The sequence below is a fragment of the Brassica napus genome, chromosome A10 (genome assembly GCF_020379485.1).
Source record: "Brassica napus cultivar Da-Ae chromosome A10, Da-Ae, whole genome shotgun sequence".
NCBI classification, from domain to species: domain Eukaryota; kingdom Viridiplantae; phylum Streptophyta; class Magnoliopsida; order Brassicales; family Brassicaceae; genus Brassica; species Brassica napus.
The window spans coordinates 7,691,435-7,763,523 of NC_063443.1; the positions used below are offsets into that span (position 1 = coordinate 7,691,435).

The window sequence follows — 72,089 nt, forward strand, 5'->3', positions numbered from 1 at the left end:
AGGGCTTAGCTATCACAAAAACTGTAAAAATCATCGCCAAAACGAGTCTCTTAGAGAATGCCATTTTAAGTTTTGTGTGCTTAAGCCTCAAAAGCTTCTCTTTGTTCTTAGAGTTGTTTGAGGATTTGATGATAAAGAAAATGCTGGACTATTTGGCTTATATATTGTTTAACTTTCTAGAAAATGTTATGTGTATAAATATGCTTTAAAGTTACTCTAATTATTTGGAGCAAACGTGCATATATTCCGGTGTCCAAATTTCCTAACTTATAAAATTGTACTTTGAGTCTAAGCATGCACTTTGTTTATAATATGTGAAGCCGAGCTGGACGGAATATATACTGTTTTATTGGTAAACAATAAAAATGTGTATTTATTTGATATCACTATTATAAAGAACGTTGCAGAAACCCTTTGGTCTAGTGGTTTGACTAAGGGTTCATTAATGCTTTTCTTAGGGTCAAAATCGGTTACGATGAAATCAATAACTGAAACTTTTCGAAAATGTCTCTCTTTAAAAAGAAAGAGACAATAGTTTAAAAATAGCGGGAAAACCGAAATTGAGTTTTGTATGAATTCGGAAAAGGATTCATACGATAAGGCATTCGAGAAAGGTTACTCGAATCCTCGAACAAATGGATCATGCGCGTCAAAATTACGAAACGAGCATAAGGCTCGATCAACCCGGCTCGCCATCGAGGCGAGCTGGACGCACAACAAAATCAACTCGCCAAACGGACGAGTTGGATCAGTTCAACTCGCCAAGCGGGCGAGTTAGACCGAACAAGCAGTCCAACTCGCCGAATCCTCGGACAAATGGATCCTGCGCGTCAAAACTACGAAACGAGCATAAGGCTCGATCAATCCGGCTCGCCATCGGGGTGAGCTGGACGCACAACAAAATCAACTCGCCGAACGGACGAGTTGGATCAGTTCAACTCGCCAAGCGGGCGAGTTAGACCGAACAAGCAGTCCAACTCGCCCGCTCGGCGAGTTATACCGAACGAGCAGTCCAACTCGCCTGCTCGGCAAGTTGGACCGAACGAGCAGTCTAATTCGCCTGCTCGGCGAGTTGGACCGAACGAGCAGTCTAACTCGCCCGCTCGGCGAGTTGGATCAACCAATCCGTCTTCATCCCACCCTCGTAGCTTCCTTCTTCGAGATCGGATCAAACCCGCTCTTGTTTCATCTCGATCGGAGTTACCGTTGGAACTTTACGAATCGTAAGAACTTGTTTTCTCGTATGAAGCCCGAATTGATTGTATAAAACGGAAACGATTATCTAAACACCCTAAGCTGCCTCGACTATACGAGAAACTCAAATTTTCTTCGGAATCGACGTCGTTTCGGAAGCGCTATTTCGATAAATCGTAAAAAAGCTTGTCGAAAAATGCTCCGAGAAGGTCCAAAACGAGGCTAAAAGCCCACTCGCGGTTTTATACGAAATCAAGCCCAATCATTATGATGGTCTATCTTTTATTTTGCAGGAGAAGATAAATGTTAAGTTCGAAAGATAAATGTGAAATTTCCAAAGATAACCATGAAGATCGAAGAAAAATGAAATATTCCCGCGAAGCGATAAGCTCGACCGAGGGCAAAAAGGGGAAAGAGAAAACCGTCTCTAGGAGGAGTATATAAGGATGTCGAGGTTGAAGATGTTGAAGGGAGGCAATTTTTTACTCAGAGCAAAGCATAGCATTTAAGGCAACTTAGGCATATTTCCGTTTTTCTATTTACGAGCTGCGACTCAACTAAGTTAATCAAGTCTCACAAGGTTAGAACTACGAACTCGCCGACGGCTCTAACCGCCGAGGCTTTACATGTTGTAACGCTCTTTCGCTCAATTCGGAATAAGATCTTATTTGCTCTCTTTTCGTTTTCTACTGATTTGTTATTTTGTTTGTTCTCATTGTTTGATCGCTTGGTGTGTGGTTTAGCAGATATCTGGGACCTCTGGAAAAGTCAAGTTTACTTAGCTTTCCTATTTTTATCGGAAATCGACAGTGCGAATTTCGGTTCCACAGCTTTTACATTATGAGATTTGAGTTTTGTATCCCAAATAAAGTATAATTATGCGAATTAATGGAGAAAAAAACTTACAAAAATTATGCAGTATGGCGCAAGGAATACCGTCAAGGGTTGATCAGATAGAGAGGCTCAGGTGATACAAACGTGATTCCTCAGAAGATACGTAGAGTTATCGGTTGTAGAATCGTCTTTTATATTTTGAAATAGCATAATTATCAAGAGTTAAAAAAAATGTAGATTTTCTATAAAATTATTCAATGGTCTTTAAACAATCTTGACATTTTAATTATTTGTTAATTGAAGTATTAAGTAAATTTGTCATAAGTTGTAACTACATTAATGCTTTAACTACAATTATGTTAAACTAGTTTATGGCAAAGTGCATAAGTAACCAATATAAACAAGTTAACTTTCAATTAAAATGTACAAAATATACCTAAAATTCAGTTAGAATTCAATTCGAATTTAGCTATGCTTTCTAAGCACGAAATTATTTTAACAAAATTTAGTTTAATTAACAACGTTATTTTAATTATTTTGAATTTTAGATTTTATATAATAAAAACGTTTAGTTTGTTATGAAAAAATTATTGTGTGTTTAATAGAATAAATAAGTTCAAATTATTAATTTATCAATACTATTAAAAGGGAAGGAGTCTAAAAAAATCTACCTATAAAAGTTGTTTGGACCCTTTCATTTAACTCACTATTTTTTTGTCTTCCTTAAATTTATACTAACAATATATTACCATATATTTCTCTAACAATAATTTAGTCAATTCTTTTTTTTATTTAAATTTCACTCCTAAATCCTAATCTTTACTATTACCATATTTATCATTTTGATTTTTTTATTGTAAAAGCATTGAAACTAATGTTTTATATTATCACTTTTTTCATATAATATATGATTTAAAGCAAGATAAATTACAAGACATATATGTGTACGTTCTAACTTCCTCTTTCGTTTATAATAAAGTAATCATATCATATATAAACTTTCCCACTAAAATATCATATCATATACTAAACTTTCAACCGTCTATAGTTTGATAATATTTTCATATTTAAAAAAAAAATTCTCAATATTCATGTTACCTTCACAAAAATGAAGAAATTCATTGGTTCTATTAAAGCTAAAATGACTTCACGATATCAGTATTGATTATTCAAGATTTTGAAAATTATTTTTTTAGATATTATACTTTTATATACTTTTCACTTAAAACGAATCAATGCTATTAAAAATGAAAGAGTTTTAAAAAATCTAATATAAAAAAGTTGTTGGAGTTATGTATAACTATTGATTATTTTTCTGATAATACATTAATCATTCTAAACATACAATATTTTAAATATTTTTAACAAATCTTAATATTATTTCTTATGATACCTTTACTCAAAAAAATATTTCATCAACCATATTTTTGTATAATAACGTTAAAAATCTATATCAAAAGGTTGTTGGACCTGATATGTACATAATGGGTTCACATCTGTTCGGGTATTTAAGATCCTAAAAGAATTTAAAATATATGAAAAATCTGAAAAATATCCGAAACACGAAAAATATTTGAAACTCCAAACAAATACCAAAAAATATTCAAATACCTAAAAATTTAAAATCTTATTCAAAATCTGACACGATGAACTGAAAAATATCCAAAATTTTATCCAAATACCCAATTTTTTTTTTAATTTGAAAAATTTACCTGAAATCAAAACTCTAATCGTAAACCAAAAACTTAAAAATAATATCTATAATACCGGAAACATATTCGGAATATCCAAATATACCTAATAAACACATATTTATGATCGGGTCTAGGGTAGGATCCGGACTCAAACAAAGACCTGCAGGTCAAAAAAAAACCCAATAGGTTATCTTCTCTGGACCTGAACTAAACCTATAATTTTGGGTCGGTTCGGTTTGTTTTTTTGATCCAGATATAATTCTCATGTCGAAAAGAAACTTACGTAAAAGTGTACATATAAAATTTTAAATAAACTAATTTGTAGATTATATAGCTGTTAAAAAATATGTTTTTCGATATAATAAAACTTTGTATTATAATATAATCCAAAATCTAGTAACTTATTATAATACAGGGTTGGAAAAACCAAAACAAAAATATTATTGGAAAAAATATTGTTGAACGATAAAATCTTTATCTCACATTGTTTTAACTCACATCATATTGATAATTTAAATGAGATAACATGTTCTTTAACTCATTTCACAATACTCTAGATTTTATACGTTTGAAGGAAAAATATACACTCGTATAAAACCAATTGTAACCCAACCTACCTCATAATAAAATAGTATATTTTTTCGTATTTGTTTCTCAAGTAAAATAGATGTTGATCGAATGCAAATATTTAATTTTACAATTACAATTTGATTAATCGTAATTTAAATATTTCTCTTATAATACACTTTTTAAAAGATTAAGTTTATTTGCAAAGAGTAAACGTGTGTTGTCTTGTCTTGTCAACGTACTTGCTTAAATTTAGCTTTAGTATAAAATAATTAGTATTGATTTATTTAATTTAATTTATATTTAGTTTAATATTAGGATTATACTTATATAATATATTAATATCTTTTTAATTTTTTTACAACTAATAGTTAATATTTTTACGAAAATACTCCTAGAAGTTTTCTGCGATAATATTTCCATGAAGTTTTTTCATATTGTAGATTTTAAAAATAATTTTTAAATTTTTTAAAAAATGTTTTGATTGAGGAAAAATTGAAATAATATAATTATAAACATTTATAAATGATATAAATTAAGATGTACTAAATTTGAAAAGTTTTCAACACAGATAAGTGGATGTAGTAAGTCATTGTATTCCTTGGTTTTAGATTTGGTAACAAATATTGTATTATTGTTTGTATTTTTAGGGTTAGATTTTGGAAGCTAAACATTTTTTTTGGAAAATTGAAATTTGATCTTTATGTGTTTAGTTTCGTGTATATTAAACAATTTCAAATTTATTTTAAGTTTAGTGAAGTGTTTTATTTCTATTTAGTTAGTTATTTAAGTTTATGGTATAAATTTAAGGTCTAGAAAAAATCTTCTGTGAGAGTAGTATATTTAGATGTAGAAGACTTACAGGAAGTTGTCTAATAGAAAACTTCCTTGAAAGTCTTCTGAATCGAAAATATTTAACATAAATAAATTTTTTTGTCTCCATACATAAAGAAAATATACACATTTTCTCTCTTTCTTTCAAATGGCTGCAACAAAAATGTAATAATTTTCACTATAACTCTCCAACCTCTCTCTAATCTCTTTGAATTTCAAAATATCTAACTTTATATGAATTTTTCATTTATTTTGTCTCATCTCACTAATTTATCTTATTTTTGCAGATTTGTACAACATGGTTCTCATCTTCCACTTCTTAAAGGTAAATATAAATTTTGGATATCTATTTTTTTTTGTTCTATAAAGGTAGATATATCTAATATTCCGCTCATTTTCTTTCTTTAAAGTCATTTGAACATTTTTTGGATATGTTGGTTTTTCTGATATGAGTTTGGATATGCAATTTTTTAGATCTTGGTCAGACTCTATAAGACTTCTTGGAAGTTTTTTAAAAAATATTATGCGCTAGAAGACGTCTTGGAAGTCTTCCAACTTCATGGAAGACTTCCTGGAATTTTTCTGATGGAGTCTTCTTCCATAACAATTTTGATCGTTTTGGTAAATCTTCATGTCTAATTTTTTTTCTAATTGATAATCCCTTGTTGCATAAACCTCTTACCTTTTCCCAAACTAATACTTTTCAACATCTTTCTAATCTCTTTGAACTTACAAACAACAAAATTTTTATCAAATTTTCACTTTTTTATCTCATGTCTTTCTCACTAATTTATCTTGTTTTTGCAGATTTTTTATCACATGATTCTCATCTTCCATTCATTTAAAAGTAAATCTATAAATTTTGGATATATATATATATATATATATATATATATATATATATTTTGTGTGTTTTATAAAGGTAAATCTATATAATCTTCCACTCATTTTATCTATTTTGAAGCCATCAAAACATTGTTGGATATGCATGTTTTTTACATCTTGGTTTGGATATGCAGATTTTTCATATCTGGATTTGGATATTCAGGTTTTTAACATCTGGATCTAACTTTGGAAGACTTCTGGGAAGTCTTCTCGAAAGTCTTCTAAAATATAATGCACCTTCTGACTTCATGTAAGATTTCCTGGAAGTCTTCTGACAGAGTCTTCTCTCATGTTTTCTCCTTCATAACAGATTTGAGCGTTTTGATAAGTCTCCATGTCTGATTTTTCTTCATTAGGTGACTTCTTGTTGCATAAAACTCTTATCGTTTTTTTTTCTCCAAAATGTTGGATATCTATTTATTTTTTTGTGTTCTATAAAGATAGATCTATCTAATTTCCCCTCAGTTTCTTTATTTTGAAGCCATTTGAACGTTTTTGGATATGCAAAATTTTTCAGAAAGAAAATTATGGAAGAAGAATCTCGGAATAAAATTTTGGAAGTCTTCCGTGTAAGTCCTCTTCCGGAAGACTTACATGGAAGTCGTCTAATTATTTAATTAAATATTTGTTTTATTTTTATTTGCAAAAGTAACCCAAGACGATTTTCACCGAGAATTCGGAAGACTTACAAGGAAGTTTTATTTTTAAATTGCAAAAAAAAACCGAGACGACTTTCACAGATAGTGAAAAGACTTCCACCGAGAGTTCGGAAGACTTCTGTGTAAGTCATCTAGAGAAAGTCAAACTTCTGACACAATCCGGTCAATTGCAAAACTAACTTATATAACCTAAACGACTTCTCTGGTATTTTCGAGATCTTTTTTTAACAAAGAAAAGTTGGAAGACTTCGAGAGAAGTCGTCTCTAAAACACACACATAAAGTCAATTGCAAAACTAACATATGTATTGACCAGAAGACTTCCGTAAGTTTTCTACGACCAGAAGACTTACATGGAAGTAGTTTAAAGAACAAATCTGAAAAAAAATCAACTACATACTTTCAACAAGTGAGATAACTTTATTAGCTTCTCCTATCACACAGAACTTCACCACAAAACAGACCCACTAATGACCAAGAATCATGAGTTTGAACCTTACAAAGTTTAGAATCAAAATATTGGTTTTTTTAATGAATATAGACAAAAAGTTAAAGAGATGTAGTTTGTGTGCATAAGTAATAAGATATGAAGAGTAAAAATTGAAACTTTGGTGCATTAAAGGTTCAAATTGGTTGTTCACGGTGGATTGGTGTATTGATGGCAATGACAATATTGTAAATACTTGATGAAGATGAGGATGATAAAGTAAAACACTTATTTTCAAAAAACAAAAAAAAATGACAATTTCGTGAATAATCCGAACTTCTGGATGAATAGGGAAAATAAAAGTTCCAAAAAAATCGTTGGCTAGTTTTGTGTTTGACTTTTTGTTTGGAGTCATATTTGAAAAAAAACCTTTAAATCTTAGACTATTGTTATTCATAATCTCTAATATATACATTCACTGATAAAAAAAATGAGAGAATTGAAAAACTAGGAAAAAAAATATTTATCATTTTTGATAAACTCTTATAACCCATGTAACGTATTGGTTCAATTTATTCAAACTAATATAATTAAAATAGTGATATTGATATTATTTATTGTTTATTTTTCCCTCTTTCGTTTTACAGTGACGTTGGTGACACCCATATATTGATTAAGATGGACAATATTGTTTTTAACAATATCGTTGACAAGAAAAAAGAAAAAAACAACTTAGTCTCCTTTATGAAAACATTAAGATAAGCCGAACCTTTTGTAAATTAATTAATGAAAGACTGGCTTAAAAGAAATTCTAGTTTCGTAAAACTTTGATAAAGCATATAATATTATTTTTCTTTTGTGACTTGAACCTAAATGACATAGGAAACTCTTACGATGGAAAGACTTTCTGATAGAATCCGGGTAGCGCCAACCACAGGATGAGGTGGTATCTTTAGAATATGCATAATGGTGTGCGTGAGGACAGAGTAAGATTAAAAATGAATAAAGAAGTGAATTAAAAGAGAAGGTGGTCAAAAAGAGTTGCTACTGTTGAGCTATGCCTATCAATATTTGGTTTCAATGCCTTGGCTTAGCGGTACGGTTGGTAAGGATTTGTAGTACTATTTTTCCTTTGGGTATAATTTGTTTTGCTTATCACGTGTACTGCACTGCAAGCAGTGTACTTAAGGAAATTATCATAAAAATATTAAGTGAATTATAGGTTTGGGCATTTTTAAGTTTGTAATTGTAAGAATACGTAACTAGGATAAGAGAAAAAAATTTATGTGCCAGTTTTAGGTTTTTCACCCATAAAACTTGTATCCACTATTTTCATTGGTCCAACAAAAATTTGTATCCATAAAACTTGGGTAAAGTGTACATGCGCATGCGCTTGGATAAACTGTACACGCGGAAGCGCGTAAAAAAGTATAAAAAAATGTGGGTACTTTTACACTCACAAATGGACTTCTTACATGTATATCGAGGTGTAGGAAAAGGTATATACTACCTGCTTATCAAGGTGGAGGGTTTGTCGGATGAGACTCTATGGGTTGTCTAAGTCATCGCCGTTTAGCTTCACAATTGAGAAACCATACTTGGAACTTTCGCCTGGCAATGTTAGTTTGTTTGATAATCTTCGATGTAATTTGGGAGGATGTGTGACGAGTGTAATGAATTTAGGGAAACAATTTGAAGTAGAATAAACAAAAAGGAAAATGAAGGTTTTGTGGAACAAAATCAAAGAATCAGTATATTTAGACTTGGTTTTGAGCATTGTGGTTATCGATAATTAGTGGGTAATTTGTTGGAAAGTTTAGGTGGGTAAATTTACCATTAACTGGAATAAAAAAAATTGATTGTAATGAAATAGTTGCAAATAATCGATTTGACAAAGCCCTTAGAGGACCTTTCATCTTGACTTAAAAGAAGATTTACCTATTTAGCAAATAAAAGATGTAAATTACCCAAGTACCAAATAACTTAAAACTTACCAACTTTTCCAATCCCCCGCCTAAATATTATAAAAGAAATTTTAATACGAAGTTTTGTGAGCTTTGAAAATAATCATTAAAATTAGATCTAGTGACTAGGTCATGTAGTCATTTCAGTTATTGACCATGCTATGCGGGAGAATGTTCTGTAAAGTGATTGCTGTAACTTGACCGAACAAATCTTTTTGGATTTTTCTTTCAATGCCCCTGGTATTTTTAATCCCTCAGGGAGTTTCATATATATATCGTTATCCAACGATCCATACAAATATGCAGTCACAACGTCCATGAGATGCATCTGAAGATTTTTAAATGCTGTTAGGCTCATCAAAAATCTAAACGTAATTGTATCCATTACCGGGGAATACGTTTCCTCAAAATCAATTTCCAGTCTCTGGAAAAATCTTTGGGCAACTAATCAGGTTTTATATCGTATTACTTTTCTCACGAATACCCACTTATACCCAACAAGATTTATATTCTCAGGCGTTATGACTATAGGTCCAAAGACATTCCTTTTATTTAGGGAGAATAATTCAATTTGATTGGCTTTCTGCCACTCCTCCCAATCATGTCTTTTTAACATTCCAAATAGACCTTGAATCGGGATCATCACTTTTATGATCGATCTCTTTGGACAGAAAAGGAGAACATTCCATCAACATCTTTTATCTTATAACTTTTCATCAAGGGTGTAGTTGATGGAAATCTCATACTTTTTTGTTCTCTTTTCGTCATCTGGATCATCTTTATTTGGTTCATCTTGACATTCTTTCAAACATTTTTCAGTATCAGGTTCTTCTGGAACCTTTCCACTTATGCCTTCTTTCAGACATATTATAATATCATGTTCTTCTGGAACCTTACCATTTATGCCTTCTTTCAGACATCTTTCACTATCAGGTTCTCTTTGAACCTTTCAACCAATTTCTTTCGGGGATTTATATCTCTAGAACCCGCTAGTCTCCCCCTTTTTAACTGAACCATAGGTTCATTTATTTTGTTATCATCACTTTGTTCTTTAGGAACATCAACTCTTGATGGAAAATTTTCAGCGGGTATATCATGTCGTATCTGTGAACACATTTGGTAACTGGTTTGCCAAATTATGCAAATGCATAATTTCCTGAACTTCCAGCTCTCTTTGATTTGTAAGGGGAACAAAGTGTAACAACGAATGTGTACACCATGTAATCTCTTTAGGAATTTCTCAAATCCCTCCCCCTAACGCTGGAAATTCATCCTCTGGCAAATCGTGCCGTAAAAAATCACCAGTTACTGGTTCAAAATACCTTATATACAGCTTGTTCTAACACTTTCAGAGTTTTATATATTCCCGAGAGTATCTTTAACTCTCCAGGGACTACTAAACATCAAGATGCAACTCAAGTTATTTTTGTCCTGCCAGACATTTCAATATATTGCATCTATTTTAAATTTTCTCCAGTGACCTTGGAACAAGCCGTTTTTTCATACCTGAAGGTCATCTTTCATTTCATTCTCTGGAGAACTATACTTTGGACTTTTGGTCCAAAAAATCTCTCGTTTTTCTAACGAGCTTTATATCGAATTGATGGCCAATCAATTCACTCTAGTCTCATACATAGAGGTAGATTCATAATCCTTATTTATATAGCACTTTTTCATTTTATTATCGACAATCTATTTTCTCTTTGGTTCCATCTTTTTATCCGTACTGATATGGTTAATCGAGATCTCTTTATCATCGATGATTTACTCATGTACTTGACTATTATATTAACCATATCAACGGTCTCATCATGAGATTCATCCTTTATTCATATTTTTGCTCCTTTTCGAGGATTCTTTGGAACCAAAGTGGTCTATCACGTCTCCAGCGTGTTATAGACTCATATATTATCCTTTTAGGACACATTTTCATATTGGAGCATTTTCAGCTGGAATATGAGATATCATTATTTCATCAAAATGTATGGCATGCATTTTGGAAATGGATTATCCTACTTTTCATTGTAATCCATTTCACATATCTCATTCCATCAGCTTATCATATGCTTCTAGCAAACTTGCGAGCATATTTCTAATTATTCATATACTTTATCCCTCTGGATTGTATATGTCTTTATTACATGCACAACTGCATTACACCTAATCATGGGGATCATCTTACTTGAATTTACTTTATCAAGTTCTTTTTCAAGTGCGAACATAATTTTTCAATGTTCCACTCACTAGGATTCTTTAATTCTCCCCCTCGAGATGATGACACTCCATGTCTAAAATCTCGTACTGAATCCCACTCTAGAACCAATAACATATTCAGTTTTCCCATTTTGAGATGAATTATGTTTCAAATCCTTAGAGTGAGATTTTAATTTGGGGGCTGCTTAAAGAAATCACATATAATGAATTTGTTTGATGATTCATCATCCATGATGGTTTTCTTTATTTTCTTGACATGATATATGTGAAAAAGAATTTCACAATAATGTTGATAACATTATTGGAGATGGCTATATATCAGTAAACTCCAGGTTTACCACTCATTTATAATTTTGGCATCTTTTTCTTATGCATGTCTTTTCATCATAAGTTCCTCTAGAGCTAATAGTATCTTTTATAGTAATATATATTATGCTTACTTATTTTGAGAGAGGACAAATATTTGTTACCTTTAGTAGTCATGTACGATGATCCAATATCAGCCAGGTATATCTATCTCCATCCTAAATCTCAAAATCTTATTTAGGAAGATAATTCTCATATCACATTGATATTTTATTTTCATTTTCTGGATCAACCAGAAAATCTGAATCATCAAGATGAGTATTCAAGCTATGAAAAATGGTTCGGGCTCATAAGAGATGAAGTCTAATATACTTCCTTTCTCTTTTTCTTTTTGATTCTCAATATAGATCGGCTAAATATTTAGCGTACGACAATTACGTACCCAATTTTCTTTCTGGCCGCATTTATAGCAAACTTTTTCTGTTTGCCTTTTATTACCCGACCACTTTCATTTTCATGGAAGTTCTAATTTTTTTTTAAAGGACGGAATCGTCTTCCTTGTCCTCTTCCACGGCCACGATAGCGGTTTCAACCGTATCTACACCCTCGTCCTTTTCTAATAGGACCGATTTGATGGTTTAGTATCATGATTTCATTTTTTTCCAGTTTATTCGGAAGATTTACATTAACTCCGATCCTTTCTTTCAAGGATTTAATCATCAAAGATCTTCTAGATCTTTTCTCATGTTACACTTCATCTTTTAAACCATCATTGAATTGGTGTAAATATCATAGCTTTTCTTTTTCTCATCCGATATAGTTTTCAACTTATCAATGATTTCTCAAAGCTCATTTTCTCTCACGTGCATCTTTGCACCCACTGCCCAAGTCTTATAATTATTTCTCGTAATATCAAGGGCATCTATTTTGAGCTTTGTCAAATTTGACATGATAACCGTATTCATAGAATAATAATATAATAAAGACGAGAATTTAAACGCAGAAATTAAAGGCATAAAATAAATGCTTAAATTTAAATAGCATAAATAAATCGGGAGGCTCAGCCTACCACATGATCCGAGGAGTCATAGACTACCATATTGATCATTTTTTAAAGTTCGAGGAGACATGGTCTACCATTTTGACTTTTACTTTTTTCAAGGTCCGAGGAGACTTAGTCTACCATTTTTGACCTTTTCTTTTTATTTATGGAGGCAAAGCCTTCCACGTGTTTCTCTGATCGTGAAGGAATAGCCTACCATAACGATCAGTCGGGAAAGGTAACACCTATCATCCCGAATAATAAACGGAGAAGGCCTAGCCTCTAACTCCGGAATAATAATAAAATTTAAATAAATTAATTTTATTGAACACATAAATTTAAACATTACTTCGACTGGTTTGAAAACTTTCGGATTAATAAACCTCAGTTGGTCAGAGCTTCGTGCTGATAACGTGTTGTAAATAAAAAAAGAGTAAACAGATAACTATAGCTTTGCTTTTATATATATATATATATATATATATATATATATATATATTTATGCTGGAGAGTAATGAGAGATGAGAGCAAATGATTCTTTTGATTATAAACTCTTCTTCTTGTTGTACGTATAAAGTAAAGAGGATGAGTGCTATTTATAGCACAATAGGTCGGTCTCATATGAAGTAAAAGACAAAACAAGAAGGTGATGATGTACAAAATTAACTTGGAGTGGAAAAGTGTCCTACTACGTGGGATTATATGGATAATCATACGTAACAATTTGCAAATTTACAATGAACACACTCAAAAGATAAAACAGTAAAAGGGCAACCCTCCTTTGGCAAAGACTCAACTTCAATCTTGTGAGCAATAATATTGTCTCACTGATTATAGTTTCCTTGCCAATGTTGAGTTTCCCTTTCACTCGTTTCTTTCATCTAATAATTTTCTCCTGAGATTTTTGTAACAACGTCTATGCAATTTATATAACCAAGAATAAACCATTCGAACAACCGCATATGCTCTAAGTATTATCCTCACATATAGAAGATGCTTCACTTTCCAAGCCACTTCTTTGAAAGTGTAATAGGCAAGATTAAAATCAAAGCATATACTATGCACACTAACCATCTGAATTTCAAAGATTCCCCCATTATTATACATAATAGAAACAGAACATGGATTGATGTACACGTTCAGACTATTTTAGCTCATCATACATTGATTAAAATAATTCAAGTCCATGATTCTTTTAGCATATATCTCAAAAGTAATATCTCATGTTTCTTCGTTCCTATTGTGGAAAGCATCCCTCTCTCGAAGAATCTTTTGTCCCATATACCTACAGACAACAATCAAACTATCATTTCTTAATCTAATGGTTAATGTTTTGGATCACTTCTTCATTTATTTTATGCATTTACCTTCCAAGCATCATAATCGTAGCTTGAGGATTAGTCCCCGGAGACTTGAGAAATGTTGATCCATCGATAACCCTTAAACCATGAATACCTAAAACTTTGTAATTCTTGTCTACCACTCTTCCAACTTGGCAACCTCCGTGGTAATGCCAAATGCTCATCACAGTGTCGATGCAAAACTGTTTTAAATTAAGCACCGAGGTTGCATGCCTCGGTCTCAGATTAGTTGGAACGCTCCGTATTAGATCGAGCAAGCCATGTATGGTCGCTTCCGGGTATTTGAATTTGGAAAATGCCTTCGAGTTAATCACTTTAATGATAGTTGAAATCCCTTCAACACATTTCTCTAGATCCTCTGCCTCCTGATAGTAATTAAATCTCACTGAAGGATTATCATTTGGGTTTATGTTCCTTAGCTCCAAGTGACCTCTAGAGACTGGTCCCGCGACTTTCTGGAGGATTAAACCAGCTTTTATGGTTGCATTTAATAATGGATTTATGGATTTAAAAAAGTCGGTGATGGACTGAGTCGAGAGTGAAGTGGAAGTGGTAGTACGGCTTATCTGCATCCAAAACAAAACAAGGTAAAAAAACATTAGCATATAGTTATTTCATTAGTAAATAATAACGTTGTAATAACGTGTAATAAGGTTATGTTTATTATACCTCGTTAAGATAATTCAAAACGCCATCGAAAAAATTACGAGTCCAACTATAAGAGAAGATTACACCACTAGCTCCTTCGATGTAGCTATCAAACTTTGTGATCCCAACGACTTGTATTAGAGAAACTTCTACGGACGTAGGAGAAGGAATAAAGATGGCATTCATCGGATTATCTCCCATCCCTTGCCCGACCATTGGATGGTCTAAGACCACCGGTTTAATCCCGTGAGCCACAAGATGAGCCATAGGACCCACACCGCTAAGCATCAACAGCTGCGGGCTCCCAATGGCACCCGCCGACAAAATCACCTCGTTCATTGTGTTTTTCGCCAGCTCCGCTTTGTGTAACACTCCATTTGCGTCTTGAAATATCACTCCGTATGATTTTGGCCTTGGCCTTCCTGTCAAAAACATAGGCGATGATTGGTGAGAGCCGTTGGTGCTATGCACTACCTCATTTCTTTCCACAGTACTAAAATTACAGCAATCAAACTAATATTTTTTTTTATTAAAATACAGCTGCCATAATTAGTTCTTTCACAAATCTACGGGTTTGAAAAATAACTTTCTTAAAACATTATCTCAAGTACTTTGAGAATAGATCTTTTCTTTCCTTTGACAAATATTTTTCTTTTTCTCTAATAAATAATAATCATAATACAGTAGAAACTCTATAAATTAATAAAGACTATGAAATTGAAAAAATAATTTGATCTCAAGTTGGGCCGGTTCAAAATATGACACAAATCGATAAAATAATAAGATAATAATTTTTTTAGAAAGTCTTATGCAAATATATGATCCAATTAAAATCATAATTTAATAATATATGTATATATATACATTTTATATAAATACAAACTAAACATTATATTGTTGGTTTTATATTCACAAGGAAAATACCCCTATTTTTCTTAACATTTCAATATACTTTTATAATATTTATTAAAATTATATTAAAAACCACATATAAATTCTATGAAACATAAAAATATATACCAAATAATATAAAAACAATATGAAAGTTAAATTTCTAAAATTTAATTTATGTATATACGGTAAAATAGAATATTTTCTTATTTTATAAAAATAGAAAAATAGAAAAAATAAAATAAAATAAAACATTTTGTAAATTAATAAAATACTATAGTCCTGGCATTATTAATTTATAGATTTTATTGTATATTTACAATATATACAAAATATATGTACGTATATGACTAGAATATTATAATTACTTTGTGAAGATTATGTATAGCACATAAATATAAATTTCACATTCATTGATTAAATATCATATACGAATTATATCTATTTACGATAATCATTTAAAATAAAAACTAAAAATTATATTTCAGCTTGTTAATTTTTATCATTCTGGCTCTAATTTTGAATTAATTACAACTTAATATTTAATTGACTATATACAACTAAAAATTCGCAATCCAGTTTCTATAACTACATTACGAAAACTTACAACTTATAATCCACAGCAACAAAAAAAGTTCTAAACATGCGGTTTATATTCGACAGCAAAATATCTAGATCGAAACTGAACTCACCAGTTCTAGGACACAAGAAACATTTGACTTGGCTCCCAGATTTTATAAAGTTATTTTTTATAGGTTGAATAGCCCCTATATTGTCAAACTATAACTTCGGCCATGCGAAATGTTTAAGCCAAAACAAAGCAAAGTAACTGGAGTTTGTTCCCTTATAATCCAAAGAACAGAAAGAAAGAACGAACAAGTAGTGTAGAACAATCCAATACCTTTTCTCTCAAAAAAAAAAAAAAATCAAATACCTTTGGTGGTGAAGAGGATCTTGTGAACAGTAGCATGCAAATAGACAGCAATGCTGTTCGGATTAGAATACTCCAACAGGTTCGCCGCCGTATGTCTTTGACCGGCATCATCAAAGATTGTACCACCGATCTTGGTCCCGTTGATATGATCGTACGTGAAACCGTTGTAAGGAAACTCTCCAACCTCCAAAAGCCCGTCCTTCAACGCGGTTTGCCATCCCAACATCGGCGGTTTAAACGCTACTTTCTTCTCAACCCACTCGTAAGCAGCTTCCACTTCATCGCTCATCCAGTCGGCCTCCTTCACGTAGTCATCCCCCGCACGCGTGTAGAATCCAGCGTTTAGCACCGAGCCTCCACCGAGGACGCGCGCACGTGTGTTGTAGACGCCGTCTTCGGATACGAAGAGCTGCGACCACGATTTAGGTGATGTGTTTGAGAGTGTTGTGGCGAAGTTTCCGATATCAGTTGCCGTCGGGTTATCGTGAGGCGAGCCGCCGCGTTCAAGAACCAAAACTGTAGCGTTTTGAGAGAGTGTTGCGGCTAAGGCACAACCGGAGGTTCCTCCTCCGATGACAATGTAATCGAAGCGAGCGAACATTGGTGCGAATGTTGCATCTTTCATAAAACTATAATACCCAACTTCACGTGAAAAAAAAAAACTCACCATATTAATTAGTACTAAAAATCCAAATATTCTAGTAACACAGTGAATGATGGTACGTAAGGAAACAAATAAATATTGTACCTTGATCTGGAAAAGACGAGCCATGGGAGATGAATGTTACGATGAGAATAATGCGACAGAGCCATAATATTTGAAAACTCATTGAAAGATTATGTGTGGTTCTTTATATTTAGATCAGAGCCAAAAATGAGTAGGTTTGATGGGGTTTATATAATAAGATGAAGCATGAGCCTCTTTTCGTTCATCTTTATGAATAAGAGGAAGATTTGATGGTTCACCAACACTTATTTATTGGTCTTAGACTTCATCATACAAAGAGTTTAGGCTCTTGGTAATTATTTTTTATGAAGATGGGATTTTCTTGTGTCTCGTATGTATTTGATACGTAGCATTATAGTTTTTGTCAAGCTTAATACGTACAGCTAAACTAACAGTTAAAGGTTTTATCAAAAAAAAAACTCAGTCATAAGTGAATGTGATCGACTACATGTTTTGTTTATATAATAAAAAGTTATTTAATATTAGATCAAAGTAGTAACACAAAAACATTTATAAAAAATATATATTTGTTTTTCTACTTGCAAAGATGTTGCCGCAAATCGCAATGACGTAGCTATAAATACCCAGGTGCACGAAAAGATATATAAGAGCATGATTAATAAGGGTTTTTAGTATATAATTTTTAACGGAATATAAGAAACCGTCTCTTAACTTTTAACTAAAAAGTTAAGAACAGGTTCTTAAATATCTTATTTAAGAACCGATTCTTAACTTTTTTAGTTAAAAGTTAAGAGACGATTTCTTATATTTCAGTAAGAACTCTACCCTAATAACCGTTAATCATGCTAACAACTTCTGCATTTATTTTTTCTCAAAAAAAAACTTCTGCATTAATTTAAGAGCAATATACATTCAGTTGATCCAGGGGCGGATCTAAGTTACCCAGCAGGGATGCAGCTTCCCCCAATAAAATTTATAAGTGAATTTAATTACGTTTGAATTGTTAAGTAAGTATTTTACAGCCCAGTTGGATAAAACCCTTTTTCTGCCCCCATCGAACCAACGTTCAATTCCTTTCCGCCCTCTTAATTACCCTTGTTTTCTTCGTTCCTCTTTCTGATTTCTTTTTAGCCAGGTGTTATTTTCATTCTTTTCCTGATATTATTTTCTTCTAGGTCTTTTTATTCCTAAGTTCTTTTCATTAGTGTTAAAAAAAAAAAGATCTTTTCATTAAAAAGCCTTGTTTTCAAATATTTTCAGTTCCAGTAGTTCTTTAATTTTGTTTTGTTAGTAAATTCACTCTTTTTCTTCATTTAGTTTTAGTGATATTAATTTATTTTTCTTTAAAATGTATTCTTATTGAAAAATATAAAACATATTTATATAATATTATTAAATAAAAATATTAATTAATTTATGCTCCCACTTAAAATATTTTTTAAATCTGCCACTGAGTTGGTCTATTCTATTAGACTATTACTATAGTCTTTGTTAGACTTGAAATACTAAAGTCAGTAATCATAAAAACTATAATCACCATTAGCAAAATAATTAAATGATCAACATTATAATCATCATTAAAATTGAACCAAACATAGATACTCACAGTCTCGTACCTCTTCTCTAGCGATTCATGGTGGACTTAAGTTGTTTTATTCTACGGCTACTTAAGTTGTTTAACCAACAAAAATGAGATTATGTCCAAGACTTTATTAGAAACTCGGAAATGAACTAGTTATTAGTATTGTCTTCCAAAAGGGCAGGTGCTAAAACTAATTAATAAAAAAAAATACAGATACTAAAATGATGGTGTCTGTCTGTCCACCCCTAATCTTCAGATGTTTTAGCATCATCTAGAAAGAGAAATTATCTGGTGTCCCCCGCATCTCCGCTTTTAACTTCAGTAAAAAAAAAAATTGTTAATTGATTCTTGAAAGTTTTAGAACGAAAAGGATTCTTTAACTTATAACACCGTCACAACTAGAAAGAAGGTAGTTCCAACTGCGAACTACCCATAAATTTGTGTATATATAATCAACAACTTTTAGTTGACTACTATACTTAATTTGGTGGAAATGGTACACTGTCATTAACTGATTATCTCTATTGAAAGAAGGGTTTTTATGAATATGATGGAACATATAAATGAGCCTACTTAATTACTAGTACGCTGTAAACTTGAAAAGGTCGAGGAGCTTGGAGCAACACTCGTTTTTATTATGACCCTACGTATGTTTTCTGTTGTCGAGCTTTATAAAAAAAAAAAATTGAATTCAATGAGTCTGATACCTATAATCTTCCTAAGCTAGGGAGTAGGGACAAGTGCCAGTTATTATTTCTTCTCCGCAGCTAGAGCTTTATAATTTCATGTGAAGATTTCGTAGGTGAGTTAAAATAAAAGCTTGTAATGTATTCTATACATAAAACTTCGTAAGAAAATCTCTATTACAAAATCTCTATTTCGTAAGTTAATTAATTATAACTAGATTTTTCACCCGCACGGTTCATTTTATTAATATATAACAGATACCATCGCAAAACTTTCAAAGATATAATTTACATTTTAGTGTTATATATTGTGTAAATCTATAATGTTATTGGTTATGTTTATTATTCGATATTATTAATGTATAATGATTTGTTTTATACATTTTACTTTATTATTAATTGTTATTATATATTAATATATTTTCGAGTTTGGTAAAATAAATTCATAGTATGAAATAAACAAATTGAAAATCTCCTTCATTTTATTAATAATTTTTACAGACTGAATACAACACATTTTAAAATTTTATTTAGTTACTATAGAACTGATATTTTCTTAGCATAAATTATATTTCTATGTTATTTATTTTAGTATATTGTGGGATTTTATAAGTAAATAGATTATAATAATACTATATTATTAATTATTAAATCAATCACTGCATTAATTTAAAAATATTTTAAATTTTATTAAGATTTTGTTAGATTTTTTCCAACATATTTTGTTATATATTAAATATATTAACTTAAATAATAAAGTATATGTAATTGATGAAATAGACCTAGTATGAATTTTTATGGTATTTCTTTTAATAAAGATGATATAGAATATAATTATAAAATTTGAAAAATAGCATACACTTTTATTTTATTTTGTTTTATAATAAAATCTTATTTAAATTAACTTATAATAATATATATTATTAATTACGAAATTAATCAATGGTACTAATTTAAATAAAATATTTTAAATTTTTAGAAAAATTTTGTTAGATTTTTTTCTCAACATTTTGTTATAACTAAAGATAAAATTTAAATTTACAGTTAAAATTGATTTATTATTAATATCTTTATATATTTAATAGATTAATGTAAATAATTAAATAAATATAATTAATGAAATGGACCAAATAAGGCTCGTATGACTTTTTTATGGTAGATAAAAATGGTACTTCTCTTTTAATAGAGAAAATTATTGTTACTCCTCGTAGTCCTGGAGCATTATTATTAGTATGGATATATCTCATGAGATATCTAACCTATACAATTTTAATTTGGTTTATGTAATTAATTTTAAATATAAAAAAGTAAACCAATTATAAGAAAATACATCATCATATATGAATATCCAAATTTTTTTAATATTTTATTTGGTTTTCTTTTTCTTATCTTTTATTTTTCGGCAAATCATGTCGTTAACACTAAAACATTCGAAAATAGTATTAATTAAATAAGAAAAGATTAACTATCTTAAACCCTAAACCTTGATTATAATCTGCATCCTTAAATATTAAATAATAAATCTAATCTACATCCTTAAATATTTATCGTATAATTAATTATTTTTATTTTTTATTTTGATATATTAATTAATCATAAAAATATGTGTATATTTTTATCTTTAGCATTTAATAAATATTTTTTTGAATATTTTTTGTATTATTTAAAATAAAACCTTTTTATTAAAATTAGAATTGTTCTTACTGTTTAAAATTTTGAGAGATTCACTTGCATATATTGATTTCTATATTTACAAGAAGAAGAAGAAGAAGTGAAAAAAACAATGTTTTTTTTAATATTTAAACGGTTTTTATATTAAAAAATTGTGTGTTTTTTTTAAATGACAACTGCAGAAAATTAAGATTTAAAAAAAAAAAAAAAAACAAAACAGAACCAAACGCTAAACAATCTGTTTGCTAAACCGTAATAGACCATGAAACCCTAATCGATAGAGAAGGACAAAAGTAGTGATCGCTACCATCAAATGGAACCCGCCAGAATCTTCTTCCGCAGAGACGCTATATCGACTGCGGTTCATCGCATAAATTGGAGCACCAGAGCTGAAGCAAGCCAGAAGATTGAGAAGCTTCCATTGGTAAGGAAACCGAAAGATGGAGTAACTTTCGTCGGGAGAAAATCAGAAAACCAAAGTAGTGAGCATGGACTATCAGACGCAATAGAAAGGCACAGCAAAGATGAGACGCTGAAAAAGAAAAGAAAAGACACTACAAGATTAAGGAAACCACCGGATCCAGTATATATCGCCGTATGGAGCATGAGTTTGGATAGATAAAGACCATATCTGGCAACCCACTCGCCTCCACCACCTCCAACAGCCCACTGTATCGAGCTCAGTTCGTCGTCCTCGAAACAAACATCCACATCCGATAGGAAAAACCATCAGGGTCCAAATCTAGAGAAACTAGCTATAGGCGTTAATCATCTAATAATTGTTTCTCCTTAATACCCTATATCTATATTATAAAAAGAGAAATACCCATTAAAAATACTCCTTAGTTTTAAATTTAATTACACTATCATGCCACTGAGAATTAAATTGAATTTCCTATTTTAATGTTTGTCTTTTTCAGTTAGATTAATGTTGTTTCCTTAAATAAATTTAAATTAAATGTAATTAAATCAACTTTAAAATATACATATATTAGCAAACTATTGAAACAACATAAACTATGAAAACAATTTAAAAGTTAGTTTCCACGCCTTTGGTCTTATAATACGTATATATTACCATATATAAACAAAATTAATGTTTATTACTATAACTTACCAATTAAATATTTTGCATATATATTAGACGTGATTCACTTATGTTTCAACCTTCCTTATTATAATTTTTTTGGAATATAATCATCATTTTTTGATAAAAAAAGGAATATTCCAGCAATATCAACTTCATATTTTGAATATAAAATTAACTTTATTCTCATGATTTAGTTAAAATAGGCGGGTCAATTTATATCCCGTCCAATTGGATTTTTAGAATAGTTGTAACTCATTTTCAGTTTGACCCAAACGCATGATATACTAATAATACATTTCAATTATACAATTAAATATAAAAAGATCAATATAAATTTGATCCAACAAAGTATATTAATATATATATATATATATATATATATATATATATATCCAATCTTTTTGTATAGTTACATAACTGCTCCAACACACATTTAATAAATATATACATAACACGAAACAGTAGCAGTAACAAAATATATGATATACACTCGTTACATAAACACCCGTGCTGTCGCACCGGTGAAGCTCTAGTAACTATTATAATTGTAAGAATGAGAGATTTGAACAATTTATTATAAGTTTATGGTTTATCATTTAATATATCAAACAGCTCTTAGTTTATACATAGTTTACATATACTAGAATGGTAAAGTATTATCTTTTTTTTATTAGTATACTCTTACGTAACTAAACCTCAAAGTGTACGTTAATAAAATAAGTAATTAATTTTCTGTTCTAGAATTAGATGATTTTTAGACCAAACTGGTGAATATATACTAGACAGACATTTATATTTGTTTGTACTGATATTCTATAACAGCTTGATATATTAGATTTGAACACTTACTTGTGAATATAGATTGCCGATGATTTTCTTCAAATATTTGATTCTTAGATATGTATTTGGAGTGAAACTAATTTTTACAGATGTCCATCTTTTTGAATTAACACTTATGTAATTCACTGAATTTACAGCAAAAGTTAAAAAAGAAACAAAACTCATATCAGTGACTCGGAAACCAGAAAGGAAGCACAATTTTATAGAGGTGGAAAATGAAATAACTTATGGAGAGTCAATAATAAACAAATCGAGAGCAGAAAACGTAATCTCCTTTCGTCATTTTATAATCGATGTTGCCTATTTGGTTTTGGTGATTTGTGTCACCTGCAAAACTTAATTTTTTTTGTGCATATAAGTTCTAAAAATAATTAAAATGAATTGTAATATATTAGTTCTTCAACATCAATGATATATTTAAGAAACCAACATTTGTACTCGTCATTTTACAATCGATAAAGATTGTAGTGTTGCAAAATGTTTAAACCATTTAAAGAACAAACATTGGTATAAAAAAAAAAAAACAGCACCATGCAGGGGTTAGCATCTAGTTCTGAATTAAAGGTGGAAAATAAAAACTAATCTACTCACTACTCCTGTGACAAAAAAAAAATCTACCGACTACTCTCCCCATACAGATTCGAAACTAGCTAGGTCGAGACTCACAGTCAAACACAGAATGAACTCTTCGCGGTCCAATTGATTTAATCGGACGAACCAAAATTGATTCATCGGTTTAGACCCGGTTAAAGATTTAGGTTAATCAATCTCTCATCATTTTTCTCGTCTTAAACCAGGAGAGAGTTAGTTGATCTCGACCGATCCGGAAGAATCAGCGCCACTCTCATCCTCCTCCTGGCTTTGCTCTCGGAACCTTTTGGTACGCTTTCCAATCTTTAATTGATTGATTAATAACGAATGGGTTACGAGATATCATTTTTGTGTATTGTTAGACATTATGCAACGAAGTTATTCGAAAATTTGGGGGTTTATTCATCTCTTTTGATACTTCCTCTTATGTCTAACAATTTAGCGTTTGGGTCAATTCGTGATTTTGTTCCTTAAGGGAGGGATGTGATTTGAAAGCTCACTGGAGTTTTATGCCTTTTTTATCTTTGGAAAGGGTAGAAGAAGATGAGCAGCGAAGTTGCTAGAGTTTACCGAGACATTCTTAAAGCAGTGGTGAAACATGTTGGGAAAGAAGACCACAAGTCTCATTTCACCGACTTTGTCAAGCGCGAGTTTCGCAACAACTCAAACTCACTCCACCTTGCCCGCAACTACACTTATCTTCTTAATAGCATTCACTCTCACAAGGTATGAAAGAAACACGACTTAGGGCCTGACTGGTTCAACCGCAGCGGTTGCGGTTGCGGTTGCGGGAGTTTGCGGATGCGGGTGGTTGCGGTTTCTAACGGTTTTAAGAGATTTGTACGACTGGTTCTGCGGTTAGAAATTGGTGCGTTTGCGGGATACTTATGACTGGTTAACTACCAAATGCAGCAGCGGTTAAATAAAAAATTAACAATATTTACATTTTATACAATTATAAAAATATCAAAAACAATAATATTATAATAAATATAAAATTTATATTTAGAAAGTTATAGTTTAAATTTTTTAAAATATAGAAAATATTTTTATTTTAAAATTTTATAATATTAATTAAAATATAATTGATATATTTTAGCATTTTTATAATTTCAATTTATTTTTTTATTAATTTTTTTTTATTTTTGTATTTATATTGTTTTGGAAAAAAAATAATTTTTTTTTATCCTCCCGCAAACGCCCGCAACCGCAAACGCTAGCTGGAACCAGCTTTTGAATTTATGAGGTTCAGAGCGATTTGGAGCGGTTTAGAGCGGTTTGAGCGATTGTTGCAAAACGCCAGTAACCGCTACCAACCGCAAAAGCTGCGTTTGCGGGTGGTAGCGGGAAAACCAGTCATACCCTTAGTTGGCTGCTTCTTGTGTTTAGTCTCTCACGTCGATAGCTAAATTGGTTATTGCAGGATCTGTTGTTCTCATACAACATTGCAGTTGATAGAACTGAAGAAATGAAACGGGTGCTTGGCAAATCTGCAGCTAGTGTGGGGCTTCGTCTTCCCGAGGTTTACCAGCCTTGATCATTACACATTCCTCCTTTTCTTTCCGGGGATTTAAGCCAGCCACTCTGGTTTCTTCTTCTTTTTCTTGGAATAAGTGTGATCCTCTTTGTAGCCAGACGACAGCTCTTGCATTCAAAGATCTGAGATGCATTCATTTCAATTTCTCATTGTGTGTTCTTTACCACTTTACGTTTTGGGACAAAATAATATGGTTACCAAGAACATATTTTCAGGTTCTTGATATATATACAATATGTTGTATCAAACCACCAAAATGAAAGAAGTGATGATATAATAATGATCAAATCACGAACTCGTCTCATTTGTCTTCAAAAACCACCTTTTGTGCTTGAAATAGCCTTTGATTTTTATGAGCATCCTAATCTGATGTGTAACGTTATCCAATACATAGGAACCGTGTTCTCGTTCTGTCTATGTTTAGATTACGAGATAATGATGAGAAAGGAGAAAAAGACTTTTGGGTTTATCCAAATCAAATAAAAGCCATCCATCCACCGCTTCAATTTTTTTTTCTGGTTAATGTATTTTTAAGTATTTCTTTATTTATTTATTTGATGGTGATTTCGATGCTGACCCCTTTATTTTCTTTAATCAATCTTTAAGGCTCTGGTGGGTTTGGTTTCAGTTTCCCTTAAATCTAAAAGGTGAGATCAGTACAGGTGCTTTGAGCAGAGAAGAGTTATGGGAAAAGGAGGAATGTCTCAGGGAGAAGGCTCAAAGGTGGAAGAAGAGAACATGGCTGCTTGGTTGGTTGGTCTCAACACTCTCAAGATCCAACCCTTTCCTCTTCCTTCCCTTGGTAAAGCCTATTCTTCTTCTCATGGGATCTGATTGGATTTTCATGTGACCCTTTTGTTCAAATCCTTGAAGGTCCTCATGATGTGAGAGTTAGGATGAAGGCTGTTGGAATTTGTGGAAGTGATGTTCACTACCTCAAGGTACTTGTAATCATTAGAATTAAATCTTTTATTTCTTGATTGGTTATGGGGTCTTCTTAACATTAGTTTTTGATGTTACAAAACAAAGACCATGAGATGTGCGGATTTCATTGTGAAAGAACCCATGGTGATTGGACATGAGTGTGCTGGGATCATTGAAGAGGTAGGTGAAGAAGTGAAGCATCTAGTGGTCGGTGACCGAGTGGCTCTTGAACCTGGGATTAGTTGCTGGAGATGCAACCTCTGCAAGGAAGGGAGATACAATCTTTGTCCTGAGATGAAGTTTTTTGCAACCCCACCGGTTCATGGCTCTCTAGCTAACCAAGTGGTTCACCCTGCGGATCTGTGCTTCAAACTGCCTGAGAATGTGAGTCTTGAGGAAGGAGCAATGTGTGAGCCACTAAGTGTTGGCGTGCATGCTTGTCGCCGAGCGGAGGTTGGTCCTGAGACAAACGTGTTGGTAATGGGAGCCGGACCTATTGGACTTGTCACCATGTTGGCTGCTCGGGCTTTTGGTGTGCCAAGGATTGTCATTGTGGATGTTGATGATAACCGTTTATCTGTAGCCAAACAGCTAGGCGCAGATGGGATTGTTAAAGTGACAACAAGCTTAGAGGTTCATTCTCTTTTTTACTTTTTTTGAAACATAATGATCTGATTGTATAAGATAAGAATTTGTTCTTTTATACTATTGCAGGATGTTGGTTCTGAGGTTGAACAAATTAAGAAAGCTATTGGGTCAAACATCGATGTGACATTTGATTGTGCGGGTTTCAACAAAACCATGTCGACAGCATTAGCAGCCACTCGATGTGGCGGTAAAGTCTGCCTTGTCGGAATGGGTCACGGTATAATGACTGTCCCTCTCACTCCTGCAGCTGCAAGGTAATAACCTCTTTTGAACATCACATTAAGAAACTTTGAAAACAATTATGGTCCTGAAACAGTTTGGTTTTGAGACAGGGAGGTAGATGTGGTGGGTGTGTTCAGGTACAAGAACACCTGGCCTTTATGTCTGGAGTTCCTTACAAGTGGTAAGATTGATGTGAAGCCACTCATAACCCACAGATTTGGTTTCTCTCAGAAGGAAGTGGAAGATGCCTTTGAAACCAGTGCTCGTGGAAGTAATGCTATTAAAGTTATGTTCAATCTCTGAAACAAATAAAAAGTATTATTTGCTCTTCTAAGAACATTTCAGTGTTTCTGTAATAAGAATGCTTCTGTATCATCACTTTCGTAATCCTTCTTGAATAGATAAATCTTTTATTATGACAGATATGACCATACAAAACAAAGTGTTACAAGATAGACAATGCTGAAATTGGACAAAACTCTCCCAGTTTGTCTCAAAACTCCTAACATGGCATAGAGAAACTTATATATAATGGTATAAGAAGATCGTAGGAAAGAACTCTGACAAGATTTCGAACTCCTTCAAGACATAGCCGCGGTTGTTGGAGCAGTGGACCACTTCCATACTTTAACTTGGCCGGTTCCATCACCCGTGAAAAATATGCCACCTTGACCTATCTGGATCGACCGTATCTCTTGCTTTGCAAAGATTTTGCCCCTCTCCGTAAATCTAATAAATGCACCTCAGCTTTCAGCAAACAGAATGAAGAATTGTAGATTCAGAAATCAATCAAGTGTTGCGAGACTTACGATGGCAAGTCGTAGAGACGTAAGGCACTGTCATTGCAAGAGCACAACAAAACCGGCTTTGCTTCTGCATCATGTACACCACATAAAGCTAGCACTCCCTGACATTTCCACAAGTTGTTTAGTTACATTACATAATAGAGACTAGGATAACACGTTTAAAGAGAAACTATACATGTTCTTCTTTGTGAGTGTATGTAACTTCTAAGTTGCCTCCTTCAACTGCAGCCCATATCTATAGAGCCGAGAAAGAAAGAAAAAATAAACGTCAACAGGGGAAGGTTCACAAGATACTCTGATAGATAGTTATCAATGAACCTGACCTTGACAGTGTTGTCCAATGAGCAAGACAAAAGAAACTGATCCCAGCAAATAAGAGACATCACAACTGATGTATGATCCGTGAGCGTTTGTATACATTGAAGATTATCTAGGCTCCAAACCTACAAACACAATAGACCCAACAAAATTAGCTCAAACAAAAAACAATGGAAGCTTTTAATACTAGTACTGACTTTAATAGATTTATCCATGGACCCGGAATAGAGCCTATTGGCCCCAACATATAGGGTAACAACACCAAGTGTATGGCCAGTCAATGATGCCGCTGGTTCAAAGCAGTTGGTGGCAGCACTATATCTCCATGCCAATATAGACCCATCCTGCACGCAAAGTAAACAACTTCTGACTTACTTAACCAAAAAGTCATTAACACACACTTGTGAGTTAGAACTTTACCTGTGTGCCTGCAAAGAGTAGATCCGTACCCACAACAAGAGAATAGACTTGGCCAATAGGTCCACTGAGACTCTGGTCTGCATTGGTTTCTATATTCCAAGCCTGTATTATTTATCAACAATACTATAACTCAACAAGCGAAGCAATAAAGCGTGACTGTCAAGGAAGACAATGCTAATAGCATCCAAATTTATAACTTACCTTCACAAGATTTGGCATGCCAACCAATAGCCATGGACCTTCACTAATCACACAGCCAACTTCCGCACCAAGATTGAGTACGCTTGTACACTGATCGAAAGAGAAAACAACAGTAGCCACGATAGGTAAGCTTAAAACAGTGTCTCACAGGATCGCAACATGCTCATTACCGTACTTGTACAAATTGATTTTTCTTGAGTCACTCTACTACATCTAAACCAAACAATGATAACTAATTATTAAACAAAAAAGTCATCAAGGCGCTCCCTGTGATACAAAATAAAAAAGAATGGAAAGAAGAAGACCTGTCCAGAAGCACAATCCCAGAGACGGATGGTCTCATCTTTACTCCCAGTGTAAAGCTTATCAGATCCAGAAGGCAAAGCAATCCCAGTCACAAGCATCTCATGCCCATCAAGCTGAGTCAGCAGCGAGAAACTATCTCCATTGCTCCAGCAATGCAAGTATCTACACTTATCACCGTGACTACAGCTCCCATCCACCCAATATCTGCAAACCTTCTCCGTCTTAGTCACCGTCCTGTTCCCACCGAACCTCCCCCAGTTATTACTAGAGTTCCCGTTAAACCCGGGTCCTCTCCGGTGACTCGGACCCGCAAACCCAGGTTCGTCGGCGACCCTTTTGTTCGAGTAACCCGGACCCGGTAACTCTCGGTGTAGAAACTGGCAAGGGTTCCGATTGCACCGTCCCGCTCGCCAGTAGGAACAAACCTCCTGACGTGAGCCCTTTGCCGCCGCCGGACGATCGACCCGCCGAGTCGGTCGAAGACTCGCTTGCTGCCTCCGTTCAAATCGAAATCCATAGGCCTTTTGTATCTGCCTAGCTCGCTCTTTTTCTATAGATTATCGTTTAATGTTTTTACCGTAACGAAACGGAGTTTGATCAGTAGAATTCGATCATGAATTCGAGGAAACCGTAGAAAAAATTACCAAACAAAAGTAGGTTTTTGTGTTAAAAAAAAAAAAGCTTCGGATCTTCTTGAAGAGGAGGACACAAGTAGGAGAGAGAGAGAGAGAATAAGTAAAGAGTTGCGTCAGCTTGACGACAGTAACTTAAGGTACTATTTTACCCCTAACGATATTATTTTATTTTACAAATTTACTTACTCGTCTGTTTGTCGGAATGTCGGTTAAAACCGGTTATTGTTCTTACCTTCTTTTCCTTAACCACAAGTTATTTTTCTTACCTTCAGTTTGAAATATGAGTACATTGGACTTGTAAGATTGTTTTATTTCCGAACATACCGGTTGTGCTTTGTGGAAAAAATGATAAGAATGGCGTACTGCGATTACATTCTAGATTAAAGAGTACAGTGCAAATAAAATTTGGTTAACATCCTCAATAAAGCTTCACCATTATAATTTGTAAATACAAACGCAAGCAAACCCGTTAATTCTGCTAACATGTAACAGGAGTTATGCTTGGTTTACTTCTTTAATTTGGTTTAAACATGTCTGCCGGTTTTGTTATCTCAGCTACGGTTTAACCTAGTATATGTAAGGCTTTGGCAACTACGTATCAGTTTCGCAACCATTTCAACTTTTGAATGCTGACGTATCAGTTTTACAATCATTTAATGTGTTTACACACTAATTTTTTAATTCTATCGCAAACAATTTAATGTGTTTACACACTATTTTTTTTAATCAGCTCATTTTTAGTTTTCGTATTTTTAATCTTTGTATAAGATTCACTTCAACTAAAATGCCGAAATGAGAATGCTTTTAGAAATTGATAGTTTCGTATCTTGCCGAACTTGGCCATGTTTGAGGTTTTTGCATACGAAAATAACAAATAATTGTGATTGGTTATGAATTAAGGAAACTAAGATGAAAAATGTCACACACAAAGTTGGATCTTTAGTTTAGCCAAATATTGTTTTTCTGTACAGAGATTTCATATCAGACCAAGAATTAAAAACATAATGAGATTATCAGAAAAAACTCAGAAATCATAAAAGTTTTAAAAGAAAAGAAAACTCACGAAATCAATTGAAAAACAGAATTTATGTACCGAGTGAAGATTTCACATTATTCTTAACGCAACTCTAACTTATTTCACTCGATTATATCGTGTTTTTATCATATTTACCAAGAACTTTTATAAAAAAATACACTTTATTGGTTATAGACTACGTCAGTTTTTAATATGTCCAACAATATTGACATGACGTCTATCTATTTTTATTGGTATTCTTAAAGTATGTTCCAATAATTATGTATGTAAAATAAGCCTAACATATCAGTTTTACATTTATTTATTTTTCTTTATATTTGTAGAAGAAAGTAAGTTTGGGTAAAATATTTGGATCTGAAGAACCGGACCGAACATGATTTGAAAGTAATATTAAACATAAACTAAAACTGATTAAGTACTTAAATGAATCTAAAAGTTTAATATCCGGATAACTAGACCTGAATCCGATCCAAACTGAAATATTTTGGATACCAAAAATATCTAAACACACAATTATATATTTAAATATAGTAGCTATTTTAAATTTTATATCTATTAATATTCATTAATATGAAAATATCTACAATAACAAAATATGTTCAAAATACTGAAAATATATATTTTCTCCATCTAAATATTTAAATTGAACTATTTTTATGTAAATTTAAGTATTTAGTCTTAAATTATTCAAATTTATATGTTTTATATTATTTTTATTTTTGGATTTTGAGGATTAAGTATATTTGGATTTTTGTTAAAAAAAATACATACTTAAAATAGATACCTGAACTCGAACCCGAACTAAACTTGCAATGACTCGAACCAAATCCAATCCAAGTTCAAACAAAAATTTGTAAATATACGAATCATATTTAAATTTCTAAAACTAAAAATCAAAATCTAAATAGATAAACTGAATCCGAACGGATATTTGAATGCTCATCCCTTGAAAAAGATATACGACAAATTTATTATAGCGTAAAATAAATAATCTAATCAATTATTTCACTTAGCGCCGTGCGTGGATCATTACCTAATTACCTAATCTTCTTATATCTCATCATCATTAAACACCATCATCCATTGTAGTCGTCTTCTATGCTTTGATTCTCACGTCTTTGAATTCTCAGTGAGCTTCTAAAGTAGGATCTATCCTTCCTGTTACAAAACAATATATGAATCTAACAGTAACACAATCGATCGGCAAAAAAAATTATAGGATACAAATATACGCTTCGTCTAGTCCAAACCAATATAAATTTTAACAAAAGAAACAAAATTGTGGTCTGAATAAACTATAAGCAAAGCAGGCATAAAGAGTGCAAGTGTGTTGTAGACTTGTAGCCAATGAGAATTTATAGTTTTTGAGTTTGAATCAAACTATTAGCATGTATAAAGAAAAAGAATATGTAAGTATGTTGTTTGATCAACAACCTCACACAAGCGACCATCTGCCCATATCCTCCTGTGTTTACCCTATTACTAGTAATCGGATTTGGATCCCTCAGTCTCCGGCTCATGTTACTTCCATGATGAGCATATATAGTCTACAATCATGTTATCTTTGAAGAAACAGAGGCGTAGCCTAGCTCTAATCCCTTGAGACTTCATGAAGCCAGTTGGTAACATTACTTCTGAATAATATTAAATGGAAATCAAGAAAACTATCTTCAAAGTTTCAGTTAATTAACATAAAACAAGAAGATATTCAAATTGTGTTAGAAAGAATAATAATATAGTATTTATTAGACTCGTATATCTCCATTCTCTATCCGTATCGTACTACTAGTCTACCAATAAAAAATAGGTAGTTGAACTTTTGACCAATCCTAGAAATTCAGAAAATCTTACAAAATTGAAAAAAACAAAAGAATATTCAAATTCTAAAAACTCCAGAGTGACACGTCAGCATCTCCGGTCAAGTCGTTATGATTCCATCCAAGTTCCGGCGGCGGCAAGAGCATCTCCTCCGCCATATTCTCAAGAAACCTTGGCATCCCAAAACCCGCTTCTTCATCCATATAAAACACACCGTTCTCTTCCGTGGTCTCCCCACCCGTTTGCCCAACCGTCTCCTCCGCCGGTTTCACTGCCTCAACCATAGTCGTCTCAGTCGTAGCCGTCTCGTTCTGAAACGCCATTGCAGCTTCAGCCGCAGCTCTCTGAATTTCTTTAGGACAAGTAGACTCAGGAATCCGGAGACGCCACGCCGAGTCGGCGAAATTAAGACAAGCGGAGCGGCCACGAAGGGCTAAAGCGGCGACGTCGTGAGCACGAGCGGCCATTTCGACGGTCGGAAAAGTCCCTAACCAAATCCTCGACTTCTTGTTAGGCTCCCTAACTTCACAAACCCATTTCCCTGAGTTTCTCTGACGAACTCCTCTGTAAATCGGATGACGTGTCTCACGAAACTTCTTCCTCCCTGCTCGTTTCTTCGGACAGCTCGAAGCTAGCTTCGGAGAACACTCACTACTGTCGGAAACTGGAGATCTGTGGTCAGGGATCGAGAGGAACGAGTCTGAGAAAGAAGTGTAAAATGGATCCATCGAGTAAAACGAAAACAGAGTCTTGATTTTGGATAAGGTGTTAATTTCTCTTTCTTTCTTTTTTGGATTTTAAAGTGTTTTTAGTTATAGAGAAAGAGAGGAAGATTTGTTGTTTTTATAAGGTGTTAAAAAGGGGAACACGGAGTATCTGGTAACGACAGCTGTCCCATGTCTATCGGCTTACACGTGTTCTTTATGTACTTAGTCTTGTGTATATGTATAGTTATTGTGCACTGTGTGATGCACCTATTTGATGATTCAGTTTATTTAATAGTTATGTTCGTGGAAAGGGGACGATTTGGAGAAAAGGACAAAAGAGGCTTTAGTTAAAACGAAAAGAAAGAAAATGACGTCATGGAACACGGTTTTGACAGTTGGATTGTAACTGCTTCTCTTTGGTTCGGGAGGCGCGCCACGTTAAGATGGACGGTGTGTTCGCTGTCAAGCCACGGTTTGGGTTTGGTTTTTTGAGCCTGACCCCACACGCTTTTTTTGTGGGACCCGTAATGTTTATTTTTGAGATATTATTTTAGTTTTATGGATCTTTTTGGTATCTAGTCAACTGGCATACTATACATACGTAATACGTGTACGGGTCTGCTTTAGTTTCTTTCGTTAAGACTGGAATACACTCGACACTGAGCTTTTCAGTTTGTATAGTTCCTTTATGAAACGTACGTCCGGAAATAAGACCGTGTAAATTGGTTTGGTGTTATTTGGTTAGGGTAAGAAAGCCATTCTATTGTTTTTTTTTTTCCTGAATTGAGGCTTCATTCTATTGTTTTCTTGCACTAGAACATTATATTAGGTTTGAACTCGCATGAAACTATGTTCTTTTTGTTTAAATTTGGCGCTTTAATATTCCAAAGTGGAAAAAGCATACAAATAGAACCTACTCTTATATTTTTAGAATTTGACTATGTGGTTAATATAGAGTAAATATTTACTCTAAATTAATTTTAATTAGAATTTGACGCTGTGGTTAATATAGAGTATAAATATCTACTCTAAATTTTAAGTTGCTTTGATTTATTTTTAATAGGTTTTTATATAAACTTTTTGGCTTATATATTGTTATATAAAAGACATAAGAAAAACATTAAAAAATACAAAAGGCTCACATAATCCTTACTAGGCTCAGGTAAAATGAGGTCTAAACTGAAATGACCTACAAAATAGAAGTAAAAACTTTGAAAACTCTAACAATCACCTTGGTCGGAGCCACCGCCGAAGAGTACACACTCTTTGAAAATGGAAACCACCAAGACGACCATCAAAACAAGGAGAGATGAAGCATGAGTAGAACCGGCGCAAAAGCACACCGATAAGACCGCAACCTGAGATACACGAGAAGGAAAAACGAGAGTGGATTACTGTGAATGGGGAGACTCATTAAGAGGTGGAAAGAGATGGTGGTGCCGATCCGGTCGTCTCCTCCTGTTTCAAAGTCAGCCACTGTCGAAGCTCCCTTTCAAAACTCGTTCTCTGTGAAATATCAAATAAAGTCCCACATTGGAGATTAGACAAAGAAAAATCTAATATATAAAAAGATGTCCAACTTTATTAGTGCGAGGCCTTTTGGAATGGAAACCAAAAATAAAATCATGCGGGCTTGCCTAAAGCCCAAAGTGGACAATATCATACTAATCAGATAATGTAGAGTTGTAAATGAATTTAATAAATCCTAACATTGGTATCAGAACACTAGGTTGACGAAGATCTGCAAGAAGACCAAAAATTCCCTTAAGTAAGAATAAGGGAGGTTCGGCAGAAACAATCAAGATGATCATGGAACTTGTGATGACATTCTCAAAGGACCGAGATATTGTGGGAGACGCATTCTCAAAGGAAAGAAACACACGAGATGAGTGTGATCCTTATAGTTTGAGGGGGAGAATGTGAAATATCAAACAAAGTCCACACTGGAGATTAGACAAATGAAAGTCTAATACATAAAAAGATGTCCAACTCTATTAGTACGAGCCTTTTGGAATGAAAACCAAAAATAAAATAATGCGGGCTTGCCTAAAGCCCAAAGTGGACAATATCGTACTAATCAGACAATATAAAATTGTACATGAATTTAATAAATCTCAACATTATCGTCCTCCAAACGAAGAGCATACTCATCAGACCCTGCAGTTTAAACATCACAAAAACCTCTCCACCGTAACGACTCACCGCCTCCCCCGGCCCTCACTACCAATATGACTCCCGGAAGCTCAGGAGGTCACTAGGAGGGGAAAAAGACTGTGCAACCAAGAGGAGCATATAAACAGACCTGTTCTCTAAAGATAACTACAAAATAGCAAATTTTTTAAATCAACTAAGTATATTTTTTTGTATAAATATCTACAATTCTTCGTTAAAATTAAAAGCAAGTGTACTTTTTTTTCTTTATAACTAAAAAACGAAGACGTTTGACAAAATTCTAACAACTGGAACCAGTTGTTTTCACTTCAATACACATGCAACAAATGATGTATTTACACCAAATACGTCAATGAATCTTCTATCAGTTTATCAACTAGAATTGATAGGATGCATGCGGATGGGTAAGGATTTTGTAGTCCTTTTTTTTTTAACACGAAAGGATTTTGTAGTCCATTTGATGTAAGATAACAAGCAATTGTCCTCAGCAAAGTGTGTTATTCTATTCGTTTAATGGGTGTCTGCGCGTTGCTTAGGTTCTAGTAACCGTTTAACGGTTATTACTCAGCTCTCCACATTGCTCTGAAACGTCCTATCAAAATCAACACACTAGCTGGGTAAGACTTGAGCAGTCCACTTGACTTGGTTAACTCGGCTCAAGTAAGACGTGAATGATTCACTTATCTTGGTCCATTCAGCCAAGTAAGAGATAATCAGCCAGAAAACTCGTTTACTGGAGTTGCTATACACCCTATACAATAATACAAAATAGCAAAGCATCCCAACTACCATGTACACAACAATTTACCGTTGCTTATAGAATTTGATACTTTTGTTTCCTAAAACAAACATTTCTCTATCTAGAGGCATCATAAACAATTGACCAGCAAAAACAAAAACACCATACACAACTTAGTAGAACTTTTATACACAAAAAGAAACACAGTCTACCAAAAATATAATTCTGTGACTATATTTGCCTCATATAAATCATAAGTAGAAAAAAATATAACAACCATAGAGCAATTCAGCATGCAGTATTAGATCTTAATAACCTGTTTTGATTGACAACAACAACGACCCAAAAAGCAATAAAAAACAAAAGCAAAAACAAAAATCTCATAGGACCTGAAAAGGAAGAGAGAAGAAGAAAATGACAGCTTTAGATGGAATCATTTGTAACTCCAGAGACTATCTCCTTCATGATTCTCCGGCGAATCATCCTCCATCGTCGGATTTATCATTCTGGGTGGGCTCATCAGCATCCCTTCCGCCATCTCCGTCAACAAATTCGGCATATCCAACATGGCTTCCTCGTCCATAAACTCCAACGAAGAAAGCATTGCTTTTTCCTCCTCCTCCCTTCCGGGTTGACCCGGTTCCATTACCTTCTCGACTCCACCCGGGTCCGGTTGCTTCGTCTCGGCGGCTCTCGCGGCGGCAGCTCTTATATCCGCAGCAGAGTTCGAAGCCGGAGCCACATACGTCAAAGCCAAACCAGGAAAATTCAAAACGGCGTCGGGGCCTTTCAGAGCCAGCGCCGCAACGTCGTAAGCGGCGGCAGCCATCTCCGGTACCGGATAAGTCCCGAGCCAAATTCGCGTCGTTTTACGCGGCTCTCGAATCTCCGACACCCATTTTCCGTTCCGTAGCCGAATCCCCCTGAAAAATGAGTGCCGGCCGGATAATCCCGTCGTCGTTCTCTTCGTGGAAGATCCACCGGCGGAGTGAGAAGGTCTCGGTGTCGGAGATGGGGAAGAAGATGAGCCTGGAGAGGATTGAGGAGACTGATGATCAGAAGTTTTGGAAGGCAATGCGACTGAAGCTAGAGGAAACGTCGTCATTTGTTTATTCCCCGTGGTCGGAGAATCGCTAGTGTTCGACATAGTAAGAAACACAAAGAAGCTTAAAGTCTGTCTGATAATTAAACTTACTCAAGTGTCTGTGTTCTGCTTTTTTGGATCAATGTGTGTTTATATTTTTATATATATGCGTGCTCTTGGAGGAGAGAGAGAAAACCCGTGGGGAATTCGTGAGATCATCCGTTTTATGTTTGTGTTTGATTGATTATGTTAGTTGTTAGACATAAATACTAATTTAGATGATTTGTTTATGATCGTAACTTTATATAGTATAAATTTTAAACCCCTTTTATACTCATTGCTTAGAATGTCAACCAAGATTTGCCAATTAAAAGTAGATATGTGAACCCCATGTAGAACAGCCACTTAAGATGACCAAATCGCTAACTTAACACTTCTTGATTCGATACTTATACTACTTTTTTTTTTTTCGAACGGTTATTCTATTACTCAAGTTTGAGGTGGTTTGGGAAACCAGACCGAAACAGAACAACCAATGTACTACAATTCCCTATGAAAGGATCTCATTATCTTAGCTAGTGAATCAGACGATACATCTTCCTGACGAAGTACTTATACTACTTTAGAGGTAATTTATTGCTGTACCAAATAAAATAAACGAGAAATCGCAAATAAAAATACATTTAAATAGTGTATATCAAACTGAGTTGATTATCTATTCAGCCAAACGAAAAATGTTACTAAATAACAATTTTATTTTAATGTTATAAAGTTATTAGTGAACAAATAGATAATTGATGGGACAGAAGAACAACGTTTCACGTTACGAATGATCAAATGTATGCAGTATATTTTACCAAAAAAAAAAATGTTTGCAGTATACATATTTGTAATGTCGATGGTTGTAGTAGTACAAATGGTATACATTAGAGGAAGAAGTACGAAATAACATGAAGAAAGGAAACAAGGAAAAATAATCATTGTTTTCAGCAACTATATGAGAATGGCACATAAATAACTACGAACTTAGAATTTAATATTTTGATAAACATAGCTTTTTTTGTTAGATATACAAAATTGTCCAGAAAACTATTCGGTACACTGAAGTACTTGATTTTTTTTACTCATTTGACTTTTTGACACACATTATTTTATAGTTTAGAAACATTTTTACGGAAAGTAAAAGAAAAAATATCTCAAAATAATAGAATATAAAATAATAACAAAATATAAAGTGAATATTAAAACTTTAGAAATCCTAAAAAAAATAATGTTCAGAAAATAGAAAATAGTATACCAGTTGAATAAAATATTAATGATGATAATTGTGGATGTGGTGACTTCTAACAGGAGCAACAAAATGCCATTATTCAAAGCTTAAACAAAAACGGCATTTAGGAAACATGAAAACAAAAAACGGCCATTGAACTATGACATTTTCATATGCTTTTCTAAATTGTATTTAAATCAAGTATTAAGGATTTGACCAAAAAAAGAATACTGTATAAGGAATACAATGAATAAATTGAACAAATCAGAACTTTTTGTTGTTGGAAGATAGTGATGTTGATATAGCCTTCCGCATAAACTCCACTTCAATGAGTTGTACTTGTACCAGAATGTATTTACTTTTACGTTTGCCAACGAGTTTTAAAAATTAATCCAAAAGCGAGGCTGCGAATGGAACACGTACTCTGCGCGATTTCATTTATTTTAAAATAAAATTAAACTAATACTGTACAACAAACAAAACAATGATCATCCTTTTTTTATAAAATAATTAAATTACTAAGGTGAACCAAAAAGGCAAAAAAAAGTATAAAAGTCAAAATCCCTTATATATTAATTGAGGATCTTTTAAATAGTTATAACCTTAAGTTTGTAATAATTAAAAAATGACCCCATCCTATGTGGCAGTGTTTTAAACTTCTTAAAGGCTGACGTGTCAGAATTATAAAGCATTTAGGAATAACATAGTTTAAAATTAAACTCCCTAGAGAAATACATTATGCGACAGTAACATGAATATTGGTCTATCGTTTTTAAATGGGCTGTCGTTTTAAAGGAGTTTTAAAAAAATCCGAGTATGTTAAAAAAGGACCCATCGTATGTCGTTTTGATATGTTGTGTAATATGATTGTCCACCTAAAATCATCGAGTAATAAACTTCATCGTGTATATAGATTTTTTTTTGGAGCTTTGTTTGCTGTTGGGGACCTCTAACAATAAGAACAACCAGGACCTGGAGATAAATTAAATTGTACTAAACAGTAAACATAGTGTCTTACAATATGTCAAAAAAGTAACGCATTGTGTCAGTCAATTATTCCATCAAGTTACTCTGTATGCAAAACTAATAGTTTGTTCTACTTCTCCTTGGTTATCTTAGTATTAGCAGCAATTTTTTAAAATTCAACATCATCATACATAGCATCATATATTTGTAGTATGAGTATTGACGAATGTGAGTAAATTATACAAAGACTATTGCTGAACATGTTAATTTCTATGAAATTTTTTAGAAATTGTGTATTTAGTCGTATAGCATTACAATGTGTAGCAATGGTCTTATAGCTTCTGTATCAATTGACAGCCAAACGTAACCAAATCACAAGCTGGTCATATTTGAACTTAACTAAAAAACCGAAAAAGTTTAACTTCTTTTTATTGTAAATCATAGTTCCATTTTGCATTTTGATTTCAATTGAACCGTACTATAAACAATTAAATAATAAAATTGGTATAAGACCAAAGTTATCTTAGGCGCGCATCGAATAACTTCTGTAGGTCGACTAATTAATATGGAAATATAGTATTTACTACTTTGAAAAATTTGGGAGCAAGGCATAGGTTGATATGATATTTTAGTTAGTTAAGGTAACCTAATATAAGTGCTTATATATCGAATATAATTGCTTGATACACAAGTTCGGCTTAATTAAGTTTAGAAATATTGTATTTACTACATTATAAACTTTGGGACCAAGCCATAAGTTGATATGATATTTTCGGTAGTTAAGGAAAAATACAATTAATCCCTTTAGTTGCAGTTAATGACGATTACTAGAAGAATTGAATTTTTTAGTTGCTAATCAAGTGAAAAGATAATATTTTAATTTTGAAATATAAATTGTTCTTTAATAATTATAAACTATTGAAACCATTAAACATTCTACATTAAAAAAAATCGTTGGTGTAAAATTTTGTTACACAAATATGCAAATAATCATAAAATAATATGAGTAGAAACCTCATTAATATCCATATTAAAAGTATACTATATATATCTATGTTAATATCATTTAAATTTAATTATATATCATAAACGATAAATAAGATTGATTAATTTGATTTATTTACCATAAAATGATTGCGAATAAACAATAGCGGTCGTTTGATTTATATGCGTACGCCAATTTATTACCTAATTGTAACTGATTTTTTAGTTATTTAATATATAATTATTATTTTATTATTTCATAATATGCAGAAAAAAATAAAATAATTAATAAATATAAAATATTTATTCTGATCAAGGCGCTGATCTTAACTTAAGTATGTATCTCTTTAATAATTTTAAATCTTAAACATTTTCGAAATCTCAGATCAAAACAAAATAACAAAATTAGAATAAACTCAAAAATCAATATTTATATCGAGTAATAACCAAAATGAAAAAAGTGATATAAAAATGAGAAAAATATTAAAGATAGATAAGATTGGCATGTGAACGTAAACTTCTTATAACCATAATTAACTTTTATATTTTTAAATCATGATACAAAATCGAGCTACCATAGTTTCATTGTAACCAAATAGTAGGCCTGAGATTTTTCGGCCTAAACGTTAGGTTCTTATGCGATAAGTGATTTTTTTGACCTAAAATATTTTAAAAAATTGGATCAACTCATCAAAATATAAATTATGTAATTAACAAAAAATTTCTTTAAAAAATTGCTTAAAAGCCAAAAATATTTATTCGATCAAGAATATAAATTTTATTTTTCTATACAATATTTTTTAAACAATTTTCATATAAATTTACCCTGCGCAAGGCGCAGGTCTTATCCTAGTATAGTATTAATGCCTTAATGGGGTAATGTTGAGCACTTAAGAATGCCAGCTAAGCTTTGGTCAGAGGACGATGAGTGTGAAAGTCCCCCACACGATGAGATTCACGGTAGGACTCTCTCATAGGCTTGTTTTCATATTTTTTATTTATTGTAAAATTACAGCCCACAAAATCACTCAAAACCAACGAGATAGTCATTGGCTGTAGATGTTAGGCTAGATGCAAAGTCGATATCGACATATTTCTGGCTAGATGCAACGCAGACATCGACATCTTTCTCTAATTTACTAATCGTGGACCTAATCCATATTTCTGGAATTTGTCAAACAAACCACTTAATTCTATACTAATTGTACAGTAAAATCAAACCGTTTTGCGAACGTCAAACGTTTTGATTGTCAACATAATAAATGTCAATAATTTTTTTATTAGTTGCATAAACCATGTTTTTGTTTAGCACAGTATCTTTTGAGAAACTGTTATAATCAACATGTTTTTTTTCTTCTTCTTACACTAACCGAATAATAAGAAAAAAATACCTAAAAGGTAGACAAAATATTCTGATAAAAATAATAGTCAAAATCGATCTACATATTTTAGCTCCTTTTTTTTTCTCCAGTGGAAATCTCCTAATTAATCCTAAACCTAAAATAAATTCAAGAAAGACTACAAATACTCATACTTGCTACATATGATTGTTGGTGTTTCGTCTCACTGTGTAAAAAAAAAATATTTTTAGAAGCAAGTGGTTTCTATATGAGACCAAATTCTGAACTCCAGTACTAAAAACTGATTCCAAGATAAATAAATGTAACATTAAGATCAATGGTGAACAAATCATATAACATCTCAGCTAAATCTTTTTGGTTAATCTTTTCGGTAGCTCACATCCAGTGTACAAAAGAAAGTCGTGTTATCGTAGCCTCATCTAAATAAATATTTTAATGTGTTATTTTATTGTACACACCAATTTTAACATTTTTAACTCAAAAGATCCTATAAAATAAAAACTAATTTCAAAGTTATCGCTTGTGTTTTTTCAAAAACAAAACTTATCACTTGTCGAATCAATTTTGTTGTATTCATCAATAAATCACCAATAACGCATACATGTTCCCATATGTTTGTTCACTCTACCAAAAAATTGAGATATATCTTTATAAAGGACAGCTTAGCCTCGAATTACTCTCTCCGTTTAAAAATAATACATGTTTTAGATTTTTCATACTTTTTAATAAAACATATTAAAACTTAATTATAAATGCATAGTTTTTTGTAATTTTATATTTCCTATATTTTTAAACCAATAAAACTTTAAAAATGCAATTAATGTTCTTGAACTTCATAATTTCTCATTATTAGTTGACAAAAATTACATAGAAAATATAAAATATTCTCTCGGTTTCATTTTAAGTGTCGTTTTATATTTGTGCACACAGGTTAATGAAACAATTAATTTTGTATATTTCCTATATAAAAACGCAATTATCTATACGCCTAATCATATTTCAACCAATATAAAAATAAATTGTTGAATAAAATTAATAAATCTTGAATTGAAAGTCGAAAACGACACTTATTTTGTAACGAAAAATTGCTCTACAACGATACTTAATATGAAACGGAAGGAGTATGTATCCTTTTGAAACAAAATTTTTCTCTAGAATATGCATCTTTTTGAAACGTAGGAAGTATATTTTATTCAACCCGATTATCGAGCATCTGCACTAATTACAAGTATATCATAATATAATTCAGATGTAAAGATCTTATAACTAGAGAGTAATAACTCTAGTTTGCAAGACAGGCCCCTACCACAATAGTACCAACGTTAACTAAAAGTCATATTTCGCCAGACAACTTCCGGTCCTTTAGCTTCTTATGTTTCCTCTTTCTTGCTTCTTTGCTCTTCGATCTGACTAATTGCTTTACATGTTTTTTGCTTTGTTCCTATCCTTTCCATTTTCATGTGTGATGTTTGTTGCCCATCATGTCCTGACGGCCTTTGCTATGAAAATTGTCTTGACGAGTAGGGCCGGACCCAGTCGAGGGAAGGGTGTGGCAAGGACTCCACATTAAAAAAAATTTTATAAAGATTTTGGTACAAAATTTATTTTAATACCCTTAGTTTGATGTGTTATTACAATATGTGCTTCATGCTTTGTATTTAAATATCCCTATACTAAATTTTTATGACATTTTGTGCCCCATGTTATATAAATTTTTGGGTCCGCTCCTGTTGACAAGCAACAAAACGCTTGCTCAACAAAATTTCTTGTCAGATGTACTATTCTCTCTATTTATATTTTCGGTTTTTGTTTTTAGATTAACTAACAATTGATTTTAAATAGATACTTCCTCAAATTATGAAATCGACTGAACAAAAACAATATAACTTATAAACTCTTACGATTACTTCAAAAATGTTTTAGTGATATCAGATTAAGTAAATGTCGATTCTAGATGTATTTTGCGATTTTGATATAGAGTGCCAACACAATTAAGTTTATATGTAATAACTAATTGAGGATTACTGATTACAAAATGTTTCTAAGGAAGTGACTTGGTTGTGGAAGAACCACAGCATAGTGACCAATTTTTATTGTTTGTACGTTAGGTATAGGGTTCAATTTCTAAAGGATATAATTTTCTGTAGATTATAGGATGTAATACTTGTCAGAAGTTTTTGAGTGTTGCAGGTAGAGCCGTTAGTTGTGATCTTGGCTTGCGGAGATAACCTATCAAAAGATGATGTCATACATGCATAATTGTCAGTCGATCCGAGTGTTATGGAGAGAGCTACATTTTTGAATCATTGTTTGTTAAAATTCTTTACCATTATCACATATCTTGTAGGTAGTTGGTCATGGTTAGGGTAAAATAAAGTAGAGTTCTCCGTGATACTACAAAAACAAGATGAAAAGCAGTAAATCAAGAAGAATGGATCAAATGTAGGCTCCGAATGGTGACGACGGAATTGGTATCAAAAGCGATGTGGAATTAAAGTGCGGGACAGTTCAACTTTGGTTCGTGCGTTTTGCGTGATAAGTGCGGTTTTGGTAAAATTAGTGGTGCGGAATTGTGTTGATTGGTGAAAATATATAGTTTTTGGAATTGAACAATTAAAAAATTGTTAAAAATGTTATACATATGAATCAATATAATTGAAAATTAAATTTTTTAGTTAGTGTTGTTATTAGTGTAACTTTGTTTATTATTTAGAAATTTAAATACCAAATTCATATGAATTAAACATTAAAATTACATATATAAAACAAAACTAAGTAAAAATACAATAAAAATATCATCTATTATTTTGATTTTCCCACAACATATTTGCAATATTATCTCGTAATTGTGCCATTTGTTCTCCTTGTGGCGCATCAAATTCTCCTGTATCAACATAGTCAGATTCTGAATCTCTATTGTCCAGTCCCGTATCTGGCATTATATTTGCAAAATATTCATTTGCGTAGTTTGAAATTTTGATAAAGTTATGTAATCTCATTGTAGCTATTACCACTCTTTTTTCGGTGCGTATATTGTATCTTGGAAAACCAGATAGAATCTTCCATTTTTTTCTTACAAACTCCAAATGTACTCTCAATAACTGAACGCAAAGACGCATGATATCGGTTGAATAGTTCTTGTTTATTTATAGGAGCAGGACTAGAGTTGAACTGAGACATATGATATCTCACAACTCTATTTCGTGATGATCTATATGGGGATAAAAATCCTTGCTTGTTCGGATAGCCTGAATCAACGAGATAATATTTATATCGTGGAGGCAAAGGGAACTCAGAATCGTTTTGCTGTGCCATTGCCAAAACAACAGTATTGTGACAAGATCCTGGTGCTCCATTCCATATATATGTGAATAACATATTCAAAGCACATATTGACAAGATCCTGGTGCTCCATCACATACACTTCTATATATCCAACAAATTATTACTTTAGCAATTTACTTAAATTAAACTAACAATAGTTTTAGAATTTGACTTTTTCATAAACAAACTATTACTTTAGCAATTCAGTTAAATTAAACTAACGATCACGATTTTGGTAATTTATATTAAATAAACTATAATTTTAAACACTATATTGGAAGTAAATATCATTTTTTGTTAGCCTTTAATTAATTGGATAACAAAATATACTTATTAGTTTATAGTTATTTTATTTTAAGATTTATTATGTGGATTAATTATCTATTTTAAATATAATGTAATAAATTTAAATCATGAAACTTACATATTTTGTGAATATGAATAAGTCACTTCTCCCTCTTTGAATGATGTGTGAATGAATGCTTAGTCAAGTGAACTCACATTCTTTTTTTTCCTGATATGATGAAATTGTAAAGTGATTTGGTAGATATATATAACAGTTTTTATTATTTAATGAATAAATTTGGGTGCATTTTTCATTGGACCACATGGTATTGGGAGTGGTCGATTCTGTAGTGTGCATTTCATCTTAGCTGTTGTTATTATGGTCTTGGAAATTGTGTGCAGTTTTGTTTTTTGTTTTAAATGCCTTTTCAGAAAGGATTAACTGATTGGTAAACCATATGCGGTTTTCTGTGCATTTTTTTTAAATCCGCCTTTTGTTAATTCACCAATCACTACCGTAGTGTTTTATTGATCAATATAGAAAAAGTAAAACATATATGTTAATGAATGAATGAAGTTCCACATCAGTAGCTTGAGAGTTAATGAACTAATATATAAAGAGTTATGACCAATTGGTTTTTAGTTGAAATAGCATGATAAACTTAAATTTAACATGGTATCAGAGCCACCCGATGTTGGGCCACCCTGTGGATGTTGTTCCCACGATTGTCCATGCTTAAGCGTGAGGGAAGGTGTTAATGAATGAATGCAGGTCACATCGGTAGTTGGAGACTTAATGAAATAATATAAAAATGGTTAGAAACAATCCACTTATCACCACTTGGTTTTAAGTTAAAAGCCATGATAAACCAAAAAATAATATATGTTCGTAAGCCCTAGTTTAAGCTGCATACTTCTATTGTCGAAAGGGAATAGTTGGCGATCCCTCTTCGAAGGTTTTGGAGTCCCTATTATATGTCATCATAGTCAAAACCTAGGTTACATCCTTACATATTTTAAAATATGGAATAAATCTGTCTTTAGTAGAGGTTTTCCATTTTACCCGGAGGCACGGAAACATGACCTAGAAGACGAAATACATTTAAGGAGGAGAAGAAGGCTGACGTTCTACTCTAAGAAGGGAGACTTGCTTCCTGAATTAATTATCGCCAATAGTTTGCCATTTATCTTTGGAATTCATGTTTGATCTCGTGAGTAAACATGTGCTTTTCAGTCGACCAAAATCATACCTTCACAACAAGTTTGCAGGTGGTGTGAGGAGCATGGCGTCGCTCCTTGGGGGTTGCCTAGATTTTCCTTGCCTAGAAATCTTGGAAATCCAACATGAGATGCTTTATTGCAAAGGCATATGGTGATATAAGAGATCGGGTTCTCTTAAGTTGCTTGGCATAGAGCCATGTATAATCATGTGACCTTAATGGACTCATGGTTCTGAATTCATATTATAGTGGTCTACAAAATTTATTTTATGGTGCATGGTTTTATAGTTGATGGACATCGTATGGTCTAGAGGGTGCATGGCCTAACAAGATCGAAACCTTCTCAAAATACTTCATGAACGTGATATCTTCTGACTTGTGAGCAGGGAGTCATGGCCTGAGCCAGTAGGTAGATTCATGGGCATGCTGAAGTAAGCAAAGACCTTAGTCTGGTTATAGATGGTAATGTAGATTTGGCTGAATAATCAAGGAAGATCGTATTTCTTATTTTCCTTTTGGTTGATAAGAAGGAATGCTTGACCGATGGGCTACATAAAAATGTTGTGGAGGAAATTATCCGTGGTATATATTCTAATCCTGGATTTTTGATTGAGCCTTTTGGAGATTCTCCTAACTTTTAGGTTACCCTTGTAGGTGTTACCATAATACTCAACGGATCCTGGTTGTTGTGCAAAGTAATTTTGAACTTTAAGAATTGAATTCTCGATTTTCAACCTTTTTCATCTTTCCTTTGTATATCAGGCGGATCATCTCGTTTTTGGATAGGAGAGATACTTCAGCAAGCCCTAGGCTTGATCATATAGGACACACAATAAGTAGGCTCTAATTAGATTTCTAAATATGTGCCTTGTGGTTTTTATTTTGACTTCCCCGAAGAGATGGAAGAATATTTGAGATTTATTCTACATGTTTCTTTCGTGGGTGGCCGTTTTAAGACCCATATAGCTCTTTCAAAGTCTTTTCTCTTCTCCTAGTCCGACATTGGATAATGCCCTGGAGGTTGATTAGGTAGCTATTTCCAACAGCTCACTTCAGACATTATCATCTTCTTGGTTGCGTGGAGATTAGTCCTCGTTCCGAGATAGGGGAGAGTGAGATCCCTGAGGTTTGGATAAAGTATTCCTTACCAATGCCAACTTGCATAGTCCAATCGTGTTGGAGCCACTTATGACGAAGGGACATACAAAATCGTCGTTCTTGAGGCTTTCTTAGAGGCGGGTCTTTGGGGAGAGATACCTGCTTTGATAAGCAAAATTTCCTCGTATTTTAGTACTTTTCCCTCGCACCTCAATCTATTGACTTGGAGAACGTTGATCGCCATTCACTTATTTGGCGAGTTTCATAATATATGATATACCATGAATTTTAGCAGTTTTTAGCCATGCTATATAGGTGTTTTAGAAGTTATTTATTATGTTTTAGAGTCTTTTAGAGTATTTACAGGTCTAGGAGTGTTTTGGAAATATGTGGTGATTTTGGAGCATTTTGGAGATAAAACTAGAAGAAATTCGTAGCAGTCTATCAAACCAGTCCAGAGTCGACATTCAGAGTCAAACATATGTCCGTCGATCGACAGCGTAGCTCGCAAGGCCCGACTTGGTTTCCAGTAGAATTATAGCCTAAGTTCCACATAAATATGCCCATGGGCCGACTTTAACCTAATATTGATGTGCTACGCCATTGTTTTGTGTAACACACGCTTTCATATTTTTTATCTTTTCACGGCAAAACATATTTAGGGTTTTTAGTAGTTTGGAGAGAAGATCCAAGACTCCTTTAGAGCTTTCTATTGGAACTCCTGTTTTTATACCTTATTCTATTTATGCATTCTATTCAGATATTTGCTATGTTATGCCTTTCTATGTTCGAGTAGTTATCTTTTTTAGATTTAGGGTTTAAAGTAAAGTTATGAGGGATTAACCCAAACTATAGATACACTAAGGTGATAAAGATTTTCTTCAAGGAATTGTTTGTAATGCTTGTGTTCTAAAGTAGCTAACTAGAACCCTGAACTTAGGATAATTAGGTGCAGGCGACGACATGATCTGTTACTTGAATTAATTCCCTTGAGCTAGGATTGCTTGAAACAAGCGACAACAGATTTATTTAACACTAGTGAACCTATCGAGCAGCTCGCTAAAGCTTTCCTAATTAAACATCGATCGATGCTAATGTCATAGCATCGATCGACATACGAACCATATCAACAAGCAACAACTAAGATATTGGACTTAGTCAATAGGATTTATTTGCATGTAGAAGCTGGAATAATTTCTTATTAGAATTCGAGTTCTAAAATTGAAAACTTTAGCATCTATACATTATAATCCTGATTACCTGAAACCCTAGATTTAACTATTTCTCATAATTGCTTACAATCAATCAACTGAACAACTGCTTTTTTCACCCTTGCTCTTTATTAATTACTTTGTTTGCCTAGTTTAATCATAAACTGATTAGGATCTATTGTGTACCGGTAGGAGCGTCTCCTGCGACCCCATTATTCTACTCTAATAGAATGATCACACATTGTTCGGAAGCGAGGGGTAGGAGCATCTCATGTGACCCTATTATTCGCCTACAACTTTGCCAAAAGAAAAATAATATATATATATCGGATTCAGAGAAGAGAGAAGAGAGAAGGAAAATCAGAAAGGGTTACCTGTAAGTCCAGATACTTGTTTGAGTTGATTGCATGTATCTCTTGATCGATACTTCCAAGATGCAGCCTACACATTTACTTTATGCAGAAATGAGGTCAATAGAGGGGTATGTCAGGCGCTATCAGTAGAGTTGTGAGATATATGGTAGTGGTGACTAATTGCTGAAATGAATATTAATTGTGAAATTAAATAGTTCTTCATATAGTTGTTCTTACTGCTAAGTATAGGCTAGATCACCCTGAACTTATATCTTAGGATCAATTAGCGCAAGCGGAAGTTTAGTTAATTATCTGAAACAAAACTATTATGATCTAATTAACTAGATACACACGAAAGTTGGTTTAGGATATTAGAGAACCTATCAAACCCATTCGTAAAGCCTGGTAGAATAAATATCAATTGACATAACGACATTTACATCAATTGATATTTTGATAGGTATATCGATCAATATTCATATTGAATCATCAATCGACACTTTCTCTTGATTAACAAACGGATGTTGAGATCAGCGATCTAGTCAGTAGATAATCTAAACAAGTGAAATTTGATAGATTATAAATAAATTTTGAGCTCAAGAACAATTAATAATTAATAATTATAAACTCCTAATAATTCATAGAAGGCATCTATGTTACATGGAAACGGAAGCGGGTACGTGGAAGCGGAAGCGTAAAGAAGCGCAGAAGCGAGATTTTTTAAAATATTAGGAAGCGGGTACGTGTTGGAAGCGTATATATATATAGTTTTTTTTAAAAAATTAGGACTAAAATTATATTATTTAAATTTGAAATAAAACATTTATTCATTTATAATAATTTTGAAATGATTTTATATTAAAACTGTAAAAATACACATAATTTAGTTTACAAACAAATCTTATATTAATTATTTTTAATACTTCATAAAAAATTGACACAATATATTTCAATATGTGCTATATCTTTAATAAAAAATCCCAATGCATAAAGATAATTTATAGTATTATTTTTGATATTTGTATATTTATAACTTAATAATCATTACTATTAATTTTATTTTATTTTATATAGATTAAAAATATGGTTTTATATTTTATTGATATACATTGTATTTTTTTTTTTAAAAACGGAAGCGTGATTCCAAAACGGAATCGTAAGCTTCCAACAGGTTTTTAAAAAGAATATTTTAGAAACGTTTTGGAAGCGAGATTCCGCAAGTTTCCACAAGGTTCCGATTCCGATTCCGGTTCCGAAGCGGGAAGCGGACGTCCGATGAAGATTCCGTGCAACGTAGGAAGGCATACTTGTCATACCTAAGAAATCACCTGAATTTAGCAATTTCATCTTTAATAGTTTAAAATCTAAAATCAATCATCTGAACAACTACCTTGTTCACCAAACCTTAGCTTTATTTATTTCTTTAATCATAACAGTCTAGTATTACTTAGAAAACTACAAATTCATTGTGTAATCCTATAGTCTCTATGGATTCGATCCCTAAGTACTACATTTGAACCTCTTATTTTAGAGAGTAAGTCACTCCTTAGGGTAATTTGAGTGATATCACATCTCGTCAACCTGCAACTACCCAAGTTCACAATCTCGTCGTCATCTTTAAATCGACCCGGATTACTGAACATGTTAATCCCCAAAAGAAGATATAACCCATCAAAGGATATAAAAAGAGATTTTCGCCCAAAAAAGAATTATTCGGAAAAACGTTCTTTCGGTAGGCTTTTCAAAGAAACATCACGGTTTCACAAAACAATCATACGTAAAACAAACTTCAGAGAGTTTCTATCGAAAAAAGTTGACAAAACAATTTTTTGTAAAATAAACTTTCAAAAAGTTTATACGGAGAAACTTTCGTATACTAGCAAAACATTATTGAAAGCATTCGTAGCCATAAACGGAGAGCAAAAGAGACGAGACAAGAAAAGAGAATGGCATCATCAAAATTCTCTCTCCTCTCTCCAGTCTCCTCTCCTCATTAGCCTTTCTCACTCCCTCTTCTCACACTCTCTCTCCATTTCATCACCCATCAGCCCTCTCACTTTTTCATCGCCCATTAGCTTCTACCACTTGCTATCATCACCCTGAGCACATCGTTGTTTCACATCGCCTCACGACATCGCTTTTTACATCGCCTTGCTCCTCTTCCTCGTCTTCAACTCCTTCAATCTACATAATAAAACAATTTCAGATAATTTACTATGGTTTGCACAGCTACAAAGGTGTTTCAGTATCAGCTAGCTTTGGCAAGAACTCATCTTATTTCTGGTCCTCTCCCTCTGCCATCTTAGAAAAATCCTACGTACCAACTAACGCTTCATCAAAACACTCAACAGCTTGTTGGGGTCAAAATCGGTCACAACAGAATCAATGTCTAAAACTCCCCGAAAAATATTTTTCGATTTGTGAATTTCGTATAATTTTTATTGAAAATATTATATGACGAGTTATTAATATTGTTGGGCTCAAAAACGGACACGGCGAAGTTAACATCCAAGTATCCGTAAAAATAAGCATGAACGTTTTTACGAAAAGTAATCTTCGTAAAGAAATCTTTAGGAAGAACTTTGCGGTGAAGTCTTGCACTAATCTCGGTTGATTCATCAAACCTAAACACCCATAGTCCAAGAACACATTCATAAAACGTTAGAAAAGGATCCAAACAAGGTCGCCATGTAGCGACCGGTCCGCGAACGAGCCGGTCACTATGTAGCGACCGACCAAGCCATTCAGTCGGTCGCTACGTAGCGACCGACCCGTGAAAAAGTCAGTCGCTACATAGCGACCGACCAAGCCTTTCGTTTGGTCGCTACGTAGCGACCGAACTGTCTCAGACATCGATCAACAGGTACAGCCCAAATCCGTGCAGGTACGACCCATATCTTTGCATTATCGTCTGTTCCTCAATGCTAGCTCCCATGTACCGCAGCCATATCATTTCTCACATCATTCCGATCAAAGTTACCGTTGAAACTTTACGATAAAAACCACGAGAACTTGTTTTTGTCGAAAAGAAAATCGTAACAAACATTTCATGTCGAAAGACGGCGCAACAAGGTCTAAAACGCGACTACAAGCCCACTTACGATTCTTTAAGAATGAGCTCGTAGATACTATGGTAGTTTATGTTTTTATTTTATAAAAACAAATATAAAGATAAGTCTCCGCAGAAAAATGTTAAGTTTCCGCCGATAAACATGAACATCGAAAAAAATGGAATATCTCCATTTTTCACTTAAGACGGCTTAAGGTCAGGAAGGGAACCTAAAACCGACCTTGGAGGAGTATATAAGGAGTCCTAGGCGAGAGGCACAAAAAAAGGGAACTCTCGGCACTTTGAAATTTTGAGGCATTATTCTCGACATGCTATGTTTCTATGACTAGGACCCGATTACCAGACGAACACGCACAAGCAGTTCGATCTCTTGGTTCACTCTTGAACTACGTTCGGTTTGATCCTCGAAAGGGGTAGGCAGCCTTTCATAAGGTTCAATCCGGAAAAAGGGGGAACTCTCGTTAGAAATTTTGAGGCATTATTCTCGACATGCTCTATTTCTATGACTGGCACCCGGTTACCAGACGAACGCGCACAAGCAGTTCGATCTCTTGGTTCACTCTTGAACTACGTTCGGCTTGATCCTCCAAAGGGGTACGTAGGCAGCCTTTCATAAGGTTCAGTCCGAGATTAATCAAAACCATTTTCATATCTTCTCCGTCTTCTGTTATCGAGCTGCGACTCAACAAGGTTTAAGGTTTTATGTTTTGCTAGAACTAGGTAATTCGCTGGCAGCTCTTGCGGCCGAAGCTTTTATAATCTCTTGTAATGATCGAAACGCTCTTACGGAGATTCAAAATAAGATCTACCTTTTCTATAAATTCATTTTGTTATCTTTTCATATTTTTCGCATTTATTTGGTCACTTGTCGCCGGCTCTCGCAGAGAATCCGAGACCTCAGGGAAAGTTAGGGTTTCCTGACTTTCCTCTGATTACGGAAATCGACGGTGTGAATTTGGGTCTGCACACAGCTCTGTATAACCCAAAGATCTCTTCATTCCATTGACTTCCTCTGCTTTCACCTGTAACCCCTGAGTTTAATTCTCCATGTAGATAACATTCATGCCGCATCTTATAAGCCTCATTCATTCTCCTAGTAACCAGATGGTCAGCTTCCACGCTTCCTGAATGACGATCAATATTACAAAAATCAATACAAGGACATACAATCATATCAATCAGTCACAAAGATGCAGTACAAACTTTGAAGCCTCTCTCTCATAAGGATCAACTTTTTGATTCAGAATGAAAAGGAAAAAAAAAAATTAAGTCTCTAAACACCTACTGAAACCTAACTTATACCATTAAATTCATTACTTGCTAAGATGCACACATGCTTTATCAACCATCTATTCTATTAAAAGGGAATCAGTCTTGAAAAATCTACTTACAAAAGGTTGTTGGACTTATTTGTTAGAAATTTAACATGTCTTCTTTTATATAGTATCAATAATATTAACAGAGAATAAAATATTCATTAATAGCAGAATATTCTTTTAGTTTTTGGGATTTAACTACATTTAAGCTAACAGTAAAATCGACCAAATTAATTATATTTTACCCCACAATAATAGGTCAGTATGGTATTTTACCAATACAAGAGCAGTTATTTAATATTTATTCATTTCGAATTTTGAATCAAATCACATAGAATAAATATTTATTCTAAACGTGTACTAAGTAAACATACTAAAAATGCACTAAGATTTTTATACTAATTAACAACTTATCTATGTTTTTTCTGTAATTCAAAATCATTCAGAACTAAAAGAAATAAAAAGGTATAAATTAACAAACAAAATAACATCTAATTATTTTTAAAAAAACCTATGTATCAATATTCAAAATAAATCATTCAAATATTATGCATATATTCAATATAACAAAAAAATTCTAATATAAACTAAAATACTATACTGTAAACCATATATCATATACATATTTGAATATCATTTATTTTAATTTTCATCCATCATAAATTTGTTTTTTGAATATTCCGTAAAACCAAATAAAAAGTTTACCTAAAAATTAACATAATAAATTATTAAAGAAATTTTTTTATAAAATTAACTTTTAAACCTAAAAATTTTACCTAAAAATTAGCATTTTTTTGAATATTCCGTAAAACCAAATTAAAATTTTACCTAAAAATTAACATAATAAATAATTAAAAAAATATATTATAAAATTAACTTTTAAACCTAAAAATGAAAACATAAACTTATACTAAGTTATTTATAACAAAAATAAACTAACACTGTTATATCAATAATTTTTTTCTGTTAACATTTTTTCGAATGATATAATTAAATTTTATTCAATTTTAGTTTTCTAAATATATGAAAAATTTAATCATTTTTATCATGTTTTTTTGAGTTTATATGAGATCAATCGGTATCGTATTACAGGTTAATAGCAAATTTTTGGATTGTTATTAGATTTATCATATTGTTTTATAAATGTGAACTGGATTATATTCTAGGTCGTCGAGTTGCGACCATGAGTCGGGATTGGATATAAAAATGGTGCTTCAAACTCAAATATTATGATAAAAAAACTTAAAAATTATTTATTTGATAAGAATTAAATTCAAGAAAATTTTGTCAAAAGGATCAACAAAAAAATACCCGCGCTTTCGAAGTGCGGGTCAAAATCTACTTCTATGTTATAACCTTAATTGAAAGCTTTAGTTACATAAATAACCATTTCATAAATTAGAAGTGAGAGAGGGAATGAGAGTTGAGATGAGAGGAAAATTGATTATTTTGGTAATTTTCACTAAGTGTGTCGCGAAGAACCTAATTTTAGGTTTCTGTTTACTGAAACTCTATCATAGTGTTTATCTAACGCTATTATATGATACTAAAATTCTTAAATTATCTACAATAGCAGTTCAGTAAAACGAGCTATGACAATATGCTATCAATGTGGACTTTTTGTAGTGTTTATTGTTTGACCTTTATGTTAGAGTAATTATGTTTGAATTTTTACATTTTAGTATTTCATATCAACAATACAAAATGCCAGAAAAAAAAGAAGCCATTAAGCTTAAATACTTGTTTGACATATATATATATATATATATATATATATATATATATAAACTCACGCATGCATAAGTATTTATCTAAATTAACAATAGAAATTTATACATAGGGAAGGTGATTGCACAAAAAATAAATTTTAAATCTAAACAATATTGATTGATCAACATTATAGTCCAAACAAGAACATTAGGGATTAATTTTTTACTGAAACCAACACTAGGGATTAAACCTCGGCTTTGCAAACACAACATACCTGCATACATAAAATTAGTACTATTAATTAACAGAGAATAACTTCGGCATGCACCAAATTTTAGCAAAAAAAAAAAAAAAAACTTCCGCATGCAACAAAAATGTTCCCTCCGTTTTTTTATATTTAACGTTTTAAAATTATACACATAGATTAAGAAATATTTAATTTTCTAAACAAAAACATCATTAATTGCTTACCTAACCACTATTCAACCAATAATAGAATAGAAATTATAATAGCATTGGTCATTTTGTATTAACTATTAATAAATTTTACATAAAAAACTGAAAACATCAAATAATTTGGAACAAAAATATTTCTCGGGAACGTCAAATATACAAAAAATGGAGGGAGTATAACATAATATGCATGCACCCATCTTTAATAAAAAAAACTAAAACGAGTTTTTGTTCATACCTTGCTTTGTTTCAACCATTGTGAAATGCAATCCTTATGATAGATATGTTTACATGGCAGTGTTGTTATTTTATCCCCCATCACATAGTCAACTAGACATATCGAACACCTACCATAATATCCAGATCAAAATTAGAAACATGGTTTAAACGTAAATTTCTATCTAATAGTAATAACCATCTGTTATATGTTAATGTGGTTTGTAATAAAGAAAAGATCCAAATGAGGAGTGAGGATTGAGGAAACAAGCTATAAACAAACTAAAAGATATATAGATATGATCTTACTGAGTATCAGTTGCGATGAACTTCTTTTTCCTGATTTGCCAGCAGCAAGTTTTGGTTTCCGCACCATATTTATAGGTCGGTAATTTTGAAATCCTTCTTTGCGATAAACCTCTATCAACATTTCCCATGGAGTCTTCTAACTCATTCAATTCCTTTTCACCCAAATATGAAGAAACAGAATATTGATATATGAGTTTTCCTTTCAAGATCATAAACCACATATATAATAGTATTTGGATGAAAACATTGAGCTGACACGGTACATACCTCATACGTCATATTTGCGGGATCAGTGTTCTCATTAGTAGAAAGATCAAGGGAGCTAATTGATGGGCTATTTGACTGGGTGCGAGTATGTGTATGATGACCCGAGAAGTGATCATCATCATCATATTGAATAATTGTTCTACTAGTCTAAAATATAATCCAAAGCAAAAAATTACAATACATGTAAGTAACTTTACGTCAGTAATATGTTTGTTAGTTTGTAGAATTATGAAGATAAATAAAACTAGGTGTGCGTGACTTTATTGGTAACCATAAATTTTATGAAAGAAAGACACGCAACTTGATTTATCTAGATTTATGAAACGTATAATAAATTTGAAAATTGAAAAAATCATTATTACCGAGGGAGCATCACGTTCAGGTATGTATGAATTGTTCCCTGTAGGTTGAAATAGATATAAAATCATAAGTTAGAACAAAGTCGTGAAAAATTCCTAAATAATGCTTCTGTTCACGTTTATGCTTTTAAAAATTGGAAGTAACTTAAATACTATTTTTAGACAGGAAAATAATTAGAAACTTCAAATTCCAACTTAGTTAGACTATTTTATCTAATACATACATAAACATAGATTTAAGTCTATCATGTTTTTACAAAAAAAAAAACAGTCTATCATGATTTACGTACCTTGTATATCTTCATCCGTGCTATTTGCCGCTAGAGTCCGGGGATGACAAAACAATAAAACGTGGTAAATTAATGTCAGTTGGTAAATGAAAAAAAGATTCGTCAAGTATGAAAAAAATTAAAAACGTCAGGTGGAAAACATATACTTACATTCGTCTTGTTGCTGCAAATATCTAGCAAGTTTTTCATCATCGCTTAGAGAAGTGGGTAGATTACCTGAAAAACAAAGAAAAAATGGATTTTCTGCAATTATACTTTTTACAAAAAAAAATGGAGGTACCTGGTGAATTGACTCTTTTTTGCAAAAAGCATATATGACTAATTTATTCATTTACAGTTTTGTGAATCATCTTTCCTTAACTATGTTAATTAAATGTATATTACATTTTTTTTTTTATCATCTAGAGAACGTATGAACTTAAAATTCTAGACGTATCACTAAAAATAGTTTAACCTTAATATACAATTTATGTACCTTCTTGTTTCTGAATCTCCAAAGCAATAGCAGTATCGTCATATGTCAAATTATTTTGATACTGTTGTTGAATTTCCCGAGCAATCACATCATCATTAGCCGTCAGGTCAGAATTATTTGGATATTGTTGTTGAATTTCCCGAGCAATAACATCATCATTAACCGTCAGGTCTGAATCTTCTGATAAACCAAATTGTAAGAACATTGCAATATTCTCATCGATAGATGACTGGTTTACAAGTCGAGGCATAGTTATTTTCTCGAGTTTTCAAAGAAAAAAATGTTGCTTTTGACAATGAATGAGATCTATACTTTCTCTCAACCAACAGAAAGTATTCATACCATTACCTATCTCTCAATTATTTAAATAAACACTTGAAAGAAGGTTTTTGTTGTGAGATATTATGGTACATTTATATGGCACCGGAAGACTGTATCAATTTGAAAAGTTTCTTTGTGTATCCGTTGCATTTATATGATTAAGGGTATTTAAATATTTTTGCCTCCAGAAATTTATTTTTTTCTTTAAAAATTCAAAAATGTAAATAATAATCCAACTTTTAGATTTCTTTCCCATAGAGTATGATATGTTTCTTTCTAAGGCTCTGATTGGTAACATCGGATTAAACGGTGCATGATAAGTGAATTGCATACTGCAGTGTGGTTTAACTGCGGTTTTTAAAAAAAAACGCACAATGCAGAACATCTACAGTTCGTCTAAATCAAGACGAATGGTAACATATATAATGAATAGTATAACTGCGAGATACATATAATATACTTATATTTTACAAACTAAAAAAATCAGTGATACTAATATAATTATATATATATATATATTATTTTAAATTTATAGCCAATATCTTATTTTACTTTTAAGAATAATAACGCAACAGTTGTTTAAAAGAAAATTTAAATGTGATATTTAAAAATAAAAAAGTAGTTAAACCAATATCAAATTTTACTATTGTATCTCTATTATGTAATTTTTTAAAAATATTTTATGTTTCTGTTGGCGTAAAGACTGTCAAAGTTGCGTCAATTGTCGTTTAAACAAACTGAATAAATTATACTATCTATTATAGCTTAAATATATATAACTTTGGTTTCGGTTTTAAGGAAAAAATTTATATAAGATCAGATTTTCCATATTTTCTAAACGATGAAATAGAAAAATATCAAAGGTTGATAGTATATGTTTTCTGTGCATTTAATTAATAAATAACAATAAATGTTTTCAAAAAGAAAAAATAATTATTAATAGACTAGTTAACAATAGTGTACCAAATCACATGTTATTACTTGGTTCTTATTTAAAATTGCATTACTAACAGAAATTTATCCCGATATACCTTATTTTCCTATTTATAAGTATTTTACACAATTAATAGTCAAAATATAAAGATGAATGGTGACATCATTTTATCCCACTAGATGCGTTATGTTTACCCGTAGTTCCATTCAAAGGATAAGTTGTAAAAAAACTAGATCACTAGATTTATTACTTTTAAAAAAGTTAAATCACTATTTTACTAGGTGTATAATATATAGAAAGAATGACAAGATTACTCTCTATCATCAAGAAAAAATAATATTCTCTAAGGCTTGCAATGTTCTTCCCTTCATCATCATGTAAATAAGTTTTTGAAAATATTTCAATACAACAGTAATGTTTAGTTATATGACAAGAATAACATTAATTTAATTAAATATCATTACTTATTTGGTTTTGTTAAAACTCAGTAAACACAAAATGTTTTTAGTACAAACACTATTTTATAAGAAACAAAGTGATAGCTGAAAATTATGGGCATAAAAAGGCACAAAAAACTATTCAAACTAATTATATTAATATATATTTATGTACCTTCTTGGTGCTGAATCTCATAAGCAATAGCAGCATCGTCAACTGTCGAGTTATTTTGATATTGTTGTTGAATTTCCCGAGCAATAACATCATCATTAACCGTCAGGTCTGAATCTTCTGATAACCCAAATTGTAAGAACATTGCAATATTCTCATCGACAGATGACTGGTTTACAAGTCGAGGCATAGTTAATTTGTCGTGTTTTCAAAGAGAACAATGGTGCTTTTGACAATGAATGAGATCTATAACTTCTCTCAGTCAATCATACCATTACCCTTTCTTTTTTTTTTTGTCTTTGAACACAAAAGCATATCATTACCTTTCTCTCAGTTATTTAAATAAACACTTGAAAGAAGGTCTTTGTTGTGTGATATTATGGTAAATTAAGGTTGCACCGGAAGATTTTATCAATTTGAAAAGTTTCTTTGTGCGCCTGTAGCATTTAATTGATTAAATGTATTTAAAAATTTTGGCTCCAAGAAATCTACTTTTTCTTTAAAAATTTGAAATTGTAAAATGATAATCAAACTTTGAGATTTCTTTCCCACATTATGATATGTTTCTTTCTAATTTGTTGAATTATATTACTTTTAAAAAACTAGATCACTACATTTAAAATAGTAAACTATCCCTGAAGAAATAATGTTTCGAAGATAACATTTTCATTTTTCAAATCTTTTTACTATAATTTATTTATATTTATTTAAATGACTTAATTAATGACATACTATTACAAAAATTAATGACATACTTTGAAAAAAAAATATAGTGATATATACAGTTTTTAATTTTACTAAATTAAAGATAAATTACTCCAAAATAAAAGAAATACATGAATGCTCCATAAGCATTTTTCTTAGTTTCTTAGTTCTCTTCAAAGTTGTATTTTATCTATCGTTCACAAAAAAAAACAATGGAATTTGTCTGATCTAATGTTCCAAATAAGATATGAAGCATTGGATGTGAAAACTGTCAAAGTATGAATCCTTCCTTGGCTTCAACACATTTTTCGTTGTTTTCGGAATATAAATCATTTTACGTACACTATTATTATTTTATTTTTTGTACAGTAAAAACATTTACAGACTCATATAGACTTCGTAAACCATAGTGGCAACTCTGCATCCATGTGTATGACGAACGACGGTTGTATCCGAGCAATGCGTGCCAAGCGATCCGCTATTTTATTGTCCGTCCTCGAAACATGAACAATTTTTGAGTTGGTGAAGCTTCTTCTCAAAAGCTTGAAATCCTCCAGGTAACTTCTAAATGCTGGTCATTCCTCTGATTCTGAAACCATCTTCACCAGTTGAGAACAATCTGTTGCAAACGTGACCTGATACTATCTTAAGTTTTTCATACATTCCGTTGCCCAAGTCAATGCATCTATCTCCGCATGAAGAGGTGATAAACTTGCCCTTACATTCCTTGCTCCTAACAAACCCTCAAACCCTGGAAGGGTACTGAGCCAACCTTGTCCTGAAAAAACATCTTTATCTTTCCAAGAACCATCTGTGAAACACCATCTTCCTGTTGTCACTAAGGGCAATCTAAGCTGTACGTACACTATTATTTATTTTGCATTTTTTGCATATTATATAATAATAAATATATTTTGAATAATAGAGAAAAGAGAGAGAGAGAGAGAGAGAGAGAGAGAGAGAGAGAGAGAGAGAGAGAGAGAGAGAGAGAGAGAGAGAGAGAGAGAGAGAGAGAGAGAGAGAGAGAGAGAGAGAGAGAGAGAAAAGAGAGAGAGAGATTGCAGCGTGAGATAAGGAGAGGTTTAACCAGAAAATGGTTAAGGCCGAGTGGTTGACCCAACCAGACGGGTGGTCAGATGGTCTGGTGAGACAGTCTGGCAAGGCGATTGGGCAGTTTTCAGAAAAAGACCAAAAGGGTGCCTTTTGTTGTTTGTGATTCTCTTCTCTCTGATTCTCTCTAATTGACTAAGGTGAGTAGAGTTAGAACCAAATGTTTATGACTGGCATGTTCATGTTTATGGCCTTTGGGTCGATCTAGGATTGTTTGGTTGGATTGATTGAGTGTTGCATGATTGATACATAAGGAATTGAGGGAGAGTGTATTACCTGTGTTTGGTCCATTCATATAGATAATTCAAACCTGCTATAATTTCTATAGACTAAGTATGGTCGTATGCTTTGGTGAAGCCAATGGGCCAATCGGTTTTACAAGGTGCAAGGTGATTGGCCTAGGCAGCCGACACAGGGGAGGAATTCGCCAAGGCTTTCCCTTGGGAATGAATCACACGTAGTGGACCTAAACCATGATGCCGAGTGTTGAATGGATCGGTTGGACTATGAGGCTATCGTCACTTAAAAGACTTAGGATCATAACATGTTAAGGTTAGGTTTTCGGGTCTAACCATGTAGTCAGAATGATTTTACTCACTAAGCAATAGTAGAATTGCTTATGCCTCATTTAATGTGGCATGTTCTAAGGATGATATGGGTTGACGCAAAACAGGTGGCCGATAGGAATGAGTGGTGTTAGATTCATTTGGATTTAGTATTATTTAGGATTGATAGAACTACATTTAAACAAAAATGTATCAAATCCTTTTTGATTTATACAAAACGGCCATATGGTTTTATTTGGTTATGTGTTGCTTAATTAATTTAGAAAATTGGTTAGAATCTCACTTGAATATTATACTTAAACGGGATATGAACCGACCAGACTCGGGTCTCCTGTCGGCTCGTGTTGTGTGATTGGTCCACACAAGCATCAGGGTCAGGTCTTACAAGTGAGATGTCAAAAATGGTATGAAGCTACAAAAGTATCTTATCATGATATCACTACTCTAGAGTTCATATTCAAAAATGTGATCATGAACTCCAAATTTATTTACTGGTCTAATTTCTTATAAGTACTAATGTTTAGTAGTGTGTAATAATCTTTACACTACAATAAAGCATAAGCTTTACGAGGTCAGTTATCGTGGTTAATTCATCATAAAATGGTGATTTAGGATGAATTAACCAAGTTGAATGATTCATCGTAAATTGACCGCCTTAACAGAAAATTCATTGTAAACTACTCGTTAGCGTTACAAGAAAAACTGTTTATCGTAAACAAAAACCAATTTCGTCGTGGATTCATAATAAAGTTATGAGGTTATACTTTTTTGTAAAGTACTCGTAATAATTGTTGTGACTTACTCATGAATTATCAAAGTTATATCGTCCCCCAAAACATGTAACTATTACGAAAAATTTACATCGTTGTCGATGTTAATTTCTAGTAACAATTTATAATGAGTTTACGTGAACGTTCATGTAAACTCGTCAAAAATTTTACGAGGAGCTAACAAGTAGTAACTTGTAAAGTGCTCGAAAATGTAATTACAAATTTACTTCGATTGTTCTAATTTGTTGTTTTTAAAAATAATAATTTTTAAAATAATTAAAAATATAAAATAACTAAAATTATACAAGAATCAAAAAATTAAAATTTATGAAATATAATTTAAAATTACATTTAAGTTTATAATACAAAAAAAACAAAATAAAAAATAAAGCTAATGGTTGAGGTCGTCGCCGAAGTAGTCCGAGCTGCTCCTTCCCCCTAACTCCACATCTTCATCCACGGAATGGGCTGGTGGATCTAAAATCCAGAGTTCCTGCCGTTTAAGATACAAACCCTCTGCATCTGTATGATGGGCAACCCATCTGGAGACTGCTAGGTCAGCTGCGTCTAGCACTCCTCAATCCGAGCAGTGATGTCATTGTAGATCTTTTCAGACCTAGGATCCACAAAACTCCCACACTGTGTTCTATGTGTCTTCTCGAAAATCTCCAAAAGAGATGGCATTATGCATGTCTTTCCGGCCTACAAATAATACAAATAGAATGAAAATCTGAAAAGCTAAATAATAAAGCGAAAAAAATTAATCAAAATTACTTACTATCTCTAGACGGATACCAGCATGGGATTTTTTCTCGGTAGTGTGAAGCATCGGTAAATTACTGTGCTCATCTCTCATCATACGGGAAGCGGAGCACTTTGCTGTGTCTCAGACAGAGTGGGGGTTGGTCCAATACCAGATGAGCCAATACCATACTTCCTTTGTGAGGCTGGTCCATCCGGTGTGAGACAGTGTTTTGCTAAGCATACCTTCAGCTTAGCAGCAAAAGACGCCTTCACCTTCTCATTGATCGCTACGGACTAATTCTAATTTTGCTGAAACAAAGAAAATAAAAAAATAATATTAGAATAATCTCCCTATACATTAAAAGAGAAGTTACTTTAGTGATTTTTGCTGAGGTGGCACTCATATAGAGCTTCTCAGGAAAAACGTTATAATTCTATTGGCTGGATTTTTTGAATTTTTCTTTTTCATTTATTTTAATCAATCACTTATGTAGACAAGTCCAAAACTATTGTCGATTTCGTTAAGCCCATATATAGCTATGGGATAATAATTATCGATTTAGTTTAGCCTTGGGTACCCGTTCGGGTTCGGGTCGGGTATTTCGAATTTTCGGGTATTTCGGTATAGACGTGTAGAACCCGTTCGGGTATTTCTGTACTTCGGGTCGGGTTTGGGTATTTTTAGTTCGGATTCGGTTATTTCGGATCTGGTTCGTATATTTAGATTTTGAAAAAAAAATTAAAATTTTCATTTCTCAAGTTTCTTATATTTAAAAATATAACTTTCAGTTAACTAATTTTTTATTTTTAATAGATTGAATAGTTAATAGATTTGGACATAACATTTTAAAACTAAAAAGGCATTAATTTAGTTATTTTTTTTAAATTTCGGATGTAACTTTTTGTTAATTTTTTAAATAAAAAACTTGACATGCATTTTAAGTGAGTAGCAATTCATTTTTTCGTAATTGTATGTATATCATATGAACTTAAAGTATGTGTAGTATCAATATAAATATTTTATATAAAATGACAGATGTAAACTAAAAATATAAGGTTAATTATACATGTGTTCGGTTAACTTCGGATTTCCATTCGGGTTCGGATATTATCCGTTTGGGTTCGGGTATCCAATCTCTCCTTATTCAATACCCGTTCAGGTATTTTGCTACTTCGGTTCGGATTTCAGTTTGGGTTTTTCGGATCGGGTTCGGGTGCCACTTCGGATATCGGGTAAAGTGCCCACCCCTACTAATTAGGTTGTTTGTTTTTAATAACTTATCTTTCTAATATGGATTACTTGCGCAAGTTGAAATCATTAAATATGCAAATAACTTATTGACAAAATTTGTTTTTAATAACTTACATTTCTAATATAGATTACTTGCGCATGTTGAAATCATTAAATATGCAAATCACTTATTCACAATATGGATTACTTGCGCAAGTTGAAATCATTAAATTTTATCGATTTAGTTTACCCTTGGGCAAGATTTAGAATTAAGACAAATATTAAAAACTTTCCTTATTATTCAAACGGTAAACTTGCGCATGTTGATATCATATTTATTATATTGCTTACAAACTATTTTAATGTTTCTAATTAGGTTGTTTGTTTTTAATAACTTACATTTCTAATATGAATTACTTGCGCAAGTTAAAATCATATCATATGCAAATCATTTTTTGACAATACATATTTAATATCTTTCTTTAAACGATTTTATTATTTATTGTCCAAAATATTAAAATCATTAATATGAGAATAAATCGACTGTATATATATAGGAGACACCCAAGGTCTTAAAATACAAACATTCTCTTTTCATTCTTTAAAGTATTATTCACAAATCTCTCCTCTCATACTATTAAGGTATTACGACAATGCTGCTTGTGTGCTAAGAAAAATGTGTTTAGACGCAAAGGCTACTCATCTTTAGAACCCTGAACTCAACTCTTTGTGTCTTGTCTCCAAAAAGCATGTCTGGTCTATCTTTTCCATGTGTTGAATACTGGTAACGACAATATGGTCTTTCTTTTTTTATATGTAGACCAGGTCGTGAGAGTGATAGTGATCCAGAAAACCTTGATTGAACATGCTGAGAAGCTTCGCCAAGTTAAAGCAGTTCTTGAAGAGGTTCTTTAGTACTTTATCTCTCTTTGTTGAATATTATCTGGGAAAGTATTACATAGTATCATTTAGTAATACTATCTTATATCATTTTTTTTTGTTGAATATACTATCTTATAAGTAAGCTAGCATTATGTATTTTTTATTTAATTCATGAGGTCATTTTCTCACAGCAGAGAACCTTTTGGAATGGCGCAGGGAGGAAATTTCTCAGGGATATACAGGAATGTTCAACTGAAGCCGCTGAAGTGGGATGGTGAAGGCGAAGAATAAAGACCTGTAGAGACCCTTATGATTCTTAAATACGGCGGTGTTCTAACTCACGCTGGTAGAAAATAGGTGTTTACATACTCTACCATTTAATTTGTCATTGTTATATATATATATGTTTTCTAAATATGGAAGAATTGTTTAACTTATTGACGTTTAACATCACTTGCCATATAATCTAACGAATATTACAAATAACAATTTATGAAAACTATTCTCGAAATTATTGAAAGACTAATAATGTTTTATTTATTACTTTTAATATTTATAACCTATAAAATAAAATGAACGAAATTTTATATAAGATAATTATAATAGTTTTATCCTCTACTTGATGAACTGTATTCGAATATAATTATATAATAACTATTTTAAATATTACAAAATCCAAAATTTTTTATTAATATTATTTTTTAATTATTTATCGTTGTTTAAAGAATAAATTTATCATAATTTTAAAATAATTTATAAAATGCTTACAAAATGCAAGGCAAAGTTGCACTTTCAACCAAAGTTCTTACATTTATTTTTGCTTGCTGATTCAACATTACAAAGGTTGAATACTACATATATCGGGTATCCAATATCTCCTTATTCAATACCCATTCGGGTATTTTGCTACTTCGATTCGGATTTCAGTTCGGGTTTTTCGGATCGGGTTCGGGTGCCACTTCGGATATCGGGTAAAGTGCCCACCCCTACTAATTAGGTTGTTTGTTTTTAATAACTTACCTTTTTAATATGGATTACTTGCGCAAGTTGAAATCATTAAATATGCAAATCACTTTTTCACAATATGGATTACTTGCGCAAGTTGAAATCATTAAATATTATCGATTTAGTTTACCCTTGGGCAAGATTTAGAATTAAGACAAATATTAAAAACTTTCCTTATTATTCAAACGGTAAACTTGCGCATGTTGATATCATATTTATTACATTGCTTACAAAATATTTTAATGTTTCTAATTAGGTTGTTTGTTTTTAATAACTTACCTTTCTAATATGGATTACTTGCGCAAGTTAAAATCATATCATATGCAAATCATTTTTTGACAATACACATTTAATATCTTTCTTTAAACGATTGCATTATTTATTGTGCAAAATATTGTGCGTCATTAATATGAGAAATAAATCGACTGTATATATATATGAGACACCCAAGGTCTTAAAATACAAACATTCTCTTTTCATTCTTTAAAGTATTATTCACAAATCTCTCCTCTCATACTATTAAGGTATTACGACGATGCTGCTTGTGTGCTAAGAAAAATGTGTTTTGACGCAAAGGCTTCTCATCTTTCATCGACTCTGCCATCCACTTTGCCTTGGAAGTATTATATGCTACTTGATGAATCGACTCTGCCAGCCACTTTCATCGACTCTGCCACTCACTTTACCTTGGAAGTATTATAGAAAAATTAATAATGTTTTATTTATTACTTTTAATATTTATAAACTATAAAATCATTTATAAATGTTTAAAAAATGCAAGGCAAAGTTTCACTTTCAAGAGTTAAGTCGAGATCTGGATTAAAAATCCTAATAACTGGTAAAGAAGGGAAGTCGCAGACAAAAATATTGAATGTTGTCTACAAATAAGTTTTTCAGAATATTTCGTAGTCACGGTACGTAATTTTAATCTACTTTTTTTTTCAAATACAAATTTTAAAATGAATAAACTGTTACAATTTTTTATTTTTTGTATTTGCTAGATGGGTTGTGATGAGTTAGGAGACCGATGACGGTATGTCAATTTAATATTATTTCATGTTCAATAAAATTTAGAAATTTATAAATCTATAAAATAATGTTAACCCGTCAAATTGCTTACAAAATTTATTTAATTTTTTGCAAGTTTCTAATTGAATTTGCTTTCTTTATCGAGAAATGCACTTCATAATTTATATTATTTATGGATAATATTTTGATTTTTATTATATTTTCTTTTAATATGTCTACATAAATGTTTGTTTATTATTTATGAAAAAATAATATTATTCACCTAAATAAAGAATTACGAAACATATACAATACAATTCTAATTAATGATAATATAAAATCTGTTACTTCTAAAACTATACACTATTTATTCCATTTTTTGAATGAAAGTATCTTCGTAAACACACAAAATATTTTGTGACGTTGCAATTATACATACACACAATATCTGCCTCTTCATACTGACGTTACTGTATTCTCTCTCGTGAGGTACGGACCGAGAGAGAACACATGGTGCGGACCGATCATGTTCTTATGCCCGTACAGGGTACGGACCGGTCATCTAATTTTAAATATATATAGAAGGTTACCGCAAAACATTTGAACCACATGGTCCTAATTTTCTCTGGTATCAGGGTCCAACTCGGATGTCTAGAGCCTAGGGGTTTGGTCTGAGAAATCCTTTCTATCATCAATCACTTTCATATTTATGGTAAGACGGAATAGTCTTTGATCATGTCGGAAATGCTTTGTGACACACGACCATTAAGTCCAAACCTAAAAAATAATATTAACTTGTTAGAGAAGTTAATATTCTAAATCTAATAATATAAATCATAAAAGTCATAACTAATAAAAGTTATGATCAAGGTCAACATTGGTCACGACGAAATCAATGGCAAAAATATTCTGAAAAAAATACCTCAAATAAATATGAACCGCAAATGTCGAGGAAACTACACCACATAAGCCGGGCCTATTTAAATAAGATGTGAGAACAAAATTTTCGTATATTTCATCACCAAAAATCCTATTTATGCAAAAATATAGTTTCCGTCAAAACCGTAAAAACACACATTTTTGCCAAAACCATAAAACACATCTTTGGCCGAAACTGTAAAAATACACTTTTCGGCCAAAACCGTAAAAATACTCTTTGCTATCAAAACAGAAAAAAAACACACATTTTATATCAAAACCGTAAAACATACTTTTCAACTAAAATTGTAAAATGCACTTTTAAAGCCAAAAGCGTAAATATGCATTTTCCCTTAAAAACCGTAAAATGCACTTTTTAGCCAAAACTTTTAAAACACACTTTCCATCAAAGCTGAAAACGCACTTTCCCATCAAAACAAAAAAAAAAATGCACTTTTCCGCCAAAATTGCAAAAATGCACTTTCCTGTCAAAACCATAAAACGGACTTTTCCGCCAAAACAGTAAAACACACTTTTCCGCCAAAACTGCGAAAAACACATTTTTCTACTAAAATCGTAAAACACACTTTTCGGTTAAAACCCGTAAAAAAAAATACTTTTCTGCCAAATCCGTAAAAAAAAACTTTCCATAAAAGATATCAACTTGAAAGTGTTGGGAAATTGATTGCATCTTCAGTTTCTCTCTGTGTTTATCCTGATTGTAGGCTTCATGGATCCGTAAAAGATCGCTCTTGAAGTCCATAATTTATTTTGGTGCATGCCACTTTTTGTTGGGCTGAAATCCACTTCTAAAGACCGATACTTGCAGATAGACATGCTGGAAGCATTCCATTTTGTAAACTCCATAACTCCTGTCCGTGAATCTTTTTTGGTAATTTCAAGTCGCGGTGATGCACTGATTAGTTGCTTGCTCTGAAAATTGGTTTCTTGGCAAAATCTTTCCGGTTGTCCAGATATTCTCCTTAGACTGAACCTCTCTCACTAGTATCACCTAAATGGTTGGGGTTGTCAGTTTTTTTAGACTCTGGCCGAGCCACAAATTTGAGGACCACAAAACTATGATGACCGCAAGGGGAGGATGTCGGATGAGCCAAAGGACCAGGAGCAGATAATCACATAGGGATTCGTGCGGTAAAAAGTGGGGGATTAGCCAAATCAATGAGCCGCATGTGATTAGGTCCTAAAGGTCTAGGCTGATTGATGCATGCTAGGTGATATTAAATTATGACTTGTTCTTACTATGTTTCTTGGTTTGAGATGAGTTTGTAAGTTTTTGAATCCGTCCTCTCTGAGTAATTACTCCCTTCTATTTTTTTGCAGGTTTGTTCGAGAAGTTGTAGAAGTATAATTACTGATGTGGTGTTACATCTTTGGAAAACCTAGACCGGGAGAACATATGTCACAATATTAGCATATATATATTTGGGTAATTCTCTCAGATGACAATAACATAGGTTTGTTCACTAAAAGAGCCAACAATGAGAAAAGTGACCAAATGAAGTTTCATTAAAGAAAAAAAAATTTTCTAACCTTATTTTATCGACATTTAAATAATAATAAAAATTAAAAAATATTTTTATTATTTTTGAATACTATGTTTTTGAATTTGAACTTTTTCAAAAAAAATTCAAATATGTTTTTCAAATTTTTATTTTAAAATCCAATCTTTTCTGTTAAAACTATTTTTTAAATTTTTAGTATTATTATTATTTTTTTAATAATCTTAAATCCTACCTTCCCCTAAAACCTCACCCCCTCAATCTAAACCACAAATTTAGATTAGTTAGTCATATGGATATAATTGTTTATTTACTTCCTTAACAAAACATTTTGATCATTTATATTCGTGGTTAAAACAAAATTTGTGGTTATCGAATTTCTCTATATATTTATTCTATGTACGAGCATCATCTTTATATATAAAAGAAGCTTTGTTTCTCTCCCAGATATGCCAACAAGGATGCCAGCACAACAATTCATGAGCTCCTGTTGTGACACGTATGAAACTCATCGTTTCATTTAACTGAATCATGATGGGCTTTAATCTGTTCCGGTGGGTTTCATTATTCAGACAGAACTGACCAGCCCGATAGAGAGATACCAGTTCCTTCGTGAAGCCATCTTCGAAAACTAGGGTTTCATCTTCTTCTAACAATGGAGATTCAGCATGTCTTTATTGACGAAGCGGCGTGAAGAGAATCTTTGTGTGGAGTCGTTAGCGTCGAATCGTCTTCCGTTCATCCCCTCTAAGACGTTACGAGATCTCTTAATTAATGGTCTTTAAGGAACATCTTAACTCCATCGATGCATATCAAGCACGACGATCCATTCCATGATAATTATCACAGTTCTAGGCGGTGATTGTCCATTTATAAAAAAGTAATCCTGCATCCCTTTCTCATCATCCTCACTTTTGGTGATAAACCAAAGAACTTATTTGTAGAATTATGGCTAACACATTTGTTCTTCTTGGTGATTTGAAAGCCGGTCTCTATTTTTCCACCATCTTAGTGCGGCTGCTGAGATTCTGGTGGTGCGGCTGGGAACCTAGGAACTCCAGACGCGGTGGGGAATTGATGGGTGCGGACATGTTTCTACTTGATGCTAAGGTTATTCCGATCTTAAAACTCATAATCATAATATTTTTGCAGTATTCCGGCGTTCACATTCATAAGTGTGAAACTCTATAATTTTGATTTTCATCGAGTCTCTTTGAATGATATATTACGGAACTGTTTGTTGATGCTCAATATTATTTCACAGTTTATAAGGTAACCGTCATGCCAGCCACATTGAATGTTCACCGCCACTTCAGGCAACGTCTGACGGCTGATTAAATGTTAACACTGAGAGGGTTTGATGTGGTTCCGTGCAATAAGAACTTCAGGCTGTCCGATTCTCTTCTGGCGATTTGGTTCAGAAGACAAGACACAACCTGTGAAGATCAGTCCATGTTCTCTTTTGCGTTACAATGCAGAAGAAGTTTCATAGGCAGAAGCAAGGAATAAATTCAAAACTATCTAGCCTGTGGCGAGAAAGGAACATCCGTTTGTTGGGTCACAAGCAAGAAGCATCGGCCTTATAATGTTCCCAGCAAAATTTGAAGCTGTTAACAGTAACGGGAAACAGGGAAGGCAAACCAAGCGCTTACGGTTACCAGCAGAACCTCTGATGAATGTTCAGACAAGAGTAACTCAGGGCTAGCTCCTCTTCAGCTAGACGCAATAGCAGCTTAGAATCACACGACATTCACCCTTTTATAGAGTGTTGTCTGAAGCATCAGGGTCGTGCAGCTCAATGGGTTTTCTTCAGCGGTTGGTTTGATGGGTCTGAAGAGAGGACAGCACCGATAACAATTCATGATGATGATGATGCCATTGTCAAGGTCTACAAGTGATAGCTACGATGCTTCTGGTGGAGAAGACTGTAATCAGTTTACTTATAGAAACATCCGCAAATCAAGATACGAAGTACAATGATAATCACAGAATTCTTGAGGCATTCTTTGATATATGGCTGGTCGTCTCATGCAAATGGATTGGTCAAGAAAAGTC

General features: G+C 32.5%; 7 protein-coding genes, 1 long non-coding RNA gene and 1 pseudogene across 10 annotated transcripts in view; 3 read left to right on the plus strand and 6 right to left on the minus strand.

Moving 5' to 3' along the window:
• The window catches only part of LOC106423697 (peroxidase 66), a 1,410-nt gene extending 1,269 nt beyond the window's left edge, over positions 1 to 141 (minus strand). Inside the window, exon 1 of the mRNA XM_013864470.3 lies at positions 1 to 141. This exon is cut by the window's left edge and continues 149 nt beyond it. Within this exon, the coding sequence (XP_013719924.2) occupies positions 1 to 64 (64 nt within the window). The 5' untranslated portion in view covers positions 65 to 141.
• A 13,517-nt stretch (positions 142 to 13,658) lies between these two features.
• Positions 13,659 to 17,382, minus strand: LOC106423656 (protein HOTHEAD). The gene is made up of 5 exons (XM_048742748.1): positions 17,202 to 17,382; positions 16,454 to 17,095; positions 14,650 to 15,050; positions 13,987 to 14,546; positions 13,659 to 13,904 (listed from the first exon to the last, which is right to left on the minus strand). The coding sequence occupies exons 1-5, from the start codon at positions 17,281 to 17,283 to the stop codon at positions 13,841 to 13,843; spliced, it is 1,749 nt and encodes a 582-aa protein (XP_048598705.1). The 5' UTR covers positions 17,284 to 17,382; the 3' UTR covers positions 13,659 to 13,840.
• Positions 17,383 to 23,675: 6,293 nt separating this feature from the next.
• LOC106436843 lies at positions 23,676 to 25,283 on the plus strand. Of its 3 annotated transcripts, XM_048742750.1 has the most exons (4): positions 23,773 to 23,890; positions 24,077 to 24,084; positions 24,144 to 24,327; positions 25,025 to 25,283. In XM_048742750.1, coding segments are annotated over exons 2-4 (300 nt in total). In that variant the 5' UTR covers positions 23,773 to 23,890; positions 24,077 to 24,082; the 3' UTR covers positions 25,139 to 25,283. The 3 variants fall into 3 exon arrangements, with proteins under 3 accessions (XP_048598708.1, XP_022575910.2, XP_048598707.1); XM_048742751.1 differs by lacking the exon at positions 24,077 to 24,084 and having other exon boundaries at positions 23,676 to 23,890; positions 24,139 to 24,327; XM_022720189.2 differs by lacking the exon at positions 24,077 to 24,084 and having other exon boundaries at positions 23,695 to 23,890; positions 24,134 to 24,327.
• A 278-nt stretch (positions 25,284 to 25,561) lies between these two features.
• Positions 25,562 to 27,351, plus strand: LOC106436842 (sorbitol dehydrogenase). The gene is made up of 6 exons (XM_048742749.1): positions 25,562 to 25,656; positions 25,745 to 25,940; positions 26,012 to 26,079; positions 26,168 to 26,695; positions 26,777 to 26,964; positions 27,043 to 27,351. Exons 2-6 carry the CDS (start codon positions 25,823 to 25,825, stop codon positions 27,233 to 27,235), a joined length of 1,095 nt encoding a protein of 364 aa, XP_048598706.1. The 5' UTR covers positions 25,562 to 25,656; positions 25,745 to 25,822; the 3' UTR covers positions 27,236 to 27,351.
• LOC106436841 lies at positions 27,308 to 29,893 on the minus strand (annotated as a pseudogene).
• A 2,474-nt stretch (positions 29,894 to 32,367) lies between these two features.
• Positions 32,368 to 33,437, minus strand: LOC106436839 (dehydration-responsive element-binding protein 1D). The gene has a single exon (XM_013877784.3). The coding sequence runs from the start codon at positions 33,198 to 33,200 to the stop codon at positions 32,538 to 32,540; it is 663 nt and encodes a 220-aa protein (XP_013733238.1). The 5' UTR covers positions 33,201 to 33,437; the 3' UTR covers positions 32,368 to 32,537.
• Positions 33,438 to 36,306: 2,869 nt separating this feature from the next.
• Positions 36,307 to 37,323, minus strand: LOC106436838 (ethylene-responsive transcription factor ERF025-like). Its single transcript, XM_013877783.3, has one exon. It carries the CDS (start codon positions 37,235 to 37,237, stop codon positions 36,524 to 36,526), a length of 714 nt encoding a protein of 237 aa, XP_013733237.2. The 5' UTR covers positions 37,238 to 37,323; the 3' UTR covers positions 36,307 to 36,523.
• Positions 37,324 to 54,552: 17,229 nt separating this feature from the next.
• Positions 54,553 to 61,215, minus strand: LOC106351828 (E3 ubiquitin ligase BIG BROTHER-related-like). The gene is made up of 8 exons (XM_048742752.1): positions 59,579 to 61,215; positions 57,712 to 57,891; positions 57,387 to 57,452; positions 57,237 to 57,266; positions 56,950 to 56,987; positions 56,588 to 56,734; positions 56,321 to 56,472; positions 54,553 to 56,142 (listed from the first exon to the last, which is right to left on the minus strand). Exons 1-8 carry the CDS (start codon positions 59,763 to 59,765, stop codon positions 56,028 to 56,030), a joined length of 915 nt encoding a protein of 304 aa, XP_048598709.1. The 5' UTR covers positions 59,766 to 61,215; the 3' UTR covers positions 54,553 to 56,027.
• Positions 61,216 to 67,903: 6,688 nt separating this feature from the next.
• The window catches only part of LOC106454422, a 4,435-nt gene continuing 249 nt past the window's right edge, over positions 67,904 to 72,089 (plus strand). Inside the window, exons 1-3 of the long non-coding RNA XR_001289952.3 lie at positions 67,904 to 70,914; positions 71,020 to 71,144; positions 71,299 to 72,089. The exon at positions 71,299 to 72,089 is cut by the window's right edge and continues 249 nt beyond it. This is a non-coding gene — a long non-coding RNA (uncharacterized LOC106454422). The remainder of the gene's footprint in view (positions 70,915 to 71,019; positions 71,145 to 71,298) is intronic.

Coding starts and splice junctions, on each gene's coding strand:
- LOC106423656 (XM_048742748.1), bottom strand. CDS start 17,283: ATGAGTTTTCAAATATTATGGCTCTGTCGCATTATTCTCATCGTAACA. Junction 17,096..17,201: donor CTCGTCTTTTCCAGATCAAG/GTACAATATTTA, acceptor TTTCACGTGAAG/TTGGGTATTATAGTTTTATG. Junction 15,051..16,453: donor GATCCTCTTCACCACCAAAG/GTATTTGATTTT, acceptor TGTTTTTGACAG/GAAGGCCAAGGCCAAAATCA.
- LOC106436843 (XM_048742750.1), top strand. Junction 24,328..25,024: donor ATAGCATTCACTCTCACAAG/GTATGAAAGAAA, acceptor TGGTTATTGCAG/GATCTGTTGTTCTCATACAA.
- LOC106436842 (XM_048742749.1), top strand. CDS start 25,823: ATGGGAAAAGGAGGAATGTCTCAGGGAGAAGGCTCAAAGGTGGAAGAA. Junction 25,941..26,011: donor CTTTCCTCTTCCTTCCCTTG/GTAAAGCCTATT, acceptor AAATCCTTGAAG/GTCCTCATGATGTGAGAGTT. Junction 26,965..27,042: donor CTCACTCCTGCAGCTGCAAG/GTAATAACCTCT, acceptor GTTTTGAGACAG/GGAGGTAGATGTGGTGGGTG.
- LOC106436839 (XM_013877784.3), bottom strand. CDS start 33,200: ATGGATCCATTTTACACTTCTTTCTCAGACTCGTTCCTCTCGATCCCT.
- LOC106436838 (XM_013877783.3), bottom strand. CDS start 37,237: ATGTCGAACACTAGCGATTCTCCGACCACGGGGAATAAACAAATGACG.
- LOC106351828 (XM_048742752.1), bottom strand. CDS start 59,765: ATGCCTCGACTTGTAAACCAGTCATCTGTCGATGAGAATATTGCAATG. Junction 57,892..59,578: donor TGAGATTCAGCACCAAGAAG/GTACATAAATAT, acceptor TTGGTTTATCAG/AAGATTCAGACCTGACGGTT. Junction 56,988..57,236: donor CACGGATGAAGATATACAAG/GTACGTAAATCA, acceptor TTCAACCTACAG/GGAACAATTCATACATACCT.